A 72,089-nucleotide genomic window follows, 5' to 3' on the forward strand; every position below is an offset into this window, starting at 1 on the left:
CTCTAAAATAGACCATATATTATGCCACAAAGCAACTCTTAGCAAATACAAAAAATAGAGATATTACCCCGCATTCTATCAGGTCATAATGGAATGAAATTAGAAATCAATGATAAAATAAAAAATAGAGTTACTCCAACACCTGGAGACTAAATAATATGCTACTGAATGAACAATGGGTTGCAAAAGACATCAAAGAGGATATTTTAAAATTCTTAAAAGTAAATGAGAACACTTATACAACATATCAAAATCTCTGGGACACTCTGACGGAAGTACTAAGAGGAAAGTTGATTGCATGGAGTTCATTCCTTAAAAGAAGAAAAACTCAACAAACAAATGACCTAACATTACATCTCAAAGCCCTAAAAGAAGAAATCAATACCAAAAACAGCAGAAGATAAGAAATAATTAAAATCAGAGCTGAAATTAATGAAATTGAAACAAAAGAAACAATTAAAAAATTAACAAAGCAAAAAGTTGGTTCTTTGAAAAAAATAAATAAAATTGATAAACCCTTAGCCATGCTAACAAAGAGAAGGAGAGAGAAAAATTACTGACATCCATGATGAAAAAGGAAATATCATGGCAGACACTACATAAATACAGAAGATAATTAGAAATTGTTTTAAAAATGTGTACTCCAATAAAATAGAAAATATCGAAGGCATCAACAAATTTCTAGAGTCACATGATTTGCCCAAACTGAATCAGGATGATATACACAAGTTAAACAGATCAATTTCAAGCAATGAAATAGAAGATGCCATTAGAAGCCTACAACCAAGAAAAGACCTAGAACAGATAGATACACAGGTAATTTCTACAAGACCTTTAAAGAAGAACTAATACCAATACTTGTCAAATTATTTCATGAAATACAAATGAGGGAACACTTCCAAACTCATTCTATGAGGCCAATACCACCCTAATTTCAAAACCAGACAAAGACACATCAAAGAAAGAAAACCTCAGACCAATATCTCTAATGAACATGGATGCAAAAATTCTCATAAAAAAAAGAAAAAAAAAAAAGAAACACACACACACACACACAAAAAAAAAAAAAATTACCACAAATTCAGTAGCTTGAAACTACTGATTGGTGCAAGCTCTGTGGTCAGAAGTCTGGTCACAGTGTGACTGATTTCTTTTGCTCAGGTTCTCAAAGATTAAAATTTTCTCATCAAGAGGCTGTAGGAAGAATCCACTTTCAGTCTCTTTCAGGTTGTTGGCTTAATTCAGTACCCTTTAGCAGTAGGAATGAAGTCTCCATTGGAAGCCCACCCCCCCGGCCCCAATTCATAAGTATCACCAGCATCTGTTTTTTGAGTTGTATTTAATTTGCTAAATTTTGTTTTTGAGTCAATATTCATAAGTGAAATTGATCTAAAATTTTTGTGACAATTATAAACAAGTTTGCAAATTTATATTTTAGTAGTGCATATAGGTATTTGTATGTTGGTGATAAATTATTGCTTTCAATGAAATATTTTTTTCTACCTTAAAAAAAATTCTCAATAAAAGTCTGGCAAATTGAACACAAAAGCATATCAAAAAGATAGTGCACCACAATCAAGTGGGGTTCATCCCAAAGATGCAAGGTTGGTTCAACATATGGAAATCAATAAGTATAATTCATCAAATCAATATACTTAAATATAAGAATCATATGATCATCTCAACAGATGTAGAAAAAGCATTTGACAAAATACAGCACCCCTTCAAGTTGAAAACACTAGATAAACTACGGATAACAGAAATATATCTCAACATTGTAAAAGCTATCTATGCTAAGCCTCAGGCCAACATCATTCTAAATAAAGAAAAATTGAAAATATTCCCTCTAGAAACTGGAACAAGACAGTGATGCCCTCTTTCATCACTTCTATTTATCACAGTTCTTTTTTTAAAAGGATATAATTATTTTTATTCTAAATAAATATGTACATATATGTGCAAATTTAGATAGATATATTTTAATAATAGATTTTAATGCATTTAACATAAGCATATATTATCTTCAGATTTATCCTATGTATAGTAAGTTTAAACTTATATACATTTATATACTGGCACACTTGTAAATGTAATATAAATATACAATTAGCCTCTAAGTAATTGACAATGAAGAGAATATTGTGGGATCAGAAATGTCATGGTATGGATGAGTATAGGATATTATTTCATCTGTCCATAGCTATTGTGTGAACAACATATGGACTGAAACAGCCATTTTTTCTTTATTCATATATTTTGAAAATTTATTTTAATTAGGTATCTATGATAGCAGAATGCATTTTGATTCATTGTACACAATTGCAGCACAACTATTTTTTTAAGTTGTAGTTGGACAAAATACCTTTAATTTTTTTTAATGTGGTGCTGAGGATCAAACCCAGCACCTCACACGTACTGGGCAAGCATTCTATTGCTGAGCCACAACCCAAGTCGGCAACACAACTTTTCATTTCTCTGGTTGTACATGATGTAGTGTCACACTGTATGTGCAGTTTTAAATGTACATAGGGTAATGATATCCATCTCATTCCACCATCATTCTTGCTCCCCTGCAGCCTCCCCACAATCCCTCCCCATTTCCCAATCAAATCCCTCCATTTTTCCCATGCCTCCCCCCTCCCCATTTTGGATCAACATCCACTTACCAGAGAGAACATTCCACCTTTGGTTTTTGGGGATTGGCTTTCTTTCCTTAGCATGATATTCTCCAACTCCATCCATTTACCTGCAAATGCCATGATTTTATTCTCTTTTAATACTGAGTAATATTCCACTGTGTACATGTACCATATTTTCTTTATCCATTCATCTATTGAAGGGCATCTAGGTTGCTTCCATAGTTTTGCTATTGTGAATTGAGCTGCCATGAACACTGAAGTGGCTGTATTACTGTAGTATGCTGATTTTAAGTCCTTTGGGTATAGACAAAGGAGTGGAATAGCTGGGTCAAATGGTGGTTCCATTCCAAGTTTTTTAAGGGGTGTCCATACTGCTTTCCAGATTGGTTGCACCAATTTGCAGTCCCACCAACAATGTATGAGTGTGCCTTTTCCCCCACATCCTGGCCAACATTTATTGTTGCTATATTCTTAATAACTGCCATTCTGACTGGTGTGAGATGAAATCCTAGTTTTGATTTGCATTTCTCTAATTGCTAGATATGTTGAATATGTTTTCTTATATTTGTTGATTGAATGCATGTCTTCTTCTGAGAAGCATCTGTTCAACTCCTTAGCCCATTTATTAATTGGGTTGTTTGCTGATGACATTATTCTATATAAAGAGGATCAAAAAAAAACTCCAACAGAAAACTTCTACAATTAATGAATTCAGCAAAGTAGCAGTTTAGAAAATCAATACTCATAATCAAATGCATTTCTATACATCAGTGATGAATCCTCTGAAAGAGAAATTAAGAAAACTACCCCATTCACAATAGCCTCAAAAAAAAAAATAAATACAGTACTTGGGAATCAACAAGTGAGGTAAAAGACTTCTATAATGAAAACTTCAGAATATTTATTTTTATTTTTTTACATGAGCTTTATTATTATTATTATTATTATTATTATTATTTGCATTACACTTCTTAATACACCTTTATACCACAATTTATCATATCTCTGTATACAAGATATGTTGACACCAAATTCATATCTTCATACATGTATTTTGTACAACGATGAGGGTCTCCTTCCACCATCCATGCAATTCTCCTTCTCCCTCCCTTTCCCTCTCACCCCTCTTCCCTAACTAGAGGTAATCTTCTTCCCATGCTCTTCCTCCCTACATCATTTTGAGTCACCCCCCCTTTATATCAGAGAAGACATTTGGCATTCAGATTGGCTTACTTCACTTAGCATAATATGCTCTAATGCCATCCATTTCCCTGCAAATGCCATGATCTTATTATTTTTTAGTGCTGAGTAATATTCCATTATGTATAAATGCCACATTTTTTATCCATTCACCCATTGAAGGGCATCTAGGTTGGCTCCACAGTTTAGCTATTGTGAATTGTGCTGCTATAAACATTGATGTGGCTGTGTCCCTATAGTATGCTGTTTTTAGGTCCTTTGGGTATAGTCCAAGAAGAGGAATAGCTGGGTCAAAGAGTGGTTCCATTCCCAGCTTTCTAAGGAATCTCCATACTACTTTCCAAATTGGCTGCATCAATTTGCAGTCCCACCAGCAGTGTATGAGTGTAACTCCCCCCCACACACACATCCTCACCAGCACTTGCTGTTTGTCTTCATAATGGCTGCCATTTTACTGGAGTGAGATGGTATCTTAGAGTAGTTTTAATCTGCATTTCTCTGATTGCTAGAGATAATGAGCATTTTTTGTATGTTTGTTGATTGATTGTATATCCTCTTCTGAGAAGTGGCTGTTCAGGTCCTTGGCCCATTTATTGATTGGATTTTTTTTTGGGGTGCTTATCTTGTTGAGTTGTTTATATACCCTAGAGATTAGAGCTCTATCTGATGTGTGAGGGGTAAAAATTTGTTCCCAGGATGAAGGCTCCCTAGAAAACTACAGAATATTAAGGGAAAAAAATTGAAGAAGACCTTAGAACATGGAAAGATCGCCCATGCTTTTGAATAGGCAAAATTAATATAGACAAAATGGCCATACTACCCAAAGCACTATACAGATTCGATGTGATCCAATTAAAATCCCAGCATTATTCCTTATAGAAATAGAAAAGGCAATCATGAAATGCATTTGGAAAAATAAGAGACCCAGAATAGCCAAAGCAATCCTTAGCAAGAATAGTGAAGCAAGAGGCATCACAATACCAGACCTTAAACTATGCTAAAAATCTAAAGTAACAAAAACAGCATGGTTTTGGCACCAAAATACACATGTACACCAATGATACAGAATAGAAGACACACCAGCAAACCCACATAAATATAGTTGTCTCGTATTAGACAAAGGGGCCAAATACATACATTGGAGAAAAGATAGTCTCTTCAACAACTAGTGCTGGAAGAACTGGAAATTCATATGCAGCAAAATGAAAATAAATCCCTAACTCTCACCATGCACAAAAGTAAACTCAAACTGGATCAAGGATCTAGGAATTAGTCCAGAGACCCTGAGCCTAACAGAGGAAATAGTAGATCCAAATCTTCATCACATCAGATTAGGCACTCACCTCCTTAACAAGACTCCTATTGTGCAAGAAATAAAATCAAGAATCAATAAATGGGGTGGATTAAAACTAAAAAGCTTCTTCTCGGCAAAAGAAACTATCAGTGAGTTGAATAGAGAGCCTACAGAATGGGAATAAATTTTTACCACACACACACATCATATCACTAATCTCTAGGATATATAAATAACTCAAAAATCTTAACACCAAAACAAATAACCCAACCAATACATGGGCCAAGGAACTGAACAGACACTTCTCAGAAGATGATACACAATCAATATAATATATGCAACTAATATATGAAAAAATGTTCAACATCTCTAGTAATTAGAGAAATGCAAATTAAAACTACTCTAAGATTTCATCTCATGCCAGTCAGAATGGCAGCTATTAAGAATAAAAACAAAAATAAGTGTTGACAAGGATGTGGGGAGATAGGCACACACATACATTGCTGGTGGCCTGCAAATTGGTGCAACCAATCTGGAAAGCAATATGGAGATTCCTTAGAAAACTTGGAATGGAATCACCATTTGACCCAGCTATACCATTCCTGGGTTTATACCCAAAGGACTTAAAAACAGCATACTACAGGGACACAGCCACATCAGTGTTTATAGCAGCTCAATTCATATTAGCTGAATTTTGGAACCAAACTAGATGTCTTTCAGTAGATGAATGGATAAAGAAACTCTGGTATATATACACAATGGAATATTACTTCAGCATTAAAGAGAATAAAATCATGGCATTTGCAGGTAAATGGATGTAGTTGGAGAATATTATGCTATGTGAAGTAAGCAAATCCCAAGAAATCAAATGTCAAATGTTTTCTCTGATATGAGGATGCTGATACATAATGGGTTTGGTGAGGGGGAAGCATGGGAGGGATGAATGAACTTTATATAGGGCAAAAGAGAGGGAGGGGAAGAGAGGGAACAGGGGTGTAGGAAAGATGGTGGAATGAGATGGACATCATTACCCCAAGTACACGTAAGAGGACATGAATAGTGTGACTCCAGTTTGTGTACAACCAGAGACATGAAAAATTGTGTTCTATATGTGTAATATGAATTGAAATGCATTCTGCTGTCATATAACAAATTAGAATTCATAATTTTTTTAAAAAAAAGATAAAAAGAAAAATACAGTAAAATAAAATAAGCAGAAACAGAAAATGAAAAGAAGGAAATGATCAAATATATAGTTTTTCCAGAACCACAGAAAGAGGGGAATGTTTTACATTGAGAAGTATTACTGAACACCTGCATATTAGAATGAAAAATAAAATTTCATTGTAAAACATATTATTTTATTTCACGCCATAACACAAACAGAAATAGCCAAAAAGCTTCTAGAGAAAAAAGAGGCAAAAATCTCTTCAAAGAGAATGGACCTTCACAGTTCTCATCAGTCAACACTAGATGTTGGGGGGAAATACAACAATACTTTCAAAGTCCTGAGGAAATTGAATTTGGATTTAGAATTCTATAGCAAACCAAACATTTAGGTATAAGGGAATCATAAAAGTTGTGAGTACATGAAAGAAATCAAAAAGTCTATTGCACATGATATTTTTAAACTTTTCCTGATAATACAGTTTAATAAAATGACAGTTGAAATAATAAAAAAGACTTCATGGGAACTCTAAAAACAAAACATAAAAAGACAATGAAAGGAAATCTCATTGTGACAGATACAGTAGTTTTAGAAGGTAACAGTTAAAAACTAGCAGACTATAAAAATGCCATGTAATTTTTAACCACTGATGGTATGTAAGAAAATAGAAACTACTATCAGTTGAAACTCAAAACTGAAATTTTATCTCCTTCCACATTATTTGACATGATCTTGCACTTAAAACATGAAAACTTCTTTATGCTTACAGAGCCCAATATACATTTTCTCCATTTATACCTGATAGGAATTAGAATCAGGGAAGACAAGTAAAGGATATGAAAAATCTTCATTTTACATAGAATAAAGACAAGAGATATTATATAAAGTTGGGAAAATTTTTTAAAATAGATATTGAAAGACATGGGTTTAAAGACATAAAGACAACCAATATAGCAACAAGAATACAAAATTAAAAGAACCCCTTATAGTTCTTGTCTCACTGCTTCTCCTTCTGTGTTACTCAGCTTTTCATTGCTGTGGAAAGTACCTGAAATAATCAGGTTAATAAGAGAAATGGCTCTCTGTTTCAGTCCATGATTTCTTGTTCCCGTTGCTTTGTACCTTTGGTGGTACAATGCATTATGGCAGGAACACATGGCAGAGAGGGACTGTTCATCTCATTGTGGCCAGGTAGCAAAGAAAGAGATAGGAGGGTACAAGGCCCCAATATCCCCATAAAGGACATGCTCCCAATAACCTAACTTCCTTCCTTAAACAAGAACCTATATGTTAAAGGTTCCACACATCTCATAGTGCTATAGACTGGGGACCATATTTTTTAATACATGCCTTCGAGGGACATTTTGGATCCAAATTATAAAACCTCTTAATGTATCTTAAGCTCTCTCTCCATACATTCACTCTTATTATTCCACAGAAACTTCTTTTATAAAGATCAAAAATTATCTTTGTAGCTACATCCAATGGTCAATTTTCAATCTATGTGTTACCAGAACCAATATCAATATTTGATGTTGTAGAACCACTTTCATTTTTAACTCTGAATATGGCATTTTCTCCTATTTCTTTCCATTTATACAACAATTGCTTATTTTCAATATCTTTTTTTTGCATGTCCCAAACTTCTGAACATTAAATACAAGTTTAATCCTTGATTCTCTATTCTACTTTTACTAATCTTGACAGTTCTTAATATTTAAAGTACAACTTGTCCCAAATCTGCTTCAAGTTTTTGTTCAAATATAACTTTCTTAGCAATATATTTTTTTGATTATACCATTTTAAAATTAAAACTCGCCCACCTTGTCTTATACTAAGCTCTTCATCTGTTTCATTTTCTTCTGTTTAGCACTTAGAACTTTCCAAACTACTGTTTATGTTTGTTTTACTTATTGTATTCATTCATTAGACCCGGGCTAGGCCTTGTAGAGGACAGGGCTTTCTTGTTTCATACACTAATATATCCACATTACCTAGGATAGGGTCTGATATGTAGTTCATGTTTACAAAATATATATGTAATAAACTGGGCACAGTGTAGCGTCTATAATCCCAGCAGCTTGAGAGGCTGAGGCAGGAGGAACACCTGTTTGAGGCCAGCCTCAACAACTTAGCAAGGCCCTAAGCAACTTAGTGAGGCCCTGTCTCTAAATAAAAATATAAAAAGGGCCAAGGATGTAGCTCAGTGGTTAAGCACCCCCTCAAAAAAATGCACATGTAATAAATGAACAAAAACAACTTAACTATCAAAATTATGCATATGTGGTATATGTGGTATCGCTGAGTTAAATTTTCATATTTGATATTTAGAAATAAAGAGAATGTCTATAGTATATAAACCAATGAATAGCAATATGTTATTATGTATTGGAGTAATTGAAAGTTTTCAAAGTTATCATCAATGGGTAAACAGGGCAATAATTACAACATTAATTACAATGTTTTTCATTATAATGTTTTTCAATACAATGTTTTTCATCTGTTAGGTTTAAAACTTTACCAGGCTCATTTAAATTAAAGATAAACACAGAAATCACTGTATCAGGCACTGGGATGGTTTTTAGGAAAACATCAACAGAGTTGGTCAGTATAGACTTTCAACTTTCATTCACTGTATTAAAAGTGAAAATAAAATAATATAGTGCATTTATGAAGTCATAATTTCTCCTTAAACAGCAGCTCTCAGAAAGAAGCTACAAGAGTCATTAGAGAACTGCAGACATCACTGGAAAAACTACAAATACTTCAAAGGTGAGACTGGAAAGAACAATAATAATTTGCATATGAATAGAAAGATAAGAACAACCTTTATGCAGATTAGGCAGTGATATGTCTCCTTCAAGTGGCCACCTTATTGCACCTAAGTCTTGTCTACTTCTACCCCATACCTGCCCTTATTGTCCCAGATCAAAGTGGCCTGGAATCACAAAAAAGGACACTTCTCATTTCCTGTTTTTCTTTTCCTTATTGGAATGTAAGTACCCTGAGGGAGGGGTAAATGGATAGGGTGAGGAGTAAATAACCAAGTTTCCACAGTAAACAAAAGGTTGACAATCCCAAATCAAGGGTCAATTTATTTGCTGAAACTATCAAAAATAATTGAAATCTATGAAATGCTGATTTTTATATAAATATGAAGAAAGAAAAAAAATCACAACTATGCTGAGGGAAAATGACTAGCATATTTTAAAGCTACAAGGCTGGAGTTAAAGAATAAAGTATGTTGAGAATTTGCCAATAAGACATGTCCATTTCTTTTAGTCAGCTACCTTTCAAAGAGCAAATACAAAATAGGTATACCTGAATATTGACAGGTCTTTGTCAATTACTTGATGACTGTCACCTAATAGCTTTTTATAGAGAGGGTATTTAGACATTGTAACTAGAATTTCTTGTGGAGTGTTTCTTGGAGTAATAAATGGATGTTGGGGGTGGGAGGAAATAGTTACAATCAAATAGCTTGGGAAAGTGTCAAGCAGTCCTATACAAGTGTTTTTATTGCTAGACTTCCTGGATATTATAATGTGGTAATGTGCATGGTGATATCCAAAGGTAGAGGGTAAACATATAGCAGTTCCCATATTATTTGACAAGGGCATTTTTTTCCCACCAACACCTTAGAAATTAAGACATTGGCAGAAATCTTTAGAAAAGTTTTTGGCATTCTTAAGGTTTCAGCTTCATACAATAAATAAATAAAGTAGCAGAAAGTATTATAAAATATTAGATCACAATTAGGAATTTCACAATAGATACTGTACCATTTTAGTATTGAAAACACAGTATTTCTTCCATACATTAAAGTATAGAGTTTTTATTTCTCACAATAGACGATGGAAGGGTCTATCTTTGTTAGGCTTAAGATAAATCTGTGCCTTGGCCCAATATTTCCACTGCTATGTATATACTTAGAAAAAGTCATTTATGTGTTGGGATGGATGCATGTACAAAAAAAAAGTTCATATCAGCATTACTTATAATACTCAGAAGCTGGAAAGAGGCCAATTGTTCACCAATAGTACAGTGGATAAATAATCATGTCATTTTCTTAAAATTGATTATACACCAAAAATCAAACATAGTGTTGAGGGAAAGATTCCAATTGCATGAATTAAAAAAGCATATAAAGGTAAACAATATTTTTTAGTTATACATAATTCTGTACTGAAGTTATTCTAAAAGGAAGTAAGTGGTTAATATAAAAGCATGATCAAGATTATAGGGGGGAGATACACACACACACACACACACACACTTATTTATTTATGTTTTAGCTTTAGGTGGATACAATATCTATTTTTATGTGGTGCTGAGGATTGAACCCAGTGCCTCACACATGCTAGGAGAGCACTCTACCTCTGAGCCACAACCCCAGCCCCAAGGTTATAGGTTTTTATGCATGGGAAATTACCATGCTGGCAATGTTCTGTTTCTTGGGGACAGTATTAAATTGAACATTTATCTTTCATGTAATTTTCTGTGTGTAAGTTAACATTTTAGAATTTTGAAAAATTAAAATGAGAGAGATTGTAGGATGTTTGTAGCTTTAAGCATTTGACTCTTCCTCTTTAGCACTATCATTCCACTATAGTTGTATTATTAACACTTGGAAGTTTTGCTTTAGTTCAGTGTTAGTGGTTTACATTTCTGTCCTCCTTTAACTATTTTGAGCACAAATGAGTTAGAAGGATATGGTCTTTTCTTTTGTCCATTGTAGATTATGTGCAAAAAATATTTACTAAACTGAGGCAAATTAAATAAAAACAAGTGTCTGGTTAGGAGACGGTATGGATAAAGCTGTATCTGTGTTGATTTTTCATTTCTCAGATAAGAACATATAAGCCCAGAAAGAATTGATTCCATGCCAACACTGCACAGTCAAAAAACAGCATATTAGTCTCAGGACCAGAGCCCAGGACTTGGGGTTGTCTGTTTCTCTATTTCCACTCCATCATGCCAGCTGGGAACAGGGTAAAATCCAGCTGGACAAGCTCTGATGAGTCATGGAATCTTCTCCAAATCATGGGAATTCCAGTGCAACACTAACTTTACAAACATGAGAAACCATTTTGAAGTCCTTTCACATATATTCATCCAAGGTATTGCTGCATATCTAAAGTATAAAAATGGAAGGAAGTTTATTAGGTTAGAGGAAGGAGAAAGAGAGACAGGAGGGAAGACTGGAGGGGAAAGGGAGAGGATCATGAACTGAAATCAATTTCCATGCATGAATGAGTTTGTCTGGATGAACCCAACTACTAAGTATAAATACAAAGCTCTAATGAAAAGAAAAAAGAAAACAAAATGTGTCAGATTTTAAAACTGTAAAGTGTGAAAAATCATCTGCTTTTAGTGACTGAAGCAAACATTTTTCAGCAGATCGCAAACTGGCAGCCAGGAAATTTGGCCCACAGATGGGTTTTAATTTTGCTGCATTTTTTTTCCTCTATGGGAAAACAGAATAGCATTAAATCAGGCTTGTCTTCTGGGGGTTACCAGGGTCACTACCACGCATTGGTTCACTCTCAGTTGCAATACACATTTACATTAGCTGTAGCCTCCTTTAATCCCCTTACTTGTTAATTGAGCTAAATCCCAGACAGCTAATGTGACTTAATAGTCACACAGGTTGTTTGTAGCACAGACAAATTATAACCCCGCTCCCCTTATTCCCAGACCAGAGAGCTTTCTGCTACTCTACACTATTTAAAACTTTTGACAAAGAATTCTAAGTAGTTAGAAAAGCAATTTGGATTTTTTTTCCCCTGTGGAAAAACTGCTTTTGGTGTTTGACATTTATTTTTCTGCCAGTTTACCACTTTGCAAGTTACATGCATCAATCTTCGATGTGTGATAAATATGTTACACAACTATGGTATGAACCTATAATGAATAATTGTTATTTTAAATATAGTATCATATTTCATTTGTTTATTTAGTACATTATTTTTAGTGTCTACCCTGTGCAAAGTGCTTTAATAGACATTCAGAATACAAAAAAAAAAAAAATCAACTGGGCAGCTATGTTCTCTGCATGAGTGGAACTTGCATACTATCAAGGGAGATACCGTAAACATAACTGTCAAGCTAATTATAATTGTAATTATTTAATTATACTAGTTATAAGCTACCAAGGAGAAGCACAAGCTGGCATGTGAGCATTTAACAGGAAACACTGATGTAGCTATGAGGTTAGCATTGGCTTCTTTGAAGGATTAACTGCTAATGTTTAAATGCCAGACCAAAAAAAAAAAAAAAATAGGGAACAGGGAAAAGTAAAGCAGAGATAGAAAGAATATTTATTCTTAGAAGGGAAAACTCAAGAAAAGGCCCTTGTGGGCTGGGGATATAGCTCAGTTGGTAGAGCGTTTTCCTTGCATGCACAAGGCCATGGGTTCGATCCCCAGTACCCCCCACACACACACACACACAAACACACACAAACACACAAAAAGCCCTTATGATCGAGATTAGAGACTTGGGGAAAAAAAATCACAAGGTGTTATGCTAGTAAGATGGGAAAAACCTTCTCAGATATGTTAAAGAATTTGGAGCTCATCTTTAGAACTATGCAAAGCTATTGAGATTTTATTAAAAAAAACACACAGACTTAGCTTTTGATGAGGCTTTTTTTCTTTGAAAGAATACTGGAAGAATATATAATGAATGCTACATGGAAGTTGGATGGAAGATAGATCAGACTGATTTAAGAAGATAGGGAGATTTCTACAGAATGCAGGATCCCAATGATGCTAGTTTAAATTCAGGTGGTAGCAGCAGAGATGGAGAATAGATGACTTCCAGAGATGATAATTTGGTTGGATATGAGTGCTGAGGATAATGGTCATATTCACAATATTTGATGAGTGATCTATTAATACTGCCAGTCAGAACAAATGCCACAAAAAAACAATAGTTGTGACTATCAATGTGGACAATCTGAATATAATACTTGGCTGGTGAGTGTTAGTTGTATAATCAAACTTTTACTAGAGACAACTAATAGTAGGAACAATTCGGAAGAAGCAAGTAAAGGTTTATAGAAAAATTATTAATTATTTTAAAAGCAGGTTAAAAAGACAAGTTAAAGATATAATTGATCTCCCTTTATTCACTCTGCTATGAAAATTACTATCAAGGAGCATATTATAAGGTTGAATAAATTAAATTCTATAATATTCTTGTTTTTTTAAAAAAGAATCTTCTTTTGAAAAATTTTGCTTTTTCCAAATAACTAAAAGACAGGACTTTTTCCTAAAAAATGAGCTAATCACTTTTTCACTAAAATTATTATATCTATTATTGTTATGAAATTAAAGAAAGCTATATAAAAACCCATTAGTCACTGATACTTTAGCAATGACTTTAGAGGTCACTTGAAAAGTTGCTTCTAATTAAAATTTATAGGATTGAAAATTTACAACATAATTAAAAGGAAAGTTTAAGGTACTTTTCAAAATTCTTTGATTAAGAAAAGAATGTTCTCATATTATATTACTTAGAGTTTTGCAAATTTTTCTTTCCATTTCTAAACAATGGTTTCTTTAAAAAATTCTTGTCTATATTCAGATAAATTTGTTATCCCTAAAATAGCAAATTAGGTTCCTTATAAATATTTCATAAACAAATAAATGAATCAAATGTGTTTCATGTTATTTTTTTTACTTCTCATAAAAAACAAAAGGATAATAACAACATAGAACTTATAGTGAGAAAGTATGGTAATACTTGCATAGTCTGTTTAAACCACAATATCCTGACTGTAATGAAATATCTGCCTTTCAGGGATATTATACAATACTGTTTTTTTAAAAAAATATTAATTTTTATTATTATTCTTTCAGACAATTGAAAGAAATTATGCTCACTTTACTGGCATTAATAGTAGGCACTTGAAGAACATTTGCTTTGGTATATATACACGATTGAATATTACTCAGAATTAAAAGAGAATAAAATTATGGCATTTTCAGGTAAATGGATGGAGTTAGAGAATATTATGCTAAATGATGTAAGCCAATCCCCAAAATCCAAAGGCCAAACGTTCTAATAGTGGAGCTGATCCATAATGGGGGGGGGCATGGGAATAATGGAGGAATTTTGTAGAGTAAAGGGGAGGGTGGGGTAGGGAGGGTGCATGGGGGGGCAGGAAAGATGGTGGAATGAAATGGACATCATTACCTAGGTACATGTATGACTGCACATATGGTGCTACATCGTGTACAACCATAGAAATGAAAAATTGTGTTGCAACTGAGTACAATGAATCAAAATAAATTCTGCTGTCATATAGATCCAATTAGAATAAATAGACTTCTAAAAAGACATAAAAAATAAAACAGTAATGCTACAATTCAATGTGATTTTAAGGCACCTGAAGGTCTTTATAATTATACTTATTCTGAATGGTTGGCCTAGCATAGGTGCAAGTATAACTGATGATAAGAGTAGTTAAATAAATGTAAATAAATAAATACAGAATCCAGAAACTTTTAAATTATATATGCTTGAAATTTTTTACTTTATAGTAGAAATTCATATTTTAAAAAAGATAAAGAACTATATTACCTAGAATGCCCTCAGTGACTAGCACAGAGTTTATTGATTAATTTCATTATTTTCCACAATCAAGCTACTGTCTCAAAAATAGCAAGATGTATCAAAGAGGGATTATAAGGGTAAAGTTCTGTGACCAGAATTCCCTTCATAATTCCCTTCATTTCCTTCATTGTTTCCCCAATTTTCCAAGAGTTAAAAACATCTCTTGGAAAAAGTTCATATGAATATTTTCTTTAATTCACCTATGGTCATTTTATTCATTTAGATCTTGAGACTCTCTTCTCTCCATTTCCACCCTAATACTCTAGTTCAAACCACTATTACTCTCAAATTGATGCTTGTAAAAGATTCTAACAGGTCTCCATTATTTCATTAATGCTCTAAAGAATTTATTCTCCACACAATAGCAAGAAGCATGTTTTAAAAACTTAAATTGTACCCAAATGTCCCCTTTTACAGTCCGTGGAACACAGGCATACCTGTCACAAGTTTTCTCCAACAATCTCTGAGAAGAAGTGATGGCAATTAAGAAACTAGTGAAAATTCTCTTCTGTCCACTTTTTTTTCCCTCTATATGTAAGAACCTGTGAGTTCCTAAAGATTGAAGGAATTGCAAAGATGCAAGAATGTTGGCTCCCTGAATCGCAGAATGGAGGACCACACCCATCAACCAAAAATACATGCACCAGACTGTTAGAATAATTAAATATTTTATTGTATTGTCATTGAAAGTCTAGGGTTTGTTGATTATATCAGCTAGAAATATCCCAAATAATATATTTAGCATGCCATAAATGAATTGGCATAACAATACTTTTCATGACATGGAGATAAAATTATGTATGGTTCTCTGATTTGTGACTATATGAAAATCCAGGACAAAGGAAAAACTTCCCTTGAAGTATCTGATTTCGATTTTTGTGTTTTGTCTAACTCTGTAATACTGTTAGCACCATAAAAATAGAGCCTTATTTATACCATCAAACATTGTTTTTCAGCATTTTGAAAGGAATATCAGTGACAATAAATATTTGTTATGAGAATAAAATGTGCATTTTATAAGAGGTGCTAGTTTTTGTATATAAATGCAGCTACTGATATGACGGATATGCTAGATAATCTTAACTTTTAACTAAGTAATAAAGAAAACAGGTGGAAATCTGACAGAAAAAGTTTAAAAACCTTGAGATAAGCCAAGTTGTCCTCTGCTTGAAAGTCAATGGATAAGGACAGAAGCTTCAGATGGAAGAAAGTCACTCGGTTGCCAGTCACACCTTATCCTAAGAGAAACAATTTCATTCACTAAATGTTTCAGCTGAAAGTTCATCACTTCTTGTTCTCTCTGGGTCAGAGTACATAAAGATTATGATTTTGTCCATAAAGAGCTTAGTTAAGTCAATAACAATTCAATATGCATTAGTGGGAATTATTTTTCTCTATATCCTCTGTCAGAAGGTGATCATGAATTCATTATAAAAGGATTAGTTCTGAGGTCCAAAATACACAATAACATTAATTTAAGAAAGACATGTAATTGTGGAAATCCCTGATTTTAATTTTATTCAATTTGAAAATACTAGCAGGTTAATAAACAAAGTGTACCAAAGGGTATTTTGAAAAGTACAATGTAATTCAGAGGAAGCAGTAACTATAATCTGTCTCAATGATTTTTCTAAATCAAAAAGCCAGTGCCAGTTATTCAGAACATGGAGGAATCAGGAAGGCAGGTACAATTGAAAATACTATTGTCATTTTCTGCTACTGCCACCTGCATGTCACTGTATCTACAGAAGTTATGCTTTATACCTTGTCCCTTTATCCCCAGTCTTCTACCATCCAACCCAAAGCATAAAATGTTCAGGTGCAATTAAGGTGGTTCACAAATGCCAGATTGGGAAGAGATGTGAGTTGAGTATGTTGTGAAAAAGCCAGAAATCACCAGAAGAATCTATTACGTTATTCATTTATACTCAAACATATCTCAGCCTTGGTTGGGGGGGGGTCAAATTATGAAAATCTGTGACAAACAGAGACATATCCAATTGCAAGGCAGATCCCTAGAAGTCCTCTTATTCTAACTCTTTAAGATAATATTGCCATGATGGCACAGGCCTGTAATCCCAGAAGTTCAGGAGGCTGAGACAGGAGGATTGCAAGTTTAAAGCCAACCTCAAAAATTTAGTGAGGTCCTACTCAACTTAGCAATATCCTGTTTCAAATTAAAAAGGACCAGGGATGTGGACATCTCAGTGGTTGAGTGCCCTTGGGTCGATCCCTGATACAAAAAGAGAGAGAAAATAATATTTCCTCTCTATTAATCCATTATCCACTTTCTACCTCCTATATACATATACAAATATGTGTGAATGTTGCACACATCATTGAAAATACTCTGGTATACATGCCTTAAAGAACTTGTATGCAGTTATTGATACAGTGAGTGGGTATTTGCCACATACCTCCACCACATAACAGGTTTGGATGTTGTATAAATGAACCTAAATTTGCATGTAGTCAATTCTTTTTCAGCTACATTTATAGACTTCAGCGGCAGCTACAGTTCACAATAAAACATAATTCAAACATCATTCACCTTTTACTTTGGAATGTTTTCTGAATTTGCATTAGAATAATGGTATTTCAGATAAATGGGATGTTGATTTCAACTAAATATTACACTTATAGTTCAAAATCTATATAAGAAAGAATACAGAAAGCTGTGATTTTCCTTCCTGACACCTTTCTCCCAATCCCTTGAACACTCCTTTTACTCTGAAATATATATATTAAAATAGTCATAATTTCCCTTCTCAAATTCCCAAAGAGGGGTATGAGTTTTAAAAATTCTTTGTTTTTTTTTAAGAAGGAACACACACATAAAATTACATGCACATGTACACATGCACACACACAACACACACGATATACACACAATAAAACAAGAATACCACAAATATCAAAATGCAGTCAAATTTTCTAATCCAATGCAGACTGGGGAAGTTGCTATAGACCAAATGAAAAGGAAAGCTCATCTATTGCCTTGCAACATGAGATATTGTTTATAAATTTTAAGTTTTGTCTTGTATTGATTCTAATGTTCTGAGATAAACCACACTTCAGAAGAACACTTGCCCAGCCACATATTATAGTCAATAAAGATGAAATTAAAAGTTTACCTCAACAGGAATGGTGTAAGAAGACACACACTATTTCTGAGGCTTAAAACTTTTCTCAGCAACTCCAGTGACTTTTCCAGTAGCATTTAGGAAGCCTTAGCCAATACTTTCCTTGACCTCTCTGGGAGAACCCCTGATGTTTTCTAATAGAAGAAAGAGGCGAATAACTACACCAAGAGAAGTACAGTGTGACATTTGGGCTTCAAGAATACCTGGAATCAGATAACCAAAAGGCCAAAAGGAGACACTCTTGCACATTGTTTTTCATTGATATCTGTTCTCTTTCTACCCTTCTTTCCTCACTAACCCTTTCCATCTTTATTCTTCTAAAATCATCTCAGCTTCCTTCATGGGGTAGATAGTATGGTGATTGACAGCCCCAATATCTTACATCCATGGCTGTATAGGAACAAATGTTTTTTTGTTTGTATGCAGTATTGCAAATACCAAGAAAAAAAAATGCTTATTGGCTCAATGTTAGTTTCATATCCACCACTGAAACAATCAGCTGAGGAGAGACAAATGAATAAAACATACCCAAAAAATATGATGGCAGAATAGGAAGACAATTTGTTCTGACAAAGCAAAAGGTATGGTCTATACAAAAAAGTATCACATATTTCAGAAATATGGGGACTGAGTATAATTATGTGAAACAGATTTTCAGGTAGCTGACTAACCAAATGTTGCCAGAGTTAACAGCATCAAATATTTGGATTCTTCCTTTTTTACTATGCTGGGGAGCAAATGCAGGGCTGCAAGCATACTAGATGAGTGATCCACCACTGAACTATATCCCCAGTCCACATTTGATCATATGGGCAATCCTTACTTTTTAATTTTCTATCATGCCATCCTCAGCATGTCCCTTGTGGTCACCATCCATGAACCAGAAGAGAGTATCTTTTATATTATATTTCTGAACTAATCAGTAGCAAGATGAGTAATTTTCATTTGAGGTTAGAAAAATCTAAATTCATACCAGCTTCCATGAAGTAGAGAGAGGCATGATTAGGGGAAATATTCTCTCCGCTTAGTTTTTTTTTTTTTTTTTTTTCTTTTTGGTACTAGGGATTGAACCCAGGGTCACTTAAGCACTAACCACATCCCCAGCCCTTATTTGTATTTTATTTAGAGACAGGATCTCACTGAGTTGCTTAGGACCTTGCTAAATTGATGAGGCTGGCTTTTGAACTCATGATCCCTCGGCCTCTCAAGCCGCTGGGATTACAGGCCCCCTTAGTTCTTTCCTTTTCTTTTCTTTTTTTTTTTTTTTTTTTTAGTTGTAGTTGGACACAATACCTTTATCTCATTTATTTTTATGTGGTGCTGAAGATTGAACCCAGGGTCTCACACATGCAAGGTAAGCGCTCTACCGCTGAGCCACAACCCCAGCTCAGGCCTCCTTAGTTCTTATGTGGGTTCTTTGACTGAATCTAGGAGCTCAAATAATACAAGAACTGATTAAAGAGACAAAATCATAGAAGTTTCATTTATTTTCCATATACATGAGAATCTTTACAAGAGAGTGAAGTATAAAGAAATGGCTAAAACCACATACATTTTAGAAAAGATGAATTTACAAATAAATGACAGGACTAAAGGATATCCTGACTAGTGCAGTAAGTCCTAGGGGATGTTACTAAGATATATATGGGGGAGGATGTAGAAGCTAGTGGAAGACAAGGGTTACATCAAGGAGGTTGTTTGTTTGTTTGCTTCTTTGTTTTTAATTCAGGTTCATTATAACTCTAATCACCAGTCTTGGGTGACCATGGATATTTTCCAGCCTTTGTATGTGAAGGACATCCCTCCAAAAAGAATCTTGCATGTAGGAAAGTCAAGTCAAATGGTCCTTCCTGCAGTTACAGTTCCTCAAGTGATTTGAGCTTGAAATAACTGAATATGCCAATTTATCTTATTTTGAAATGTCATGTCTTTAACTCTTTCACATATTACCTGAAGTAAATCAAGGTTCTGTTAGCAGGAATAGATGGCTGAGATTGGCTGTACAGTGGAGAAGTCAGGAAAAATAAAAGGGTAGAGTTGTGGTAATTTGGAGATTGGTGAATATAGTTTATTATTGTGTCCAATATGGCAGCAAAATGTTTTTCCAACTTGAAAAACCAAATAGTTTTTTTTTAAGGTAACCTTAAATGAGAAGCTTTATACTCAAAAACAATAGGAACACAATAAAAGTTGTAAGGATGGGGATCATATGAGCAATCCTTAGACAGTAGTACCATGAACTGAGGAGAATTCTCATTAGCAGTCATATCTTACTTGTTAACTCTAAGAACATTTCTTCAAGGAATGTTATGCTATTTATACATTTCTAAATTTTGTGACATTAGCTATAAATCATCTAATGAATCTTCATTTGCCTTGATGGGATCACCAACCTCTGACTCTAAGGATATATCTCCATTAAATTCATTTCACCTTAATTTAACCAGTTTGTTTCTGTTTTTCTTAAACAAGAATACTGACTAGGATGTCCATTCTTGCCTTTAAAATATGGCAATTAACTTCATTAATTCAGAGTTGTCATTATACTCAATTGTCAGACTCTCTAAAAAAAAGAATGAAATTATGTCTGAGTAACATGAGGAAATAGTATCCATTTTTGCTTCTTTGAGTATATTTTAAAAAGGAATTTAAAAAATATTTTCTAATTGTCACACAAATTAATTACTATCATAATTCTATGCCAAGAAAAATCTATTTATATTTATAAGGGTTAAGGTCAAATTCTTCTTCATAAAATAAATATTTTATTGTCATTGAGACAATCCCTAGTCATTGAGGACACATTGACAATCACAAAATATTTAAGGAATAAAAATAAATAGATGATGCTATGGTTTGGATAAATGTTTCTAAAAGGCCCAAGTGTTAAAGTCTTGATTGCCAGCCCATGAAGTCTGGTGGAACTGGTGGAAGGTGGTGGAACGTGTAAGAGGTGAAGACTAATACAAGGAAATTAGGTCACTGAGGGTATGTCCTTGAAGGAGATATTAGAGTTCTGGTCCTTTCTCTTTTCATTTCTGGCCACCATGAGAAAGCAACTTTGCTCCACCATATGCTTCTTCCAGGATGTACTGCCTCACCATAGGCCCAAAAGAATGGGGCCAATGGAATATGGACTGAAACTTTAGAAAACATGAGCTAAAATGAACCTTTCCTCCTTATAAGTTATTTTGTCAGAGTGATGAAAAACCGATTAACACAAAGGAATATTAAATTCATGAACTAAATCGGTATTATTCTCATCATTCAATACTTTATAAGAGCTCTGTACTTGAATATGCAACACTTAAACTAATATGTTTATAGGCTTATTATCAATTAAAATATTGAGTACTATCAATAAGTAAATTAAATGTAATTAAAACAATATTCATAGCAATGAAAATTGTTCCCATGTTCAATTTAAATCAAGACCATAGATACTTGTCTTTTTAAAATAATACTAGATACAAATTTAGTAACATATTAACAATTCACAGAATAGAATCCTGTTCTTAGACCCTGATACTTAAAACCCCAAATATACACCAACCCCTCCAAATAACATATTTCCAAATGAAATATCTGCTGTAGAAACCAGGAAAAATCAAAACAAAGTCTTGAGAATGCAGCTCTTATCACATGAGTGAGAGTGAAAATTTGGCTAAAGTTAGCTCAAACTTGTGGAGTAAACTTTTGAATCCAGCTAATCAGTACTGTTACCAGATGTTTTTCCATAAACATTTAGGACCTATATTGCTGAATTTAAAAGTAAAATTGCTAAGACTGAATAATTTATCTCAATATGATAAACTAATGTGGACTTTTTAGGTATAGATTTAGGTGTATAATCAAAGCTCTGTTTGCATAAAGACAAGAGTTTATGAACACTTAATGGGCTCTTATCAGAGCAATGCCCTTCGTTTCAATATTGTTTATGGGTGGTCCAGCAGAGCTGTGGATTTCAAGATAATACCAGACTTTTAAATTGCTAAGCCTGTCCTCTGAAAAGGTAGTACTTAAGTGCAATTTTGAGAAAAAAAATAGCAGGCATCATTTTGAAACTCTTTAATGGACTCACCTGTCAACAGCATCACAAGACAGGCAAGTTTTTGAGCTGTAAGAGAAATTCCATCCTGAGTGGCTGTAAGAATGCCCTATAAAAGCCTACAAAGCTCCCTGTCCGAAGGGAAGCTGATTTAAGCTATTCATGTGGGACAGTAAAATATCCCAGCCCAAATACACTTCTTTGCATATTTCAAATTTGTTATACAGAGAGATTGAGACTCTGCAGTCACAGGAATGGATCTGAAAAGCCATTCTTTTTAAAAATAAACTTATATCTACATCAGAAAAGTAAGTAGCAGAGGCATTTATACCCAATATCTTCCTTTCTACCTAGAAGGCAACTTTCCACAAGAAGCAGTTAGAGGTCTGACACCTAACCTAATTACCACAGGTAGCTATGACCTGGGAGACTTCATCTACATCACAAGACAACTTTTGGTTGTTGTGTTTATCTTCCCTTATAGAAAAAGGGGTATATAAATTTATGGATAATGTTAAGCAGGTGGGTAATCACACTGTGGTGATTCCCCCATGCTATGGTTTTCTACTTTTACATATTAATGAATGGGTCTACCTTTTCTCCTATTTAATCTTTTTCATATTAGTCTAGTGAATCTTTAGAGAAATGAGGAGAAATTTCATTTCACCTTTGCATCACTAAATAGTGCTAAACAATGTTTGTGCCTGGGATCCCCATATAGTTTTATTAAAAAATAAGAAGGTATGTCTATCCTGGTCTCATTTACAGCCTTCTCTTCCCCACCCTAAAACTCAAAGCCTGATCAATCACAAGGCCCTCAGTGGTAGAATTTGTATTGGCATGTAATCCAGGTTGTTCTTTCCCTTTTTGCTCATTTGTTGAACTTTTCACTTTGATATTGTTTTTCTCTCCAGCACTGAGCTGGTTCACAGTTTATGACATCCTCCAGTTTCAGTAAATGATATGAATAGTCATATCAGTATTATCAATTTAAAGGATTACAAGAAGTGCTGTGCTTGATTAGTTGGCTTAAATAAATCTTATAACTTTTCTGGGTTTAGCTTCCTCATCTGTGAAACAAAAGGTAAAGACTAGAGGAAATCTGTATAACTCTTCTGAAAGTGTTTTTCATAATTATATCATAAACTCTGCAATTGTATTATCTTGTACCATATTATATTGTACTGTATCAAATTGTATTCCATTATATAGTAATGCATTAGTTGTAAAGAAGCACTTAAGGGATTGGAAGATCTGAGACCAAATACCTGGGAGGGTTTTGTTGTTCTTTTAGAGGACAGATAATGCTAAGGATCAGACCCAGGACCTGGCACATGCTAGACTCACTAAGCTACATCATAAGCTCCCACTGAGAAGGGTTTTAGAGGGCAAGATTACATTTACATTTTATATTGCTTCATGTACCATTTTGTTTTATAGATACCTACTAATTCCTTTAAAACCATTAATGGTCAAGAATAATATTAATGATAATAAATACATTAGATTAGTGAGACAATTGCTGCTCACATTTGTATTGGCTACTTCCTCAATTCTGTGCAAATGCATTAAATATTTTATGATGTGTGTGTTGTCCTAAAATACACCAAAGTTCTTAAAATGAAAACTATTTCCCCTTTTCTAGGTACTGGATCTTCCAATGCTTCAGGCCACGTTGGACACACAAATGAAATAATGCTGACGAAAACAAAGGAAACTGACTTCTTCATATCTTTGGATAGTGATTAAAAATCAGTAGAATCACTCAGGGTCAGAAGATCATGGTTCAAATCCCTACCTGATCATTGTTACCTTGTGATCTTTGGCAAAATAATAGTTTGCTCATCTTTGAAAAGGGTACAAAAATACCTGTCATTTTTTATTGCTATGATGAAGCATATGAGACAAAGTTTGTGAAATAGCTATTCTTTGTAATATTAAAAATGTATAATGAATATGAATTTGTTGGTTATGAAGAAAATAGTGAATTAGTTATTACTTTAGAAAGATTCTCAAATAAATTTTATTATAACATAATAAATTTTATTATATATGTTTTAAAATTATTGTACTATAACAAGTTCTATTTCAGGACTATTTCAAATCTATTACATTATACCTCTAATAACTCCCTTAAACATGGTATATTCAAATAATTGTAAATAATATCTGGAGGGAAAATTAGAAAGAGGATATACTTTATAACTTAATTCAAAATATTAGAGAAAATAAATCTGCTTGGCCAAAATTCCTGAGAATATTATGTATGATTTTTATATAAAATATTTTAAGAATAACTGGAAACTTTTCTAAATAGTTACTTTTGAGTACTTTGTTATAATGTGTATATTTTTAAATGTCCTATTGGTTTAAGAAAAAGAAAGAAAACAGTTGTATATAGTAAGGTATTAAGCACAAAGTCTGACTTCATATAAGAAATTTGAGTAGAATTCTAGTTTACTTCCCAGCCAACAGACAGCACCAACTTGCCATTTGTGTGACTGAAAAATCATGAAAGTACATCTTCTTTTCTTTAAACATATCTCCTCAGTTGATTGTTCTTGGAGTAGATATAAGCCTTCCCCATCAAGCACTGCCCAAATTCCTGTTTGAACTCATTAAGTATTGAGGTGCATTGCAATGTAGCAATAAACAATCAGAATATATGCTTAATGTTTCATGTGTTTGACAAGATGAGCTCAGGAAAAAAAATTCTATTTTTCTTTCTTTGATATCCAAGTTCTATCAGAATTCTTAGCAATACATCAACATTATCCTTCTCCTAGCGTCATTGACTTGACTAATAGTACCACTGTTATTATTCATCCTGACTTTGAACTTAGAGAATAGATCATATTTTCTGGTCATACAGAATGTTAGAGTCTGTAAACAAGTCAGGATGGCGAATGGCATTTTGCCAGGGAAATGTTAGAGTCTGTAAACAAGTCTGGATGGAGCCTGGCAAAATGCCAGAGGGAGTGGTTTCTGAAGTAACACCAGCGAGCCATTAAGTGTGGAAATTTCTTATTGGTTGACTGCTGTATCTGGTTTATGCTAATTAAGATAAGCTGTGTGGAATGTATAAATACCTCTGTTGTCTTACAATAAATGGCTCCCACTCCTGCTGTATCAATCTACACAAGTTGTTCGTCACCCTCCGGTTAGTTTGCTGCAGCTGGACTGCGACAACAGGGTATATGCCAACCTTTTTATAAAGCATAAAAAACCCTACATTATCTCATCTCAATCTAAAAAGAAGCCCAGAATACGATAGAAAAGTGCTAATAAGATATACAACATGAGGGTTAGGATTGTAGCTCAGTGGTAGAGCACTTGCCTAGCATGTGTGAGGTACTGGGTTCCATCCTCAGCACCAAACAAACAAAAAAAAGGTATTGTTTAGAAAAGAAAAGATATACAACATGAAATAAGATCCTGAACACAGCATAGTCCCTGAGTGTACAGATGAAATAAGCTTTTTAATTGTCATAATAATTTAAAGAAAAGAGACTAGCATCTAGACATGGTATGTAAACATATTAAATTTCAAATAAGAAATTCTTAGTAAGAATTCAGGAAGGAACCAACAAGTTTCCTAATAATGAACAAAAAGGAGGTTATAATAATAGAAAAGAGAAGCTGATCCTGACATCCAAACACATTTCATGGAGCTATGTTCTTACTATTTATTAGTAACTTTGGGTGGCTCATCTGACTAATTTTTAAAAATTTCACATTTTTAAGTTTTGTATTTTGATTAGATTCCTGGAGCTAGTCTAAATTTTTCTCTTAATAAAACCTATCTATCTTTGCTTTTCAGTATATGTGGATTTACTCCTGTACAGAATTAAGGAAACTTTTCATGTGGGTGACAATGTTATCAGAAGATCATAATTTTCATAATGGAAAGTCAATTCTATGCCTTGCATACAATCCTTCAATAAATAAGACAGAAGTCCATATCAAGAAGTACAATCTCAAATTGTCTGTTATTAGGCTCCCATAAAATATTTGACTAAAAGTGAAACTTAGAGAACTTTGTCTAAAGCAGTCATTTACACCCCATTTTCATAATAGGAATTATTCATTAATAAAAGTATCATCAATATTATTGATAATAAAATATATTGATTGAGTTGTTAAACATAAAATAATGGTGATTACTAGGAAAGTTTTCAAAATATCCACAATCTGTAGTTTTATTTTGTTCACATCTACTATCCCAGATTATGCTAATATACCAAAATGGAGCATGGTAAGAAATATTAGAAAGAAAACAATATTATAGTTTCAGCACTAACAATAATAACTTTTTAAAAAACACTGAAGAAGGGGTTGGGGTTGTGGTTCAGTGGTAGAGCACTTTCCCAGAATGCATGAGGCACTGGGTTTGATCCCCAGCACCATATAACAATGAAAACAAACAAAAATAAAGGTATTGTGTCCATCTACAATGAAAAAAAATACTGAAGGATTTGGTAATTCAATCCTTTTAATAACTATATAATTGACTACAGTTCTGCTTTTTGTTTTTAGTGTTCAAAATCTCAAGACAAATTTGAACTTTACAACTACTAAGTTGGCTTACATGTTTGGTGCATGTTCCAGGTACAAACTGCTGCTAAGCAAACCACTCCCAAACGGTAATGACTTCAATATTATTTTCTAATACTCTGTTACTTAATTGATGTTTATGGTTTGGATATTAGGTATCCCCAAAAACCTCATGTATGAGATAATGCAGGAAGGTTTGGAGGTAAAGTGATTGGGTTGCAAATTAACCCAATCAGTGAATTAAACCCCTAAGAGATTAACTGAGGGGTAATTGTAGGCAAGTTGAGTGTGGCTAGAGGAGGTAAGTCATTGGAGGTGTGCCTTTGGGGTATATATTCTGTGAGCTGAGCTTATTCTCTCTGCTTCCTGGTGTGATGCCTTGCTTCCCTCCACCACACTCTTCTGCCACAATTTTCTTTCAGCCCTGAGGAATGCAGCCAGCTGTCTATGGATTGAGACCACTGAAACCATGAGCCCCCCAATAAACTTTTCCTCCTCTAAAGTTGTTCTTATTAGGTATATTAGTCACAGCAGTGAAAAAGCTGATAAAACAGAAATTGGTACTGAGAGTGGGGTTGTTGCTATGACTAAGCTGACCATGAGGTTCAGGAGCTTTTATAGCTTTTTTGAATTTGTGGGAGAAATTTTGGAAAGTTTAGAGATGCAAGCTGGAAAAGCTCTAGAATGTTGTAAGTGGACCTTAATGGGCAATTCTGGTGGAAACTCAGAAGACCAGAATGCTGGAAGGACTGTGCTTAATAAAGACAGAACTCATGAAGAAAAAGAAGAATATATTTGTACTAGAGGTCATTCATGTTATATTCTGGCTGAGAAGTTGTCTACATTTTGCCTGAGTCCTAAGACTTTCTGTGAGCCTGAGTTTGAAAGTGATGAACTTCTTAACCTGGTGGGAGAAATTTCTAGGAAGTATTGTATTCAGGTAGTGACACAGATATTGCTGGCAGCTTTTAGCCAAGTTTATTGTATTATATTCAGGAGCAGAAAGTAGAGCAGAAAAAAATGGAAAAACTTGGACTGAAATGTGGGAAGAAAACAGGGGCTAAGGAATTTGCCATTTTAAAAGAAGTTACCACCGCTAAAGAAATGCTAAGACACAATAAGAAAGATGCCTTGAGGGAATCTCAGGAATTGGCAAAACCACTTCCATCTCAGGCTCAAAGAAGTAAAAGCAAAAATTTGAGAATAGACCAGTGGGGTACCAAGCTTGCACTGGGGTATGAAGCTATTTCACCATACTCAGCCACCCAGGCACTCAGAGGCTGCTGCAGCTGTGCTCTCTGGAAGCTTGGCCACTGCTCAATACAGTAGCAACCCGGTGATGCTGGTTCTGCAGGAATGCAGGATGCTGGAGTTAGGGGATCATGGAGGCTTCCACTGAGATTCCAAAGGCAGGCCTGAGAGGTCAGGCAAAGAGTCTGGGTTGGAGTCCCTGCAGGCAACTGCTGAGAGGGAGATGCATGGAGATGTGAAGATGAAGCCAAAGATGCACTGCACCCCCAAGATAAAGAAATGTCACTACTGTGGAACATCTTCTGAAGAAAGCTGCAGGAATTGAGCAGAGACTAGCCAACAGTGCAGCTATGTGGGCTGAAGGCAGCAAAGCCACTGGTGTGCAGCTACATAAGCCTTTCAACAGAGTATCAACATACCTTGTGCTCCAGATGCTGGACACAGAGCTACAGGAATATCTGCCCTGCTGGGTTTTGATTTTGCTTTGGTCTCATCCTCTCTTTCTATACCCCTATTTTTCTGAATGGAAACATTTACTCTATATCTTTATATATTGGATACATGTAACTTGGCTTTGATTTTTGTAGGCACAATGCTAAATTGTCTTAAGTCTCAGAAGAGACTTTGGACTTGAACTTTGGGTAATCTTGGAACTGTTGAGACTATAGGGACTTTTGAAAATAACTAAATGTATTTTGTGTTGTGAGGTGAGCATGAACTTTGGGGGACAAGGGCAGAAAAGTTATGATTTAGATATTAGGTGTCCCCCCAAAGTTCATGTGTGAGACAATGCAAGAAGATTCAGAGGAGAAATTGTTAGGGTCCATAAACAAGTCAAGATGGCGCCTGGAATTTTGCCAGAGGGAGTGGTTTGTGAAGTAACGCCAGCGAGCCATTAAGATGATAGAGATTCCTTAATGACTGACTGCTGTATCTAGATTATGTCAATTAAGTTAAGCTGTGTATAATTAAGATGAGGATTCCTTATTGGTTGACTGCTGTATCTAGTTTATATTAATTAAGTTAAGCTGTGTATTCAGTTATGTATATATACTTCTCTGTCCCATAATAAAGCGGCTCCCACTCCTGCTGTATCAACCTTTGCAAGTTACTTTATAATGTGTCACTTGCCCCCAGGTTAGTTTGCTGCAGCAAGAAATGATTGGGTTATGTGAGCCTTTAACTTAATCAGTGAATTAATCCCTAGATAGAGATTAACTGAGAAATAAGTGCAGGCTGATTGGGTGTAGCTAGAGGAGGTAGGTCCCTGGAGGGCATGCCATTGAGGTATACATTTGGGGAGCTAAACCTAGACTCTCTCTCTGCTTTCTGGTATGATATCTCAAGATACTTCCCTCTACCACACTCTTCTGCCATGATTTTCAGCCTCACCTGAAGCCCTGAGGAATGGAGTCAGTTTTCTTTGGACTAAGACCTCTCAAACTGTGAGCCTCAAAATAAACTTTCCCCCTTAAAACTGTTGTTTTCAGGTCCTGTGGTTACAGCAGTGAAAAATCTGACTAAAACCATTGGGTTCTCCCAGGCACTTGTTCCCAGGGGTTCCTCATGCAGTTGTAGTCAGAATGTGGCTGAGTCAGAACTAATTGAAGGATTAATTGGGCTAAATTTCAAAGATAGAAGTTTCCAGACAATTCAGCTATGAGACAATTCAGCTATAACACCACTTTGGGCATCCCACCACCCCTCTCAACACTCAACCCACACCTGCAACCTCTCCATAGGGCTTCCTACTGGTTACTGTACAGTAAAACTTCTAAATGATTACTGGTTTCACCTAGAACAATTACTCCAAGAGAGTCTTGGGAAAATCATAAGACTTTTCTGACCTAGATTCACAACTTAGAACCATTACTTCCACTGCATTTTATTGCAGAAGGAAGGTTACTAATTCAGTCTTTGATTCAGGCAGAAGGACTCAAATTGACATTGGATACAAGAAGGTATGATTTATTGTGGACCATCTTTATAGATGAGCTACTACACTACAATCAGATTTTCTTTTTTCTAGAGTAGATGTTCTATTTTATTACTTTATAATGTGTATATTTTTGTGAAAATGTGACTTTGACTTCTTTATGAAGATGTCAAATAATATTAAATGATAATTGATGTTTGTGCAAATGGAATAAAATATTATATATCATATGAGAATTGATTGTTAATAAGTGAATAGTTTGTAAATAAGAGAATATACTACAATGCTAAGTTTAAAACCAGTTCATCATGAGAGCTTCTGTTTTTGTTGAAATTTAAGAATTTTTGTTTGAGACTGATGCTATTAATATCTACTGAGTAATCCATAGAGTATTACAAGATAAGAGAGAGAGAAATTTGGTTTATTGGACAGAGGCTTGAGAGAATTATGCTCAATAAGATGCCTGGAAACTACATGGCTCTATTAAAATATAATCAGGGAAACTATATATTAGCATTTTATGATTTTATTTATATCCATGTTTCTTAGAAATAACTCCAAATTAATGCAAAGGAACATAAATCTATTTCATTTTCACACTTACAATTTAGTGAGATGTTGGAGTGAACTGAATGTTCTTCATGTATGACTATGAGTCTAAGAATGTTCTCTAAAGAATTAATTCTCCATGCCCACTGTTGTGCAATGTGTCACTAATGACTTTCTAGTGTATCTTCTTCTATATTTTCCCTTTTTTCATGATACAATTTTTGACCTATTGTATAGTTTGAACTTTACCTTGTTGCCATTTTGCTCTTCTTTCCCATAAAAGTAGTCAAGTTGTGTGTATTGCCAGAACCCTTCCCTTTACCAAATAGCATCTTATTTTACTTGATATTGGACCATCCAGGTCTTTTTTGGACTTGGCAAAAATGCAGGTAAACCCTCAGATAAATTGTGTTCTCTTTGGCCTCTATGTCTAAATATGCCACTTAGTCTTCCCAGAATGTCATCTCTACTTAGCAGTGCCAAATCATCTGCCTCACTCATTAAAAACTTTCCCAAGGTCAATGATCCTAATTATACAATGAAACTTCTCTCTCTGGCCTTTTTGCCAGTTTAAAGACTAAAGCACTTAATAGGAACAACTATAATTGCTTTATAAATGTTTTTTTGCATATGCATAATTTTCTTTGGTTCTTTTTTCTCCCTCATTAAATCAAATAACTGACTTCAGAAACATTGCCTATTATTCCGCTTAAAACTCTTCACTGTACTCAGTTAAGTGTTAAGCATTTAGTAGATAGCCCATAAATGTGTTGACTAAGAAAATCAGCAGCAGCCCTTGGTCTACTGTACTCTCTGTGCTTTGGTTTTTTACAGTTAGGGGGAAAAAAAGGATATTATGAAAGTAATTTACCATTAGAAAAGTGTTTTGAAATCCTTGAACAGAGAATTCTCTTCAACAATTGTATGAAATACTGCTGCAATTATAATGATTTCTGGATGCCACTTTGCTACAAATCTGCCATCTAGCAACAAAAGAAAATGCCACTTGAAGAAAACTGGTTAACAAAGTGCTGTGCAAGGCCAAAGCGCTACCTATTCCACCCTACATCAAACTGGACTTTCATATCCTGAAACTAAAAGAATAATTCTAAAGAAATTTCATCTAAGAGAAAACTTTTTGAACAAAAACCAGGATGCTCCACAAAGCTTTAGCTCCGTTTCAGCCTAGAATGACTATTTTCTTTTATCCAAGTTACCTAGTGGAATTATGGTCCTACAAGATGGATTCTGTACTATAAATCAATTTTAAAAAGTAAACACTTAACTCTACAAAATCTGTAAAGCTTTTGAATTGTAGCTTAGGACAATATTTTATTAATCAAATGGCAATAATATGATTAGAAGAGAAGATTCAAAAAACAATGGAATCAAAATAGTCTAATAAAAATCCTCTGAATATTGAAAGATTGATTAAATAGTTTAGAAAATTAGTAAGAAGGATTAGTAACCCAAACAAAGTTTCAAAATTCTTGGAAAAACCACTGACTTCCATTATTTAAACCAATTCTTTATGACCTACAATGCAAAATATGTAGACAATACTTTTGAATTGCTCTTATTATCAGATTGCTGTTTTTTCTTTCTGGAATGTTTTATCCCTCTCACTATTCTCCAGAAAGCCCTCTTCTTACTTTTCAGATCTCAGCCTAAATTTCACTCTCCCAAAATGATCTTTCCTGAGCCCCCAAATCGTAACTATGTTCTCCCTGATCTGCTTTCCAGTTGTGTCTTTTTAAAATTATTTTTTAATTACACACTGACAAATTCTAGTTTTACATATTTACAGGCTATGCAGTGGTGTTATAATTTTTAATATGGAATATTTTTATTTTAATTTGTTACATATGACAGCAGAATGCATTATAATTCATACTACACATATAGAGCACTTTTTAAAATATCTCTGGTTGTATACAATATGGAATGATTATATCAAGATAAGTATATTGTGTTATGTTCTTTCAAAACATTTGTCATAATTTGTAACTGTAGATCTTTTGTGTTTATTTCCTTAATTATTGTGTTCTCCCACTAAATCATAACTCACCTAAGGTAGGGTATCAGGCCACCTGGTATGCTCTTTTTTCTTTTGGCATTCTATCCAGCACAGTATTCCACCCTTAGGACATGGGCAATACATACTTCCATATCGTTGAATGAACAAAACAATAAAAAATGATAAATATGTCATCATGTCACTAATACATTAATTTATTTTGGTAGATGAAAATATATGAACTCCATTTCCACTTTACAAAGGATTTTGGGGCCCTTAAGAGGCTTCCCAAAGAGTGGCATTTGTTAGATGGGCTGCCTGCTTTACTTTACCTTTTTCTTTTCAAGCCCATAATTTGGTTTATAGAACCAAACTTTTAATTATGGATTATTTATAGAAACATATAAATTAATGATTATTTATCATAAGACTCACCCTTTAGAATCAGGTAATGAAATAATTTTTTTCTGACAATTTCCCACCCTTCTCTTAGTTATCTCTATGTATATAAAATATTGAAGCCAAGTCTATCCCATATAAACATTGAATCTCTTGGTTTGCACTTTGGTCTGTGACTCTCAGAGCAGGTGGACCTGCAGTGTAAGAACTTCACATTCTGAAATTTAGAAAATGTTCAGAACAATGTGCTTGATCTACATAAAATCAAGTACAAAAGAAGCTAGTGGCTTGATTCAGACATTGAATGACATCAGGCCTGATTCTTACTTTATGACCATGTGACTCTTATCACAGTTGGATGTCTTTTGAATAGCAGTGTCACTGTATGCAGATGAGTACCGAACCCATTTTCTTTCTTTTAGAGAACTTTTTCTATCTTTAATTTGTTTCATAATATGTTGACTTTTTGCTACCTCTCATAACAAATATGTGGTTGGTTTATAAAATGTCTCCACACTTGCTCTGAATATATTATATATTATATATATACATACAAATAACTTCTACAGTAAAAAATATAATAAAAGCACAAATGTTGCCCAGAAGTGAGCTGTATTAATATCAAATTTATAAGAGACATTTCTGAAATTCTTGAGATCCAGAATTTAAACTAGTTAGTGTTTTCTCAGTAAGTTCAATACAATGCCACATCAGTAGTTTGCTTTTTAATATCATGATTAACACTTGTAAATATTTTATTTATGTATCTATTTTATTTATGTATCTACTTTTAACTATATATTCCCTCTCATCAAGTAAATTAAGTCTGAAGAGAAACAGGATGACATGATCAATGAGAGAAGATGTTTATTGGACCAGAAATACTGGATTGGAAATAAAACACAATTAGTTAAACACTATGATCTCCTTCATTAGATGTAATGTCAAGAAGTTGAACTTTATTTTTTTTTGTTCACATCTGATAACATGATAACCCTATGTTGAATTTAACACCAGTCAATGCCTAGCAAAGCTTGTTGGTTCCTGAACGTGAACTAAGAAAGACTTCCAAGAATAAGGAGGAGAACAAGGTGAGGAGGAGGGAAAACGGCCACTTTCCTTGTCTCCAAGATCAAAGCAGAATGATCTTGGTTGTGAAGTTACATACTCATAAAATATATGAAGAGACCCTTATGTAAAGTTGTTATGCTATCTATCCTGTATATATTTCCCTTGCTTGTAGGAGTGGTGTGGCCCTCCATTTTGTCCTGGCCAGCCATGGTTGAGGAAAGTATAATAAAATGTCCAAACTCTCTCTGCTGAGTCTTTCAAATTCTTTCTTTTGGGTCAGCAAATAGTACCCTAGGGATTTTGCAACTCTGGGATTGAATAAGAAAATTAGGCAATCACAAAACACAGGATTATGAAAGAAAATTGAAGTCAAATCAATATAATGTGTCCTACTATACATTGAGATTTCTGTTTCATCTTGGGGATTTTAGTCTTTTCTAAGTAAAATTTCTAAGTAGTATTTTCTAAGTAAATCTCAATAAGTAAATAATATAACTCCCTTGCAAACTAGGTGTTCCATTCAATATGTTAATCTTTTTCAGGACTGTAAGAAATCCTTTATTAAGTAATGCTCTAAGAAGGCAAATGGTGTTCTATTTGCCTTAATATAGTACAATCAAATTAATCTAACCTCAATGCAGAGAAATGTCATTCAGACTTAGAAAGACAACCAGAGAACAAGAGTATTTTAGAAGTAAAGCAAATTTCTTTCTTAAAAATATAGAAAAACTATTGAAGCAAAAATAAAATAGTTGGGTAATTTATTTTTTTTTAACTTTTTTTATATTTATTTTTTAGTTGTAGTTGGACACAACACCTTTCTTTTTTTAAGAATTTTTTTTAATATTTATTTTTTTTAATTTTCGGCAGACACAACATCTTTGTTTGCATGTGGTGCTGAGGATCGAACCTGGGCCACACGCATGCCAGTCCAGCACGCTACTGCTTGAGCCACATCCCCAGCCCCGGGTAATTTATTTTTGAAAATCTAAATGTGCCAATACGAACTTTGTGCAAAGAAGAACACCAGGGTATTATAAAATTCACAAAAAGCATTTTGGGGTAAGGAAAGTTAGCCTGGAAAAATAACTCCTTTCCACAGTTTGACAATTATCCTGACTTAGTACAAGAAACAAGTATAAAATTCTTCTCTCTTGACTTCCTGTAACAGATATTAATAGTGGTACAGAATTTAATAAACTGAGTTGGGCTAATATTTGCACATGGTTTGGATGGACAAATGATTCTGTAATCTGCTGGCTTTCCCCTTTGTTGTGATTCATCTTTTAGAAGAACAAGTACTCCAGTCTTCTAGTTCTTATTCATTTTCTTTGTTGTTACAAAAACCTTTCTTAGTCACAATGTTTCCTCATTATAAAAACTTTGGCAGCATATGTACTAAAATTGGAAAGATACAGATATTAGCATGGCCCCTCAACAAGGATGACATACAAATTTGCAAAACATTTCATATTTTTTAGTTGCTCTTGCCACAGGGGAAAATAACTGGGTAACTATGTAAGATGATAGATACGTTAATTTGTTTCACTATAGTAACCATTTTACAGTGTATTTGTATCTCATAACATATGTTGTAAGCCTTAAATATATACAGTAAAATTGATTTTAAAAAAGAAACAAAATATGCAAATACCATAAAAAAGAAACAATCATTCACAATATTATTTTAATGCTGTGACATGTTAATGAATCATAAAAAGTTAATCTGGGGTTCTCTAAAACCTTGATAAAGAATCATTTACATAGAATTAGGAGGGAAGGGCACCCCCAAAGGACATACTTTGCAACTCTCCTCTTCAGCCTTCCTTACTGTCATGGGAAAAGAGATGCCTCCAGAGAAGAGTCCAGTCCTAGGAGTTCCTAGAGGGAAGGGGGAACTCAACTCATGACAAGGGAGATTCTTGGCATAGGTGACAGAAAAGAATTTCAGCACAAGCTAGACAAAAGCATAGAGGGAGGCTTATTTATAAAAGTAGATATCTATTCAAAGGGCTGTCTCTAGAGTAAGAAGCCCTGATTTGGGCTGGGGGTCCAATATCTTAGAAAGCTGTATCAGGAGCCAGACTGGAGCTGCACAATTTCCTGCACTTGCATATTTCCTTCATTTTATAAGGGCATGGGCCAAGATTTACAACTGTACTTTCTGTATCTCAATGGCTTGTGGGAGTTTCCTTTAAGATTCAGTATTTCTCTTTATTCTAAATTTCTATCTCATTACCATTGACTGTTTATTGTGGTATATGAGTTGTTATTCTAATTGGATGAATTTGGATTTGAAGGTTTTCAAGGAGCTATTAGTAGTAAAGGTCACTGAGTTTTGATTTCAGAGGTGTTTTCTGAATTTGATTCTAGACTTAGGCATTTACCAGTTATGTGACACCAGTTAAACCATTTAGTCTCCCAGTGCCTCAGTTTTCTGATTTGCAAAATAAGAATAATAATGGCATCCATCTCAAGGGGTCATTATAAGATTTAAATGAATTACTATTTGTAAAACATTTAGAATGGCATATAGTTAGTGCTGTAAAAGTATATATTAAAGAAAAATTTTAAATTGGAAAAACTAAGAATATTTCCTTCTCTGAATATAACTAGAGATTAGGGGCACAGTTTGATTCCTTGATGCTAGAGGGCATTACAAGAGCAATAAAACATCCTAGGATTCAGTGTGCCTAATGTTTTTTGGTTTTTATTGGTTATCATAAAACATTAAAGGCTGATAGCTGTGGAAAACTCAAGGTGGGGATTTAGGAAATTATTTGGTCCTATTAAAAATGTATACTCCTAGATAATATCTTTACAGAGAAAATAAACTTCATTCCTACATTTTTCAAGTTATCACAAAGCAAAAATAATGGAATCCACATTAATGAGGCTTAGCTAAGATGTTTTAAGCTAGCAAGAGCTGAAACATTAAATTGGGGTTATACATAAAATTAAAGCATACAGAACTCATTTGGGAAACAATTCATTCTTTTTTTGTGTGGCCAAGGTCCTATTTAGCACATCTAAGAAGACTTTGCCATTTATTAGCTGTGTGATTTGGGGAGAATCATTCAGATTACCTAAAGCTTTTTCCTCATCAGTAAAATGAAGTTGACAATTCTGTAGCCTGTTCTCCAACCCCCACCTTTCCATTTCCCTCACAGGGCAATTATGAATATAAAACAGTTCTGTAAACAATAGAGTTATATGGATGAAATTTAATGTGCATCTTGGTTTGAATCTCCCTGTCAGTGGAACACGAGATGAGTTTTCTGGAATAGGAGGTTTATTTGACAGGTTAACCATGGAAAGACAAAAGAGGAAGCCGGAGTATCACACTGGGAAAGGGGAAATCTAGCAGGGAGCTAGTTTTCCCAAGGACAAATATGCTCCGTCTCCGTGTGAACCCTGTGAGTAATTATATAGAATGCACTGTGGAATTGGCTGCTCCCAAAGCACAGAGGCTGGAATATTTGACTACAGACACCCAAGCCCATTTGTTGAAGTTTTTCCTTAAGAGCATTAAAAACCTCTGATTGAACCTGCCAGCAGGCAGAAAGAAGGCCTGTGGCAGAAAAGCAGAGAGGCCATTTTGCTTTTGAAATGGCAACTGGGAGTGTACTATCCACCATAGCTGGGGGTGAGGCCAAAGGTGGATGGAAGAGATGTGGCACAGACACTACCATGTGTTTACTGGGTCTTTGTGAGAATTAAATCTGGGATATTACACAGGAAGGAATAATTTACTGTGGTCCATCAATGTCTTTGCATTTGCTGGGCTGTGCTGCAAAAAGTGCATATTCACGCTATTCTTTAGAGAAAGTTCTACATTTCCTCATCAGCTCACTCTGGTCATTTAATACCCCTTATTTTCTCAAAAAAAATTCTTCCACCCTCATATGCAAGAAACAGGATTTAGCAAGCCATTGTTCTCTAGATCTTGCTCTGGCCATGATTACTAGAACTGACATTCAACATATGGTTTCATCCTTTTACTTTCATGTTATTTAACATTTTCTCTCCATTTTGATACATATTCGATTGCAAACTACTAAAAAGCAATATTAATTAACCTAAAATGGAAACCTAAAATGCAAATCATTAAATTTTATGTCACCTTCCGAATATATAAAAGTCCATTTTAATTTTCAAGGAGATTTAATAAATCCTTCACTGACCTATAATCCTCTATAATTCTGACTTTATTTGGTGAGATGTAAATGTCTGTTATGGTTTAGATATGAGATGTCCCCCAAAAGCTCATGTGAGTCAATGCAAAAGGATTGAGAAAATGTTTGGGAGAATCTTAACCTAATCAGTGTATTGATCCCCTGATAGGGATGAACTGAGTGGTAACTGCAGGGTGGTAGGGTGTGGCTGGTGAAGATGGGTCACTGGGGGTGTGCCGGTGGGGCATATATTTGGTGAACTGAGCCTAGTCTCTTTTCTGCTTCCTGGTTCATGTTCTGAGCTACTTTCCTCTACCACACCTCTGCAATGATATTCTGCCTCATCTCTGGCCCTGAGGAATGGAGTCAGCCATCTATGAACTGAGACCTTTGAAACTCAGTGCCAAATAAACTTTTCCTCCTCTAAAATTTTTTTTGTCAAGTCTTTTGGTCATAATGGTGAAAAAGCTGATTAAAATAATACCTAAAGGATTCTACATAATTGTGTGTGTGTGTGTGTGTGTGTGTGTGTGAGAGAGAGAGAGAGAGAGAGAGAGAGAGAGAGAGAGAGAGAGATACCATGACAAGTCCTTGCTTCCCTGAATGCTGAAGTATAGCACCAAAGAAGCAAGCAAGTGTAGAGTGGAAAGTGAAAGGCTTTATTAAAGGATAGCAGAAAAGACCCCCTCCCCGCAGGGAGGGGACCAAAAAGGCAGAATCCAAAAGAAGGTCTTCTCCCTTTTATATCTAAGGTCTTCTTTTGATCTTCTACATTCCTGTCCTTTAATTTGCTTATCTTCCTCTATCCTGCACATGGTGGGGGATGCCCTGAGAAGGACAAAAGGTAGAAGACAGGTGGGCCTATGAAGGTGGAGTGATCTCTGTAGGAAGGGCCTAGGGTGATTTGATTAGCATCTCCCTGTCTTGCTAGGAGCCTTAGAAACATTAACATTTCAGTCTCCCTGGTGCTGTTCTGGTTTCCTGGGCTCAGATGACTCCATTTTCTTTATTAGAATCAATATTAGACCCAATTTACCTAACTACACTAACTACCCATCTTTAAATCTGGCTTCATGTACATATTGTTTATTTGCTTTTTAAGTAGCATATTTAAGTAGCATATTTAAGATAAGTGGAGTGTTAAGAGTTGCTCTTTTAACTTGGCTAAAATCCTAAGCTAATGATCTCATTACTTTATTTCTTTTTAAATATTTTTTTAATTGTAGATGGACACAATATCTTTATTTTTATGTGGTGCTGAGGATCAAATCCAGTGTCTCACACATGTGAGGCAGGCACTCTACCACTGAGCTACAGCCCCAACCCTCATTACTTTAAATAAAAAATACCTGTGGATCTTTAGCAAGAAGATAGGAAATATTCCCTTCCTTTAATATTTTCACCACACAATATGCTATTATATGGGCATGATAAATATTTTAAAGTTATAAAACTCATAGAAGTATGGCAATAATTTATATTTAGAAAATTATTAAGTAAAATGCAGACATTAGTTGAAATTAAAAAACTTCTAAGTCAAATTAGGGCTAATGTTTTACATATCCATTAAATCAAGAGATACCTGGATGATGAATGAAGTGGATTAAAGCCGAATTGTAGACAGCCAGTGCCTGGTCTAATTTCAATATTCATATCATACATTTCAAGTTATTACAGAGAAGTGAAGCACCTGGGGGCTAATATTCTAAATAATTACTTGAAAACCAAATATTATATTTTTTGAGCAAAAAATGTTATATTTTTTAAGTGCCTTCAGGACATATGCTAATGATTAAGATCACACTGTTAACCTGGATGTGGTGGCTCATGCTTATAATCCCAGCTACTTGGAAGTCAAAGGTAGAAGGATTGCAAGTTTGACACCAGCCCCATCAATTTAGCAAGGCCCTAAGCAACTTAGCAAGACCCTATATCAAAAATAAAAGTGGGAGGTGGGGTTCAGCCTATAGCTCAGTGGTAAAGCATCCTTGGGCTCAATCCCCAGCACTGGGGAAAAAAAAAAAAATCACACCGTTAGCCACATCCAATCAATAATAATTCCTTTGAGCAGTTACCAAAAATCAAAGATTTTATTAAAGGTTCAACATTTCAAGATGAAAATATAGCTAAAGGTTGAGCTTTTATGTTTTAAAGTTTCATCAATAATAGTTATATAAAATTTGTAAACATGAAGTTTACTATTATAAACTAATCATTTCAAAAATTAAGCATATAAACATCAATTAAAGATGAATTATAAAATTATCAAAATATCATTCGCATGGATGATGTGATAGATAGAATAACATCCCCTCAAAGATGTATATGGCCCAATCCCCAAAACCTCTGAATATGTTAGGTTACATAACTGATATGATTAAGTTAAAGATATTGAAGTTAGGAGGCTCTGCTAGATTATTTGGCTAAACTAAATATAATCACAAAGGTCCTTATAAGAGGGAGACAGAAGAGTTAGAAAAAGACAAGTAATAAAAGCTGGGGTCAGAAAGATGCTGCGAAGGCCAGTACCCTGCATACTCCCAGGTACCAATTTAACTTAGCCTCTAAAAAAAGGAACAGGCAAGGAATAGATTCTTTCTAGAACCTCCAGAGGGAATGCAATTCTGCTGAAGTTTTCATTTCAGCCTCTTAAAATCCATTTTGATCTCTGGACTCCACAACCCTAAGAAAATTAATTTCTATTGTTTTGAGTAGCAAAATTTGTAGTAATTTGCTAGGGCTATATTAGGAAAATAATACAAATAGATAAAATTTTAACTTCCCATATTATAGTAGTATGTTTTTGTGTTCCTAATGCTCACTTAGCTTAATTCAGACACCTATGTGAATATGTAATATTTAATTGTTGTAGTTCTAATTACCAATCACATTATTTCAAGAAACAGACATTCAGATTAGCTAAAATATGTAGGCAATTTATTTTACTTTATTGTAAGAGGAAAACCTTACAGGGCTTAGTATTTGGAAGTATACCTGAATCTACAGAAACTAGAAATCGTTAGGCAGATAGTCTCTTGAGGCTCACTCACTGGCTTTTGTTTATGTTCTTTCTTTTCCTAGCCTCCCTCTCTTCTGTCCTCACTATGCCTTATTCCAGTTTTCATTCTGCAGGCCTACTTCTGTAGCCTCCTTTCTGTGCACCGCCTTCCTCAGAAAATATTTAGGATCTGCTACCCCATAACTTTGGTTTGTATAGATCTTTAAAAACCTATTATAATACCAACTCTATCTTGATACATTATTTCAAGTTTTTTATCTGCCCATATAGCCCAAAATGTTGTTAGTACAAATTTCTAGAGAAGTATTCTGGCTGTTCAACTTTCCATATTTGGCCTTGTCAGCTATAGATAGGATAGAATCATCTACCCTAAATATGAGCCCCTGGGCCTTTTCCTTCTATGAGTTCATCTTTTTCAGAGTCTACATATCAGGGAGATTGTGCAGTATTTTGCCTTCTTTTCTGGATTATTCCACTTAGCATGTCTTCCATGTTCATCCATGTTGTATCATATGCCAGGATGAGATAGAGAATAAAATGGTGATTACCAGGGGTGGAGAAAAAAGAAAGTGGTGAGATGGAGGTCAAAGGATATAAAGTTGCAGATATATAGGATGCACAAGTTTAAAACCTTATATTGTAAAGGTAAAATTTTTAAGCTGTTTCTAAGCCGCAGAGCCCGAGTTAAAGTGTAAAAGACTGGACATTGTGAAGTTTCTAACTGCAAGGCTTGGGTTGTAAAGTAAAAAACCATTGTTATGTTTATTATTGTTAAATTCCTCTGCTACCCCTGGAGCCTGTAATCTCTGTAGCTGTTAGGACAATACCCGAACTGCCCAGTAAACATTCTCACTGGCTCCTCTGGTGGTCTAATAACTTGGGACTTTGAGTAGCCCTGCATGTAGGCACCTCGGGGCCCCAGAACCAATCAGTTTAAATGTTCACCCCGCTTAGAAGTAACCAATCACCCCCGTCCAATCTGTTCCTGCCAATGAATGTGCTAATCATGACTCAGAGTTGTTGTTCAATTTTCCCGTGCCTCATGATGATTTGTTCTGACGTATGCAAAGCGCCCCCCCCCAAAAGGTGTACTTAAGCTCTGCTTAACCTCTGCTCTAGGCTCTGGGCTGCTCTCCCTTTTTGTGCGAGCCGGCCTGGGGCCTCAGCACGCTGAACCGGATCCTAATAAACTCCTCTTGCTTATTGCATAAAGTCAGTCTCTTGGTGGTCTCTTCCTCTGACGCTTCGCCAGACCCTTACAATATACAACATGGGGTTAAAGTTAATTAAAAATCTGAATATTTCTAAATTTTTCACTAAAGAGCTTATTGAAGATGACAAGACAGGTAACTTTCATAAACATCCAAATCAGGTATCTGAATTTCATGCTTTTTTCATTCATGGAACATTTTAATGTCTTTCTGGATTTCAATTTAAATTCATCATTATCAATTTTTAAATAAAATCCTTATTTTCAGATTGTTCTTCCAAATTTTCTAAAGTACATAAGAGTTCTTGTGAAAAACCAGCCTCTACCTCAGAGCAAAGCCTGTCCAAGGAAGGGGGGCATGACCCTTGTCCTTGGAAAGACCCACAGAGCACTCCTAGGCACATACCCACCCTACTGAGTTGTTCATCTACAAATAACAGGAGAGATCTGCTGCACCTGGTGTCCCTGACTCAGTCAAGCTAGGTGGGGACCCATAGCAACCCCCTAGCAGCCACCAATCAGCATGAGACAGGGAAATGCCTGGGATGCCAGATGAGCCTCCCAGTAGTTTATGGTGGTTGATAACATGTTGGGAAACCATGTAGTCCAGCACATACACCCCTCATGGTTTAAACCAATCAGTTCAAACGAATCCCTCTCTTGTACTAGCCAATCACCCTTACCCAACTCATTCCCACCAATGACTGTGCCAATCATCTTTTAGAGTTGTTTTATGATTTTCCTGCGGTGTGTGATTATTTACTAAGAGATGCTATGATGTATATGAAGTCCCTGCCTTCCCCAAAGAGTGTACAAAACTGCTACAAACCCTGGGCTTGGGGCCTCTCAGCGTCACCAGTTGCTGTGTGCATGCGGAGGACCGAGCTAGCTTGCAATAAACACCTCTTTGCTGCTTACATGGATCTTGGTCTCTGGTGGTCTTTTGGGGGTCCTGAATTCGAGCATAACACTTGACAACTACCCACCCATGTTGCTAGGTTTAATTAATAACCTGGCATCTCATTTGTACTTACACTATTTATTTAAAGAAAGATCTAACTTGGGTTACATCCATTAGTTACTCTTATCTGTGAGTCAAGCCCAGAGGAAAAAACAATGATCACTTACAAAAAGCTAAAACAGACAACAATGTTAGGCAAAATAGAAGTAGCTTTTTCCAATAAATGACTTCATCATGACACTTGTTTTGTACACTTTATCAATATTTTAAGGAGTACTTGTGACATTTGTATCAACTTTATTGATTTTTTACACTGCAGTTTTTTGTGTGTATGGAGTCAAGGATCGAAGTACATTTTTTCTCTGCAGTTATACAGTTGTTTTTGTTGTTTCAGAACCTTGTGTTAAAAATATTATCTTTCCCTCACTGAATTACCTTGACATCTTTGTTGAAAATCAATGAGACCTGTATGGAGAGTATTTCTGAACCCTCTATTTAAATACTGTCTCTCTCTTTATGATCACAACACACTGCTTTAATTGTGCTAAAATTGTAATAAGTCTTTAAATCAGGTAGTATAAATCCTCCAATGTAATTCTTCCTTTTTAGAATGGTATTGATTCTTTTTAGACTTTACCTTTCCATATTAACTTCAGGGTCAACTTTGCAAATTTTGGTGCTAGGGATGGAAAGATTTAACCCAGGGGTATTCTACCACTGAGCTATATCCCCAGCCCTTTTTATTTTGTGACATAATATCCCTAAATTGCCAAGGCTGGTCTCAAACTTGTGATCCTCCTGTATCAGCCTCTCTAGTAGATGTGATTATAGGCATGTGCCACAGTGCCCTAGAATCATAATTTCTGCAAAGAAAAGATAATAATCTTATTAGGATTTCACTCAAATTTTATTGAATCTAGAAGTCAATTTGGAAATTTATCTAACAAATTAAGCTGTCTTCTAACATTTTCACATTGCATATTTTTATTTTTTTGGTAGTGGGGATTGAACTCAGGGGTGCTTTATCACTGAGCTTCAGTTTAAATTGCTGAGACTGGCCTCAAACCTGTGATCTTCTTGCCTCAGGCTCCAGAGTTGCTGCAATTACAGGCCTGTAATATCATGCCTAGGTAACAATGTGCATTTTAAATTTATTTAAGTTTTATTTATTCTTAGCAAGATTTAGTAGTTTCTAGTTTAACAGTGGTCCACTTCACTTTTTAAATATAGACCTCACTGCTCTGAGGCTTGTTTTAAAAGGGACTGTTTTTCTTTTCTTCTCCCTCTCCCCCTCCCTAACCTTAGGGTGGGGAAACAAGATGAAGATGACCCTTTGGGGAAACAAGATGACCTTCCCAAATTAATAAATGAATTTCAACATACCATCAGGGTGCACCTGGGATCCCTCCTCAGGGCACACCTGGAATAGCCTTTCTTTTTTTCTTTCTTTCTGTTTAGTTGTAGTTGGACACATCTTTATTTATTTTTAATGTGGTGCTGAGGATCAAACTTAGCACCTTGCATATGCTAGGTGAGCACTCTACCACTGAGCCACAACCCCAGCCCTTGGAATAGCCTTTCATTCACCTCTTTAAAAACCTTTTGTTCTCCCTGATGAGCAGAATCACAGCCTCTAGAACAAGAGTACCCTGTGTTTCTCCTTTACTAGCAAAGCAATAAACCTTCTTTTTCTCAAAACTATGTTCTCCTTATTAAATTGGCATGGGGATAAGGACCAAGTCTTCCATAACCCTAGTACATATGTCTCGCACATCATCCATTAAAATTCTAAGGGTTTGAGGCTTGGATTTCATTATAAATTATATTTTTAAGTATTTGTCATATTTTTGTTACAGGTGAATATAAGTAAAACTATTTTTTATATATTAATCTTTTATCCTTGGTAAACTAACTTATAAATCATAGTAGGATTTTAAAGTTTGGGTTTTTTTTTTTTTTTTTTTTTAGGATTTACTTTTTAGATGATCATTATCAAGAAAGACAGTTTACTTCTACTCCTCCAACATCTAAGGCTTTTATATAAAGTTATTGTTTATTGATTTAATTTGTATTGACTCCAAATTTCAGTACAACATTAAGTTGAAGTGGGGAGAGTGGACATCCTTTCTTTCTTGCCAGTCTTGAAAACATTTACTCTTTCACTATTACATATAATATTGGCAGTATTTTATTTTATTATTTGAACATTGTTTTAGTCAGCTTCAAGGGACCCTTGCTTCACATCCTGAGTGTCTGGGTGGCTGAGCACATTGAAAAAAACCTTCCTAGGTGCCCTTGTGCAAGAAGAGTGTCCCACTGGTCTTGCCAACTACTGAGATGCCCTTAAGCCATCTTTCTTATTGTCACTGGGCAAAGTGACACTAGCATTTTTAGCAATGTAATGCCTTTACTGCAATTTCCTTAGCCCTAGTTTTACTCCCACCTTTCAAGTCCACATTTTCCAATTCTGCTCCTGATTACCACAATAAATTTGGCTAAAACCTGCCAGCAATATCCATGCCACCACCTGAATGCTATGCTGCCTAGACATTTCTTCTGCCAGATTAAATAGTCCATCATTTTTATCAGCCTCCCAGAAAGTCTAAGGACATGGGCATAATGCAGACAACTTCTTAGCCAGAACATAACAGGAATGGCCTCTAGCTATTCCTTTCAATCACCTCTTTAAAAACCTTTTGCTCTCCCTGATGGGCAGAACAAATTACCAACAGTGTCCTTTTCCTCTGAACCCTCTTGAGCCCTTTCTTCACTATCCATGCTCCTATTGACATTCTGGTCTTGTAAGCTCCCACCAGAATCAGCCATTAAGCTCCATTTACAACAATCTAAAGCATTTTCAGCTTACACTGCTAAGCATCTCAAAATTTCTCCTGCAACTTGCAAAAAAGCTCCAAAAGCTTCTGAACCACACAGTCAGGTTAGTCACAGCAACAACCCCACTTCTTGGTACTAATTTCGGTTTAAGTCAGCTTTTTCAGCACTGTGGCGACTTACCTGGACCAGCACAATTATAGATGAAGAAAAGCTTATTCTAGGGCTCAGGGTTTCAGAAGTCTCAGTCCATAGACAGCAGGCTCCATTCCTCAGGGCTTGAAGTGAAGCAGGGAATGGCGAAAGAGTATGGTGGAGGGAAGAGCCTGGTGAAGGGAAGCAGCTCCCATAATGATCAGAAAGCAGAAAGAGAGACTCTACTTCCCAGATACAGAATATATACCCCAAGCCACGCCCCAAATGCCTCACCTCCTCCAGCCACACCACACCTGCCACCAATTACCACTCAATTAATCTCATCTGGGCTAAATTGATTGATTAGTTGAAGGCTTTCCCAACCAATCATTTCCCCTCTGAAATGAGCTTTTGGGGGACATCTAACAACCAAACCTTAACAAACATTTATCAGATGGAGAAGCTATAGTTCTAATTCAAGTTTGCTGTGGTTTTTTGAATTGGTTGATATTGGAATGTTCAAAATTATTCTTGTGTTAAATCTTGCATTTCTAATTAAAATGGATTCTATTCAAATCACAGTTAAAAATCATAATTAAACTTGCACTAAAACTTTTTATTCAATTCTTTTTTATTTTTTGATTAAAAAAAAACTTGCTTATATTAAGAGTCCATTTCTCAGAGGAATTAATTTGACCTCAGTCTCCTATGTACATATATGAATAGACCACAGTAAGTATCGCCATCATGTATATCCACAAGACACTAATAAAAAAAAGCTAAGAGTAAATAGAAAAATTAGTAGAGTAGAGGGAAGAGAACAGGGGTAGGAGGAGGAGAGGGAAAGGGCAAATACTAGGGACAAAATTAGAGCAAGTAATATTCCATGCTTTTATAATTATGTCAAAATAGATTAAAATAGACTATCTTGCTTAATTTACACTCATTTAACTCATGGTTTTTATTTTGATTTCTTTCTTTCTTTCTTTCTTTCTTTTTTTTTTTTGACAGTGCTCTAGGCAAGTACATTACCACTGATCTATATCCCAGCCCTGTTTTGATTTCTGGTGGGCAAAGACCTTTGACTTTAATAACTAAATTTTCTCTTTTTAACATTTTAAAATAAAATAATAGGAAATATTCTATCTTGCTAGTTTTTCAAGTCCTTTTCCTGTTGTATTTTTAATGTGATTGTAAGTATTCAATAGATCATATTCTGGAGCTCTAGGTGTCTGTGGATTCATGACTTTCCTAGGTACTCAATATATATGTCACCATGAAAATACAATGATCCAGGTGTGGTGGCACATGCCTGTAATCCACAGCAGCTCAGAAGGCTGAGGAAGGAGGATCAGAGGTTCAAGGCCAACCTCAGCAATTCAGCAAGCTCCTAAGGAAGTTAGCAAAACCAGTCTCAAAATGAAAAAAAGAAAAAGGAGAAGAAGAAGGACTGGGAATGTGGCTCAATGGTAAAGCACTCCTGGAATCAATGCCCAGTACAAAAAAAGAAAAAGAAAATGTAACAAAGTTCATAATTTTGGTCTCATGGGAAATCTTTTACTCACTCTAGTCTTGCAGTTGGCTACACAGGTTCTTACTGCATTATGACCATTTATATTATCTTTTGCTGTGTAAAAACCACCCTCAAACCTGACAGCTTAAAACAGCCAACATTTATTATCTTACAGTCTTTGTGGATCAGCAATCTGGACATTGCTTAGACTCTGAGGAGATTGCAGGCAAGCTGCAGAGTTGCATTCTAATATGCCTGGCCCGGATCTGGAAGATATGCTTTCAAAATTCTGGTTACCTTTTGAGATAATGAATTTCTTTTAGAAGATGCATTTGGTTTCACTACCAAATATAAAACTAGATTGACAGCAGTTACAAAAACAGAATAGATGCACAACCACACCAAGTGTTTTTCCAATATTGAGAAGTTCTCCAAGAATACTGATGGAATGAAGATGCTTAGGATAATTGAAAATATGCATAAAAGATGGACATACAGTAGTCTCTTGATATCTGTATCTTTCATGGTGTTTTTCTTGGTGGCTATCTAACTCTCTCGCTCACGGAGGTGAAGGGGAGGTTGTTGCCATAAGATTCTAGTTTTTATCACATGGACTTTTATTTTTTATATTAATCTTTATTATTACTTTATAATTAACAAATAAAAACTTTTTATTGCATATGGTGCACAACATGATGTTTTGATATAGTTTTACATCATGGAATGGCTCAATTGAACTAGTGAAGATATCCATTATCTCACATACTTAACATTTTGTGTGTGTGTGTGTCTGTGATGAGAACACTTAAAATCTACTCCCAAAATTTTTAAACATGTAATATGTTGTTATTAATTGCAGTGTCTATGATGTATATCTCTTGAATTTATTTCTCCTAACTGAATTTTGTGTACCTTTTGACCAATGTCTCTCCAATCCCCCCACTTCTACCTCTGGAAACTACTCTCTGTTTCTGAGTTCAAGTTTTTTACATTCCACATATAAATGAGATCGTGAAGTATTTGTCTTTCTCATGGCTTATTTATACTGAGAATAATATTCTGTAAGTTCATCCATGTAATCATAAATGACAAAATTTCACTTATTTTTCAAGGCTAAACAGTATTATATAGGGCTTACAACATGGCTGCTGACCTCTCCCCAGGGCCTTTATGCTTCCATCAGAACCCATCAGAACAAGTGGTACAAGAGACAAAATTGAACCCAAGAAATAAACCATAATCTTTTTTTATAATTTAATATCTACACTTTGTTTTATGTGTTTTTGCTAAAAACAAGTCACTATGTTTAGTTTAGACTCAAGAGAGGAGAATTTAAGTTGCTCCCCTTTTTTTATCTTTTGTGGTACTGAGGATTGACCTAGGGGTGCTCTAACACTGTGCTACAGCCAGAGTCTTTTTATTTACTTACTTTTATTTTAAGACAAGATCTCACTATGTTGTTCAAACTAGCCCTGAAGTCCTGGGCTCAAGCTATTCTCTGCCTCAGTCCCCCAATAGCTGGGACTACAAGCTCACCCTGCTATCTGTCTTATGTCTTTTGTTTTCTACTAGTACTGGGAGTTGAGCCCAGCCACACTCGACCACTGAGTTACATCCCCATGTCTTTATTTTTTATTTCGAGAAAGGGTCTTTCTACATTGGGGAGGTCTCTCCAACTTATGATCCTCCTGCCTCAGCCTCCAGAGTTGCTGGGATTCAGGAGTAAATCCAGGCACAGTTAAGATCTACTTTTGAAAAGAAGAAGTATAAAAGAATATACAGACATTTTTAAAGTGCACCAAAAAAAGCATCTTTTTCCCTCTTTTGTTGGTGCTGGGGATGGAACCCAGGACCTTGCACATGCTGAGCATACACTCTATCACTGAGCTATAAGCTCAGCCCCAAAAGGCAAAGGCCTCTTAGAACTTCAACCAAATGTTTTGGTTACAATGACAGGGTCTTAATAAAAGATCACAGTTATTATCAAACACATAAACTGAACTGAAGCTGCACATGATCAGAACCAAAACTGGAGTGAGGCAAAAAAAAATATCAAGTTTACAAAATTTAAAGAGGCACTCACAAAGTCATGAAAGTGCAGGTTTGGCATCTGAAAATAAAAGATGTCTCTAAATTTTGTGCATAGGTACCTTGCTTGTTTTACCCCAGTCCTTGCTCTACTCCTGACTTCTCTGTAACTTCCCCTGATGGCATCAATTGCGTTTTTTCTTTACATTGACTTCTACCTTTCTTTTCTGCTGGGAGCCATCAGCCAAGTAGGTATGACAATCTCCTTGCCAGCTTACTCCCATGCTGTCTAGTGGAAGGACTTCTGAAAGGTGACCTTGCTCAAGGACCAGGGCAGGATCCGTGTTTAGGGTGTTCCCCCTTTAGAATAGGGCAGTTTAGCATTATAGGAGATTAGGGTGTTCCCCTTTAGAATAGGGCGTATCCTGCTGCTGAGTTCCTCTTGAGTGGATTTGGGCAGACAATATATTTTGGGAGACAGAAGCCCATGCGGATTGGATTTGGGCAGAGTAGTGGATTTGGGAGAAGTGGATTTGGGCAGAGAACGTGGATTCCCCCAGAGCGTGTTTGTAGACGGCCGGTGTGAGTTCGGGAATAAAGAATTGCTGTTTGAATCTACAAGCTGTGTGGAGACTCGTGATTTGTGCCCAGCCAGAGACTGCGGCACTTTTCTCTTTACGTTGTGTGAATATTCTCATTCTTATAATTTTCTTTATATCTTTGGATGTTATTTTCATTATGTATATTTTCTTGACTATAAGGTTTCTTCATGTTTTGGCCACCAGACAATTTACATTCCATTCTCATGGAATGAGAGTTTGTATTTGGACTCTTCTGATGAGATTACTCTTTTAAGTTTGAATTATTTTATTTTATTTTCACCAGGATATTTTATTCCAATGTATTTGCATTTAGGTATAAGCAATACTTTTGTAATAAATGTTTAAAATTAATTTGAAATTAGGAGCACATAAGAACAATTCAAATGCATGTTGCAATTATTGCTGTATGATATTAAGCTACATAATTGTGTGCAAAGGTAGTACTACATCAATTGACTTTAGATGAATATGTGTAATTCTATCCCTGAAGCCATACTTTCCTACATAGTTGGTATTTTCATTTGCAACTTCCCAGACTTCATTAGGAAAATATGTTTTACATGCACTAACACATTCTGAAATGTCTCATACGCCGAAATACATAAAACATGCAAATTCATGTAAAGTTAAAATCTCTATTTGTAGTGCTTCTGCAGATTTTTGGGACAGATTTTACCTATAGTTTCACATGCTTAGTGATTAGAAATAGGTCCTTGTTCTACAGGTGTTAAAGATTAAACACCTGAGAAATGCTAAGACAAGTGTAGAAACCAGTTTTATTACAAAGAGACAGAGACAGCAGACTTCTCAAAGAGAAGGGGGCCCAGAGCTGGGTGTCTGCCACAGGGGGTGCGTCTTACTCTTTTCTAAACCTCAGAACCCCCCCCCCATCTTCTCTTTTATCCTTCAAGTACAGCCTAAGGGCAGGAAGGAGCAGGAGCACTGAGGGTAATGGTAGCAACCAACTGTGCCTGGAAGTGCAGGTTAGCTGTTAGCAACCCATTGTCTTTGATAATCAGTTCCCATCCTCTCCACCTGCCATCATTCATTATCTACAGTGACTGCCAGACCTTCCTCCCCAACCTCAATTTGTTGAGGAATGTGACACATCTCCTTAATCTGGTGTTCTCACCATCCTCAGCTATCTGTCTGCTTACAGCTCCAAAGATTACCAAATTCTTCCCTCCCATACATACACAGTTTCCTGGTGGAGAGTGCAGTAAGGTAAATTCAAACAGCAACATACTATTCATACAGTCCTGCACTATTATATCATGATAGTTAGTCAACACAGTGGGTGGAAGGAAAATCCCTGAATGTCAGCCTGTATCAGAATGATTAGCAAAAACTTTATGTGACATTGACCCATAAATATATTGACAAAACCCAAACCAAATGTATACCTAATTCATCTTACCCTAATTTAAGTCCAAAAATGCCTGTGTTTTATTCTTTTCATGAAGGGTACATTGCAGGGAAGGGAAAGTCAGTGGAAAGAGACAATGGCCTGAAAAAATGCACTCAAAATAGTTTATATCTCCAAAATTTCCCAAACAATGATCATGCAAACATCTTTCCTGCCCCCTCTTCCCCATGCTCAGGAACTTGAAAGAAGTAGGAAAGTGATATTTGTCTATGAGTACATCCAATCTTGTATATACTACATATATCTATGGAAAACAAAAACAAAACAAAACATATATATATGTATATGTATGTGTGTGTATATATATATATATATATATATATATATATATATATATATATGGAAAATAAATCCAGAAACATCTCCCAATGTTGCAGGGTGCAGCAGTGCACCCCTTTAATCCCAGTGGCTAAGGGAGGTGGATCTTGAGTTCAAAGCCAGCCTCAATAATGGTGAGGTGCTTAGCAACTCATTGAGACCCTGTCTCTAAATAAAATATAAAATGGAGCTAGGGATGTGGCTCAGTGGTTGAGTGCCCCTGGTACCAAAACAACAACAACAACAAAAAAAAAAACAGAAACACTCCCAATGTCATAATGATTCCAATTAGATATTTTTGTTCACAAATGATTATTTCTTAGAAATATTAATTAAAAGTCAACAATGAATTGGAATGAACAAAAACATTTTTAAAATCTGAAAAATTGTTTTAGATTTAGAAAAATCATAAGAGTTATTAAAAATAAACATTGATGTTTATTTTTGGAGCATGGCAAGCAATATTTTCCTATCAACAAGTGGAAAATATAGCATTATCTCATTATTAAATTAATTTAATACACCTGATGTTTTTTCAGTGCTAATCTATGAAAGATACTGTCACATTCACAAAAAAGAAAATTCTAGCTGCAGACAAACTTGGAGACTACAAAATTAGAAACATATATGGATAAGAGTGACTAGCTGCGCTGGAAAAATTAAGTACTAGCTTTTAATTAATTAATTTGGCATTGGGGATTGAACCCATAAGTGTTCTACCACAGAGCTACCTCCCATCTCTTTTTGTTATTTTGAGACAGGGTTTCACTATGTTACTGAGGTTGGCCTTGAACATGCCATCCTCCTGCCTCAGTCTCCTTTGTAGCTGAGGCATGTGCCACCACACCAGCTCTTTCTTTTAAATCTTATATATGAGAATGTATCAAGTTCTTTACCCCACAAAATAATGTTACATTCACAGAGAACCAGACTTAGAGGAGAGAGGTAAAGCCCAAATAGATTTTCATGGTACCTCTTACCTTCCCAAAAGACCAGTGAAGGAGAAAGGGAGACTATATAATAAAAATTTTATTAAAAGTGATGTTAATATGATGTTAATAATTACAACTTCTTAATACTTAGGGCAGAATTTAGCGCAAGTTTATGGTTTAAGAAGGGTTTCTGTGTGAAATGATTTCAGTAGCATAGAGGTCCCCAGGAAATTAGTTGTTCTTTAATTGCAAGTTGGTGTGGGGTGGGGGGAAGAAGAGGAGATTAGTCCTGCAAAGATGTTAGCAGGGCAAAGTTTCAGATGGAAGAACAACACTAGCATAAACTAGATATTTATTCTGTTTCTTGGACCAGGCTGTCCTAGAGAAAAGATAGGCTTTCCCTTCATGAATCTAGTTAGAACCCCGTTGAGAGTGATCTTGCATCCAAAGGCTATGCTGCACTAACACAAATGATCTCCCTTTTTCTTTACAGTAAATACCAAATATTCTCTTAGAGTTCAAATATACCCTTAGCTGCTAAATATATTTGTTGAGTTATATTTAAATTGAATTAACTAAAGTCACCACATCAACTTATTTTAGTGCAGAATTCTGACTAAAGAAAACCTTGTTTAAAGTAGTATTTGCTTTTGCAGTCTCAAATTGGCCAAGTATTTTCATGTTGATCTGCATTAATCCAACAATTCAGTTTAATTTTGAAAAACTGAGTGAAAGACAATAGCATGGTCTTGCAAAAACTATAAATTTTAATTTATCTGTTTTATTTTATTCTTTTCTACTTATTCTATGACATTTCATTCTATAACACTCCACTTCATTCCATTCTATCCTTTCTATTTGAAGGACATGATAAGAAAATTTGGCTTCATATATATTGGAGATTTATGGTATGTATAAAATGATCCTTATTACCTTTGTATCTTTAAAATGAAAACTTGAAGTACCTGAATGAGAATCCCAGGATGTGGAAACTCAGTACCTACACCCTTAGACCTTTTCCTCAAAGTGTTCTATGAAACACAGCAGCAACAACATCATCAGGACATTCATTGGATGTTATGGTTTAGATATGAGGTGTCCCCCAAAAGCTCAAGTGTGAGACAATACAAGAAAATTTAGAGGTGAAATGATTGGGTAATGAGAGTTTTAACCTAATCCGTGCATTAATCCTTTGATAGGGATTAACTTGGTAGTAACTGTAGGCAGATAGGGTATGGTTGGAGGAGGTGGGTCCTTGGGAGTATGCTCTTCGGGTATATATTTTGTCCCTGTTGAACAGAGCTCTCTGTTTCTATGTTGCCAAATCCTGAGCTGCTTTCCTCTACCATACCTTTCTCCCATGATTCTTTATTTCTGGCCCAAAAGTATGATACTGTCCATCTATGGACTGAGATCTCTGATACCATGAGCCCCTAAATAAAATTTTTTCTCCTCTAAAATTGTTCTTGTCAGGTCTTTTGGCCCCAGCAGTGAAAAAAACTGACTAAAACATTGGATATTCATCTTCTTCAGTCCAATCAAGGCTTACTGAATCAAAATCTCTGACTAGCACAGTATTCTGATTTATGAAGTTATCCAGACAATTCTTCATTATGCTTCTATTTGAGAAAAACTTACCTTAGAAAAATGTTAACTGGCAAAGTACTAGCTTCATTTCAAGGCTTAACAATTCTTCCTTTTAATTTTGTAATTTGTTGCTTCATTATAAACCCAAATATATTTTCTATATCAAAATAATGTTGTATAGGAACTTATTCCAGAAATGTGATAACATTTCTTAAAAGCATAGTCTGAGATAATAGGGATCAAATTTTATTGGCCTTGTACTCAGATTCTGTATTGTGAATATTAAATTACCTTCCCTCATCAGCACACATGCATACTAAATATAAATACATAAGAAGTTAGAGCATGAAAAGAAAAATCAAAGGTAAATTCTTTGAGAGCAATAGCCTGTAGAAGAATGGAATTGGCAACTTAAGATCTGTTGGCATGAAAAGTCTTTGTTAAAGCATTTCTAGCAACATTTATGCCCCTGCAGTATAAGGAATTCGATTACTTTTTCTGTTACAAGAATTCTTAAAGCTTGCATTTATTGATTCACAATTCTAGCCTTGAAGCTCCCAAGTATTTAACAGAGTTGAGACCTTCAACACTTCTGGATTTGGCAAATACAGAATGTATAAAGGTGAAAGCATTTCTATCCCTACATACAACTGGCATAAACACAGACACACATGTTTGCATAGACACACACAAACCAATTATTAGTAAAGACATAATGGTAAAACTGAGAATATAATAGATATAGATAAGAAAAACATATTTTTGTAAACTTAACATCTAAAGATAACTTAAATGGTCTCCTTTTATTCATAGTTGTTACATATTTGTACTATGGGTTTTATTTTTTAAAAATAGGTATATGATAATACATAAATTTACATAATACATATTTATATTTTACAGATATAGTTTCTTGTTACAGGGGACAGATAAGTTAAAATCTTAGGTAAGCATCTAAGAAAATCATATGGTCTAAATCACTACAAGTTATTTTAGCACATGTGATGGTGATGCCTAAATTAAAGTAGACCCTAAAATTGTAGGGGAATATTATTTCAGATAGTGGAAGGTCAAATTAGCTGAAACTGTACTGATTTGGCTTTATATTGCTCTATAAGTTATTATTGGAAAAATTTCCAACTGGGGTTTGAAGGTGCTATTTTATATCTGGTACAAACAAAAGGAAAAAAACAATTTTGGCAAATTAAAAACAGAACAAAAGAGAGAAATTTATTCTTTGTGGTAATTTGAGGGAAACACAAGATAAGAGAAAGGTCATGGTCAGGAGATAAAAGATAACCTGACATCCAGAAATGATTCATAAACTACAAGTGGTCTAGTCGTTATTAGAGCTGATTTTTGTCTCCTCATTCTTCCTGGACCTTTTGGGAAACCCAGCCAGAAAGGTGGGACAGACACAGGGAGAGTGAATTTGTTTTCTCTCTGTTTGCTTCTATTCCTCTCACCTGCCTTTTTGATAAGCTTCTTACCACTTCTGAGTCAGTCTCCAGAGATATACTCCCATTTAAGCTACACTGGCTAAGTCATGCTACAGACTTCTCTTGTTGTTTGCTTGCAGACAGCCTGTTATGGGATTTCTCAACCTCCATAATCATGTGAGCCAATTTTCCTAATGAATCTCCTCTCATTTATCTATACTATTTATATTTTTATCTATCTCTACATCTCTACAGTTCGTATCGGTTCTGTGTCTCAGGAGGACACCAAAATTCAGACCATAGCAATAAATATTAGAAAACTAATTAGTTTTCTATATTCTAATTTATTTCAGTATTGTTTCTCTTTTATTTTCTTTTAAAAATGAAGGGGCTGGGATTGTGGCTCAGTGGCAGAGCGCTTGCCTAGTATGTGTGAGGCACTGGGTTCGATTCTCAGCACCACATATAAATAAAAAAAAATAAAGGTCCATCAACAACTAAAATTAAGAATTAAAAAAAATGAATATGGTATGTATTTAAGTTATATAACATGATATTTTGATAATCTACATAATGAAATAATTACTATATCAATCTAATTAATATAAACTATCTCTATACATAGTTACATCTTTCATATTTATATTGACAGAGCCTAAAATCTACCCTTAGCAAATTTCCAGTACACAGTACAGTATTATTAATTATAATCATCATACTGTAAATTAAACAGTCTTTAGACTTATTCATCCTATGTAACTTTCAAATTGTGTACTTTGACCTAAATCTCCCCATTTCCCCCATCTTTCCAACCCTGGTAACCACTACTCTGCTATCTGCTTCTATGTATTCAACATTTTTAGTTTCCATATTTAAGTGAGACAGCATACTATCCTTCAGGTTGACCCACATTGTCACAATGGCAAAATCTTTTTTAAGACTAACAATATTCATGTATATATGAATATATATTTCACCTTAAAACTAATATATATAACATATGTACAGTTATTCTTCTGTATTTGCAAATTTCATATCCATAGATTCAACCAAACTCAGATAAAAAATATTAGCTAAAATTATGTCTTTATTAAACATGTAAAGACTTTTCTCCTGTCATTTCTCCCTAAAGAATACACTATGGAAACTATTTACATAGCATTTACATTGCATTAGGCACCATAAGTAATCTAGAGATATTTTATTATAGATTATAAATTTTATGCAAATAATAAGTCATTTTATAAAAGGGACTTCAGGAGTCTGTGGATTTAGATATATAAGGGGATTTGTCCTGGAACCTTCTTTCCATGGAGAGTGAGGGGCTATTGTACCACACAGTGCCTTTATCCATTAATCCCTTGATGCACATTTGGATTCCTTCCTTCTCTTAGGTATTATGAATAATGCTTCAATGAACATGGGAGTGTAGATACTTCTTTGAGGCATTGATTTCTTTTCCTTTATGTCTCTACCCCAAAAGAAAGATTGTTGGATTCAGATCATATGTAACATTTTGAGGATCCATTATACTGTTTTCCATCATGGCTATACCAATTGACAGTCCCACCAACAACTTATAAAGGATCACTTTTCCACATATATTCTCCAAAACTTGTTTTCTCTTGTCATCCTAATAGTGATCCTAAAATGTGTAAGCTAATATCTCATTATATATTTGATTTGCATTGCCATGATGATTAGTGATGTCGATTATCTTTTCATATATCTGTTAACCATTTATAGTCTTCCTTAGAGGAACATCTATTCAGGTCCTTTGCCCATGTTTCTTTTAAGTCATTTGGGGGTTTTTTGTTTGTGTATGCTGTTAAGTTGTAGTAATTCCCTGTATATTTTGGATTACTCCTTTGTCAGATACAGAGTTTGCAAACATTTTCTTTAACTCCATATGTTGCCTTTTCATTTTATTATTTCCTTGGCTATGCAGATTATTTATTTATTTGTGTGCTTGTTTATTATTTATTTATTTGATATAATCCCACTTGTCAGCTTCTGTTTTGTTTCCTGGTGTTATACCCAACACTTATTCCGAGAATATCCCAAGGCACTGTGTGTCTCTGAGGGAAGTACAAGATATGTTTCAAACAAGTAACTAGGCCTTTTGACAGAGCCCTTTATTTCATCTGCATCAGAATCCCCTATATTATGCAACTTGATGTTGCACTGTCTCTTGTTCATTGTTTCTATAGTATGTAGTAAGTCCTGAGCATGGGTGTAAGTTTAAGGCCCAAAGCAATGATTTAATAAGAAGTTATTGTACAAATAATGAGTTATATTCTAACATGTTATTGGGTATATTATTTAAATCATTTTATTTCACATATCTTAAAGCTGCCTTATTGGATTACAAGTGCTTGCATACAGAGCTTCTTGCAAAATAGTACTAATTTGGCATTTCTAACTTGTTTTTTAGGTGTGTGTATGTGTATGTGTGTGTGTGTGTGTGTGTGTGTGTGTGTGTTACTATGAATCAAATTCATGGCCTAGCATATGTAAGGCAAGCACTCTATGACAGAGCTACATCCCTGGCCCTGGAATTCCTATGGGATAGTCCCTTTCCAGAGTCCTCATTTCAGACAAAAATTCAAGGTAGAAAAATGTATACCTTAAATTACACCTGGTTCAATAAAATCAGTCCTTTTGAATTTCTGGTCTTGTCCCATCTGTCATTCTTTCCATTCTTCTTTTACATATGACCTCTAGAGAAATTCTTTAGAATTTTGACTTATTCCTCCTTCCAGGAAATTATAAAATGTGTGGTATGCCAAGGGACATATTAGGCAGAGGACAAACTAAAAGGAGTGCATCAAGGTCTCCAACAAGCATCCTCTCTGCCAAACATACACTGGAAATTCAGCCTGCCTGCAAAAGCTTAAAGTAAGTCCATGGTATTACTAGCCATCATGTGAGAGATGTATTTCCTCTTATGGGAAAGCCTAAAGCCCAACAAAATAACTCTAGAATAACTCTAGAATACTATCCATTCTGAGGCATATTAAATTTTTTTCCTCTCTCCTTTTTTTAAGTATTCAGATATCACTTCCTGAAGCTCTTCCTCTGCTAACCATCAGTAAAATATCCATTTAATTCTAAGCAGCTAATTCTAATCTGCAATAAACTTAAATTCCAAACTCCATAGTTTGTAAAAAGTATAATATGTTTTAAAATAAAAAGAAGATTGATTTTGAGAAAGAGCATGATGGATTTTCTTCTAAGATTAAGTGCACGAATTCTAGAACATCTATTTTTGTTTCTGCAGAATCCATTTTTTATCATCTACTTTCCAATTATATTTAACATTATGTAGGATACTCTGTAAGAGACCTTTAGCTAAATGACACATTGCTATTATTTTTTCATGCATTGACCTTTATAGGTTAAAATTACACACACGTGCACATTCATATGTCTTTATCTGTTTCTATATACATGCGTGTGTGTGTATATGGGATATATTATGTATGGGATTTATATCCCTAATTTGACATGCTAATTCATAAAGGACAGAAATCATGTCTTCTGTTAATTTTACATTTTACTCAAGAAACTCAGAGAATAGCACTCTGGTTCAACAGTTGTACCGATTAACATAAATATGAGACACAATAATACAGACCATAGTCCTAATACTTCTTTAGCAGGGCTCCTATTCTTATCTAAACTGAAATTTCTACAAAGAAAGAAGCTATACAGTATTCTATAACCCCCAATCATATTTAATAGTCTCTTCTGTCTTTGAACCACAGAACTACCTCACTTTAATAATAAATATTTTAAGTAATTGCGAATATTTGATAACACAAAATGGAAACAATCTTTGAATACACTAATAGAAATTCTTATCTTAATAAATCCCTTAAATCCCTCAGAAATCCCTTCCCCCTACATTTTATTCCTTTATTATTCCCTGTATCTCTCCTTGTGTACATAAAAAGAGTTAAATCACTCTTTCATATTAATTCAGCTAAGAACTAGTATTGCTAGTTTAAGAACCTCTGTTTACACTACTGCCTTATCACAAGACTGGGATATCTGATAATACATATTTGTTAGGAAACCACTGCTATTGAATAATTATTGCAGTAAAATGGAATAATCTCTGAGAATTTTCATCTAGAACTTGTTACTAGACAGTTAAGTCATCAGTATGGTCAACTCATGTGCATTCCTCAATCTCAATATTTTCATCTGGCAAGTTAAAGATTGAGTAGATCTAGGAGGGTCCCTCAGCATTTAAATCTATCATCCCATGGGCTACTCTATTTCTGTTCATCATCCCTTTTGCTATATTTACCATTCCTATATCTACCTCTCTCAATATAACTGTCTTACATACATCTCAATCTGATCATACAATGGTGGTATTTTAATGTCATTAAAAACACTAAGATACTTTCAAACTTATGTGTTCTCTTTCCTGGAGTTTAAATTCAATACTTAATAAATCACATCATCCTGTTGAATCAGTTGTTCTTATCTTCATTTAACAAATTAAAACATATTTCAGTAATGATACCATGGTCATTGTAAAATTAAAATAGTTTTAAGATATAACCAGCTGAGTTGGATAACCAATATTCTAGCATCACCACTATTTGTAAATATGTCTATCACTACTATAATAAAATCTTAATCACAAAATGCATTTTCTATTTTCTTGGAAGAAATCTGAACTTTCCTGAATAACAGCAAATGTCAGCTATGTGAATGGAGTCACTATTGTGAACCTCTCAGTGATTACATAGCTTTGACATTCTGAAAAATCAGAAAATATTTTTCTATAGTGTGAAACTCAGCTTCACAACTGTTATATTTCTTAATCTGATTTTGATAACCTCAGAGGTAAGAATATTGTATTCAAAATAATATTAAAACTAATTTATAAACAAGTTTAATTTCATGCTCATTTATCCATGAGGTTTATAATATTAAGATGGGTAATTTGAGGAATCTCTGATTGTGTGCCAAGCACTATGATGAGAGAGACATAGAGTAGAGCCTGGACTGACTATTTGGTGGGTTACTAGAAAATTCCAATTTTAATTGCTGGCAATATCAGGCTATGTTCTGGCTTAAAGATGTTAATGTACCCCAAGAAACCTCAGTCTCCTATAAGTTTGTTTTGTTTTGTTTTGTTTTCAATAATGGGGATTGAACCCAGGGGTGCTTAACCACTGAGCCACATCCCCACCCCTTTTTTTTAATATTTTATTTAGAGACAGGGGTCTTGCTGAGTTACTTAGGGCCTTGCTAATTTGCTGAGGCTGGCTTTGAATTAGCAATCTTCCTGCCTCAGCCTCCTGAGCTGCTCGAATTACAGGCGTGCACCACCATGCCCAGCTAAAATTCTCAATAGTAGCTACCTAAAGGATGTTGCAGTATTTAAATGCAAGTAAAATGCTTTAAACAGAATTGAATACTTTCTAAGAATCGAATAATTGTAAATTATTAGTATATTTTATTAGTATTTAGTAATCACAACAAAACCGTGAGATTATAGGTATTAATGTTGTTATTATTATTTTCTCTCAGATATCCAATGAAGAGATTGAAGTGCAGCAGGATATTAATCCAAACTAACTTATTTCAAAAGCCCCACATCTTAATGCTATGATACTATACAGCTCAATAAAAATGAATTCTACATTTAATTTGCAATGTAGCTTTCTCTAAATCTGGAAGCTTTATTTCCTAAGAAGCAAGAATCTTCTTAGGTTTTGCTCTGGCATGAGCCGTGAATTTGCATGTTTATATGTAACTGTGCTCAGTTTAACAATGTTTCTTCATCATGTGTACTATTTTTAGAATAAAGAAGAAGATAAAGTTTAAGAAAATCTTCCTTGCAATAGGTTTACAAGGAAACAGAGAAAAAGCTTTGTAGTCAAAGTGGCTGAGAAAGGTGGTTAAACAGAAGAGTTTGGGCAGCTGCAAGTATACTGCAGGCTATACTGAAGATTATTTGCAAACCTGATAGAGAGACATGCCCAGAAGCATGCACCCTTGATTTTTTCCTCTCAGACCAATACCTCAGATATCAAGCTTTGAAGATATTCTGCTTTGATATCTTTATACTGCTGCAGTCTGTTCTAACCCACTTAAAACTACTGTTTTTCTTCTAGTGTTTTGTTTTTCTTTTTATTTTTCACTTTTAATTATTGTTGCTTTTCATTTTCAATTAGAGAATAAGAAGACTACCAGGGAAAAACATTTATAATGTTTTTCATCTCTCAGTAGACTGTGAGAATCCATATTACACCCAGAAGGGGATAAAAAGAGACCAGAGAACTCACTCTCACTAGTACATTTTCTCTCTCCCCCACCTTCATACTCTCCCCTCTACCATGTGAGGATAGAATGACAAGATAACTGTCCAACATTAAGAAAGGATGCCCTCAGCAGAGACCAGATCTTCTGGTTCCTTGATTTTGAACATACTGGCATCCAAGACTATGAGAAATAAATATCAGCTGTTTAGACACTAAGTCTATGATATTTTGAATATGTAACCCAAACCAAGTCACATTTACAAAGTAATGCTATTTATTTAGAAGTAAAAAAATTTGGAATGCATGTTCTTAAGATGCAATAATGTTATTTTCTGTTTTCCATGATGTTATGATTTGAACCTAAACCTATTTCTCCATCATTTCTAAGCATAATAAATGGTTTTTGAAATATCTATATTCAAGTGGAAGGGATATATGATGATCTTAAAGAAAGAAAAGGTTAGAATATTTCTAACATAATTAAATTATGCTTAGTGATCCATAGAAACAAGAAGGTTGACATTAGGTGTTCGGGAACACAGACAAATCATCCTTGATTCCAAAAAAAAGGCATCAGAGATGGTGACAGAATGTGTATTGGCAGGGAAGACAGGGAACTCCCAAGCTAAGCCCACAACTTGCCATATTGTATCATAGGAAACCTGGAGAAAGGAGATTATTGTATCTGGAACATACAGGTATGCAGAAATGGCAGCAATTTGCTTGGGGAGAAAGCACAAGCCAAAAAAAAAAAAAGTGTGTATGTTCTAAAAGCTAATGTGACTTGTACTTCTCCTGTTCTTTGTAGAGTAGTGATGACGAAGTACTTAAAGATGAAGAATTTTTCTTTATGACTCAATTCAAATATGATATCCTAAGAGAAGTTCTTACAAAAATTCCTAGAATAGGGCAATTTGGTTATTTTGCCTGTGATCTCCCACAGTATGCTTTTCATAACTGTATTAGAGTACCCATGACATTATCACAGTATAGTAAAGATGTCTACTATTTTTTTTTTGTACTGGGGATTGCACTTAACCACTGAGCCACATGTTCAGCCCTTCTTTTATTTAATATTTTTATTTAGAGACAGGGTCTCACTGAGTTGCTTAGGGCCTCACTAAATTGCTGAAGCTGGCTTCAAACACATAATCCTCCTACCTCAACCTCCAGAGCGGCTGGGATTACAGGCATTCACCAATGCACCCAGCACACATATCTACTTTCCATATTAGTTTCTTTCTTTCTTCTTTTTTTTTACATATACATATTTATTTATTTATTTATTTTAGTGGTGCTGAGGATCAAACCCAGTGCCTCACATGTGCTAGGCTAGCACTCTATCACTGAGTTACAACCCCAGCCCCATATTAGTTTCTTAAAATCCCAATGTCAATTAATTTCTTTAAGCTAGTGTCTGTATAGTACTGATCTCAGCGTCTCAAATGCCTGGTAAACACTGTCAGTACATGTACAAGGGATGAATGAACAAATGAATAGACAAATGATTGAATGAACAACCAACAGATGCAAATAGTCCTAAAGCAGGATCTGAATAATGTTGTAAAAATCTTGACTTCTGGTTTCCAGTCTGGCATATTAACAGTTTGGGGATTGTTATTCCATCCTACAGACAAACAAAAAGCAGCAAAAAATAACAACACTTATTGGATCTATCAGAGAATTGAGGTCACAGGGCAAACCACTGACCTAAAAATTGTCAAGACAGACAAGTAAATATAGAAAATCACAATTTACTGGTGCAGAAACACAAGAGAAGAAACCTCCAGGGGAACTGGTATTGGGATAAGAAATCCCAAACTGTAACTGATGAATTGTGAAAGGCTCAGCGTGAACAAGTCAGAGAATTAAAAACTCCAGCTAGACCTAGATGGGGACAGGGCAGTTTTGTGAATTTCAACTCCAGGATCCTGACCAGGTTCTCACAGTGAGTATCTGAAAGAAAAAGAAAAAAATCTTCTCGCTTCTAACAGGCAAAGGGACAAAATAACCATTTGGATTTTGTTTGTTTATTTATTTGTTTGTTTTTGAAACAACTTCTTTATTCATGCCTACACTGATGAGCATTGAAATTTATGCCATCTTGAAGTATGTAAGAGTGTTCTGAACTTCTCAAAAAGGGCTTAAACTACTGGGGATTTTTCAGGGTCTGATTAACTTGGGGGAAAGGTAATATCCAAATTCAGCCCTCTCTAACCATCTTATCTTACCTAAGGGGAAATATATGTAAAAATCAATTGTAAACTCCACAGTAAAGAAAGACAGGGTCACTAAAAGATGAGACTTAATCATAAGACTATAAAACACTGCCCCACCCCCAAGAATCACCACCATATTGCTTAAGGCCAATCTGCCACATTTCCTTTTATTTAGAACATCATGACTGGCAATTGAGAAAAAAATAGCAAGGCATTATAAAAAGTGAAAATCAATTTGAAGAGACAAGTCAAGCATCAGGGTCAGAAACAGATAGATGAAAGATATTGTAATTATTATGATAGGAATTTTAAACAACCATATTTAATGTGCTGAGATTCTAAAGGATAAGAGAGACAGCATCCAATAATATATGGGTAATGTTAAGTAGAAAGGTTGAAAATCTATGAAAGAACAAAAGAAAAATATTAGAGATAAGTACCATAACAGAAATGAAGAATGCCTTTGATGGTCTCACTAGTGGACTGGATATAGTTGAGGAAAGAGTATCTGAGCTTGAGGAGCTTGAGGATATGTTGCTAGAAGCTTCCAAAATGGAAAAGTAAATACCAGCAATAAAAATCTGAAAAATAAAGAGGATATTCAAGAACTGTGTGAAAATTACAGAATTTTGAATTTTGAATATTAATAATGGCAATAGCAGAAAGAGAAGGAAGAGAGAAAAAAAAAGTTTGATGCAATAATATCTGAGAATTTCCCCAATTTACTGTCAGACACTTAACCACAAATGCCAGGATCTCAAAGAATACTAAATGGGAACAAAGTAAAAAACAAACAAAAAAAATATATGTAGACATATTATATTCAATTGCAGAAAATCAAAGTAAAAGAAAAGTTTTGGAATGAAGACAGAGGGTAAAACAAGTACCTTAATCATAGAGAAACAAAAATAAGAATTCCATCTGACTTCTCAGAAACTGTGCATACAAGATAAGAGTAGAATGAAACATTTAAGTGTTATAAGAAAAAGACTTCCAAATTAGAATTACATACTCTTTGAAATTAGGCCTCAAAAGTTAAGGAGAAAATAATACTTTCTCAGACAAACAGATATTGAGGGAATCTGATGTGAGAACATTGCAAGAAATATTATAGGTTCTTCAGAGAGAATGAAAATAATATTGATCAGAAACTCATATCTAAATAAGGAAAGGAAGAAAATTTGAGAAAGAATGAGTGAAAATGAAATAAAAATATTTATTTATTCTTAATTGACCTAACAGATAACAGTTTGTTTAAAATAGCAACAATATACTCAATCATATAGACTTATATGTATGTATTTGATTATGTATACATATATATGCTTATGTGCTGGGAGCCACAGCCAATTAATATGATGCATGGCATTTTTGATTGAAAGGTGATGCCAGCTAGCCATTGAGATGATACGATTATGTTAAAAAGTACATTCATATGGATACCGGACTCCTGCTGCGGGACTCCTGGAGAGTTCCCATTGGTTGGGAAAGTGCAGTAGGAGGGAATTCCGGGGAGGCGCTTGCGCTAGAGTTCCGGGAAGGAACCAGCAGAACGCCGCGTGGGTGGATCGGGAAGCTTCCCGGGCGGACGTGTTATTGGCGGTTCTTTCAAATAAAGTTTGTTCCTGTTTGAGTGGCTCGTGATCTTGTGCCCAGCCAGACAGCGGCACTTATGTACACATATTTATAAGTGAAATTAATTTCAGCAGTGATTCAAAGATGTGGGAGAAGAATCAGAATAATTTTGTAACTATGAGGTACCTGTACTACCTGACATGAAGTGGTACAGTGTTATTTGAAAGTGAACTTGGTTTTCTTGTGAATGTATATTGCAAAATGTAGGAAAGACACCAGAGGAAGTAAAAAAAATAAATTATAACTTACATAATTAGAAAGGGAAGAAAATGGACGCATGAGATATTCAATTAGAACCACAAAAAGGCATAAAAAGAGAAGACAAAAATAAGAACAAGGAAATAAACAGAAAACTGTAACAACATGGTAGATATGTACCCAATTATATCAGTAATCACTTTGAATATTAAAAGTCTAAGCACATCAAGAAAAAGAGATAGAGTGGATCAAAATATAAGACCTAAATATAAAATGTCTGTAATAAATTCACAGTATGTGTGAAGACTCTATACACTAAAATTAAAGAGATAGGAAATGATATACCTTGCTAATGTCAATCAAAAGGAAGCAGGAGTTGCTATATAGATTTCAGACAATAGACATCAAAGCAAAGAACGTTTCTAGGCTCAACAATTGCTCCTAGACTATAAAAAAGGGGCTCAGTCTCCTGTTAAATAATTTTCTCCTTTAGTATATATACCAGGATCAGGTTCTTATGTTGGTATTGGCCCTCTCCTCTTCAAGTGGGTTGCAAAGTGTTCATTATATGTTCCATTTAAATACCAACTAAGAAGGTGGAACATGGCAGCATCCTAATCTGTTGAAGGTGACATAGGCCTAAAGAGAGATTTGTCATTTACCAGGTACCTCAAATGTCAGAAGGTGCTGTCATATGGCTTTGGATTAATTTAATACATTATCAGACATTTTCCTTTTAAAAAAAGCAAGCATGTACAGACAAAGGAGATGAAATGAAATGAGGGAAACAGATTCATATAAAGAAGTAAACACAGCTTTGCAATTGAATAAAAGCAAATGGAATTGAGTTGACCAGGGGCTGCTTTTAAAGAGACAGGTATATTCTTTGGCTATGTAATCATGCATCTAAAGATATAGTTTCTGACAGAGATAGTGCCCGACTATTATGGAGGCAGAAATAGATTGTGCTTAGAAGACAAGGAGTACATTTCTCAGATGACTCCTAAGTTGGTTATCTACAGTTATCAAATGGTGTTCTAAAATTATAGACATGTCAGCAATATCAGGATAAGTACATAACCTCTCAAAGTAAAAGAAATGGAGGGAGGGAAAAACATTTATTCAGCACCTACTAATAGTGCTCTGGTTGATGTGATTTCACACGTCAAATCTTTTCCTTCTTAAAGAATCTAGTAAAGATTAAATGAATTAAAATCCATTTGCTAGCATAAATTTACATATATTTTAGCTTAATACATAAATCAAATTCATGTTTGAAAAATAGCACACTCATTTTTAATTCTTAATGCTAAGAATTTATCTGAACTTTATTGATCAAAACATTAAGAATAATTTTGTCCTTAAAGCTATCTACTTCAAATATTTTCTCATTTCTTTGACAATAGAATGCAGTGTGATAATACCCAAAATCCATGATTAATGTAGTATTTTAAATATAAATATATTTACCTGGTTTCTGTGCTTATTCACAAAATAGTTTCCCAACTAACTTGTATTAATAAAATCTTCTTTATATTGGCTTCCAGAATTAAATTTAAGAAATTCTTAAGGAAAATGAAAGCTCTAAGATAATAATATCCCCACACATAAGTATGTATGATTTCTTTCAAAAATACTAATAGGAATGCCATATGAATATTTTAAAGAAAATCTTGGGTTTTTTTTACTACTATTCAATAGTTAAGTCTATACAAAAATAACAAGAGGGATTACAATAAACACACAGCATTTTTCCTTTGAATTTATAAACATTTATTGGCAGCAGCACTGTCAAAAATCCTTGTTTTGAAACAAACACGATTTACTGAATGTTTTCCTCTTTTTACTCAGTATTCATTAAAAGAGTCATACAACACTGTAAGACTACTGTGTGCAAAGTAAAGAACAAAGTAAAATCATCCTATTTATGTTGAGAGACTGTGGCCTAATAGAAAAAGTACTGGGAATTTTCTGAGATTTTCAATTATAAAATGGTAAACAGTGACCTCAGGTTTCTGATGACATGTAAAGACCTCAGAGGTCATCACTCCCATCCCTATAACAAGAATAAACTAAGCAAAGTGAAAAGCAACTATTTTTCTTAGATCAATTAGGTAACTGAAGTGGCTGGACAAATTGCCCTCCTCAAATTGAAGAGCCACATAAACATAAAGAATTATTTTACCTGGAAGGGAAACCAATGCTGGAGCCCATTAGGAACACTTAAAGCTGCCTAATTGCTTCTGGAGGGTGAGTTTGGACTACCTTGAGAAATAAAACTTTGAGAAGGTCTGGTTAAAAATGGTGATGGTGGGTCCCATACTTTCAAGTGTTTTATCTCCATAAGCTCTACCATCTGTTCAGAGAAAAGGTCAAACAAAAATTCCTTCTGGCTTCAGAGAAGGGAAGGGGGAAGTAACAATTTTGATATACTCCTGGAGGACTCTTGTTATCCTTAACCCTGTCCTAACCTCAAGGGAAACTTTCATCAGAAGCTATATGAACTTGGGGAAGAAAAAAACCCCACTTCCCAATTTCAGTCCCTTATTAGCCTTCTCATCTCATACAAAGGTTGGGAGGATAAAGAAGGAGAAGCATTCATAAAGGTCACAGCTCAGGGACAGAGGCTTATTAAAATATTGAAACCTAACCATAAGACAATATAAACTTCCTCTCCCCCATGATTTACCACTATATCAATATGTTTCCTGATTAATAAAAGACATTACAGCTGAAGGAACTTGCAAGTCAGATTCAATATAATAAGGAATTTCTCAGGAAATCTAAAGGTAATAGGGGAGAGAAAAATAAGGACACGAGAGGACACTTGAGCCTCTGAGATCACCATTACAACGAACAGAAAGATAGCTTAAATCCCAGCCAGATAAAAATAAAATTTCACATTAAAGTTCAACTGACCTCAGTTCTTTTTGCATAATATATTATGACTGACTTTCAACAAAAAATAAATAACAGCAAGCTAAAAGGCAAGAAATACAGACTGAAGGGACACAACCAATCATCATAAGCAGACTTACATATGTTATAGATTTTGGAACAATCAAAACAGGAATTTACAATAAGTATGATTAACATACTAAAGACTATACTGTATTGAAATGGGCAACATTCAAGAACATATGGCTAAAGTAAATAGAAAGATGGAAACCCAATGAAAGAATCAAAAGGAAATGTTGAAATTGAAAGCATTGTAATAGGCCAGGCACAGTGGCGCACTCCTGTAATTCCAGCAGCTTGGAAGGCTAAGGCAAGTGAATCGCGAGTTCAAAACCAGCCTCAGAAAAAGCAAGGCACTGAGCAACCAAATAAGACCCTGTCTCTAAATAAAATACAAAGTAGGGCTGGGGATGTGGCTCAGTGGTCAAGTGCCCCTGAGTTCAATCCCTGGTATCTTCTCCCCACAAAAAAAGCATTGTAATAGAAATGAATGTCTTTGCTGTTTGAATCAGTACACTGAACAAGACTAAGGAAAGAATCAGTGAACTTGAAGATATGTCAATATAACTTCCCAAGCTGAAATGTCAAGATAAAAAATAATGGAAAACATAAATAGAATATCCAAGAAGTATGGTCAATTACAGATATATAACATATACAAAAATGGCAATACCAGAAGGGGAAGAAAGAGAAAAAACTGAAGGTATAATTGAAGTAGTAATGCCAGATAATTTTTCACAATTAATAACAGGCACAAAGTCACATTTCCAGAAAGTGTGGAAACTTCCAAAAAGGACAAATGTCCCCCATATATATACCAATATATTTCATATTCAAACTTCAGAAAATCTTCAAAGAAGTCAGAGGAGGAAAAAGAATCCTTTTACTTATAGAAGGTTAAAGAGAAGAAATGCATCTGATTTCTCTTCAGGAAAAAAAATGAAAGCAAAATGACAACAGAGTGAAATACTTAGTGTTCAAAGAAAAAAAAATAAACATTTACCTAGAATTCTGTATCCAGCAAAATTCTCCCTCAAAGTGAAGAACTAAAGACTTTATCTAAGAAATGAAAATTGAGGAAACTTTGATACCAGTAAACCTGACATGCAAGAACTGTTAAAAGTTCTTCAAACAGTAAAAATGAAATAGATCAGAAATTTGAATCTATGTGAAGAAAAGAAAAGTGTTGGGAAAAGACTAAATAAAGCTAAACCAAAATCTTTTTGTTCTTACTTTATCAAAAAAATAATCATTTTCCAAATAATATTTGCAATAACTTATTTGATGATTGTAGCCTTTGGATAAATGAAATGAATGACAATAGTGTAATAAGGGACAGGAGAGAAGAATTGAGAATACTCCTTTATAAGGTACTTGCACTACCTGGGAAGCAATATAATGTTAGTTGAAAGTAAACTTTGACTAGTTGTAAATGTTTACTACAAACTCTGGGCAACCACAAACAATATTAAGAACAGAAGTATGACTTTTATGCAAAGAGAGGAAAGAAAAGTAAATGGTATTTCCTTAGTCTTCTAGGACTGCCTCAATAAAATACTACAGGCGGGGTGACTAACATAACAGAAATTGTTTTTTCAATTTCTGGAGGTGGAAGTCAGATATAAAAGGGCTTTATAGTTGGTTTTTCCTGAGGTCTCTCTCCCTGGCTTGCCTATGGCCATCTTCTCAGTGGGTCTTGACAAAGTGGTTTTTTCTCTGCAATCATATCCCTGGTGTCTCTCTTCTTATAAGGACATAAAGAATGTCAATTTAGGGATCCACCCTAACAGTCTCATTTTAATTTAATCATCTCCATAAAAGCCCAATGTCCAAATACAGTCACATTGGGGATTAGAGCACCAACACATAAATCTGTGTTGATTCAATCCATTGTAACATTATTCAGTCCATTGTAACATTAAAAATCAGAAAGAAACAGAAAAGAGTGAAAGACCTAAACAAAATACTATAATATCAAAGACAATAAATAGAAAATAGTTAACATATAGTAGATACTAATACAAATATGTCAATAATCATTTTAAATGTGAATTTTTAAGTAAACCAACTAAATACAGAATTTGCCATCAGGTATAAAAAAAGAAATCTATTTTCTTGCAGAAAACCCAGTTTAGATATATATATTAATAGATATAACAGATTAAAATGGAAAACATGCTTGATTTTCAAAGATGTTGAAAGGATTAGAGATAATTTATGAATACTGCCTGGCACAAAGAAGGCACATTATTATAATAATTATTATTACTAAACACAATTTAGCATTTCAGAAAGGACTAGAAAAGCAGCATAAGTTATAAAATTGTGTTGAGAGCCACAGCCAAAAGAGTCCCCCAATTAGGAACCCAGCAACCCCATCAGGGTAGTGCCCAGGACACATTATTCATTAGATCCCTCACGAGACAAACCAGAGGAAGCGCAGGATTGGACATCTGCGCCTCTGCCAGAACAGTACTAACTCCAGAGATGGGAATTCAAATCATTCCCACAGGGGTAAAAGGACCTCTTCCCAAAGGAACAGTAGGCTTATTATTGGAACGCAGTTCTTCTACTCTAAAAGGACTTATGATAAGTCCTGGGGTAATTGATCCCGGTTATGAAGGTGAAATAAAAATTATAGCCAGTTCTCCAAAGGGTATATCAGTAATTTCACCAGGAGATAGAATAGCACAGTTACTAATAATACCCAGCCTACATGACAAA

The 72,089-nt window shown here is 34.7% G+C and overlaps 1 non-coding gene and 1 pseudogene across 1 annotated transcript; both read left to right on the plus strand.

The window, feature by feature from the left end:
* The first annotated feature begins 12,664 nt into the window (after positions 1 to 12,664).
* Positions 12,665 to 12,737, plus strand: Trnaa-ugc (transfer RNA alanine (anticodon UGC)). The gene has a single exon. It is a non-coding gene; the product is annotated as a tRNA-Ala (tRNA).
* A 22,532-nt stretch (positions 12,738 to 35,269) lies between these two features.
* Positions 35,270 to 35,369, plus strand: LOC143639539 (U6 spliceosomal RNA; annotated as a pseudogene).
* Positions 35,370 to 72,089: the final 36,720 nt, after the last annotated feature.

The sequence above is a fragment of the Callospermophilus lateralis genome, chromosome X (genome assembly GCF_048772815.1).
Source record: "Callospermophilus lateralis isolate mCalLat2 chromosome X, mCalLat2.hap1, whole genome shotgun sequence".
NCBI lineage: Eukaryota > Metazoa > Chordata > Mammalia > Rodentia > Sciuridae > Callospermophilus > Callospermophilus lateralis.